General features: G+C 35.6%; 5 protein-coding genes and 1 long non-coding RNA gene across 18 annotated transcripts; 4 read left to right on the top strand and 2 right to left on the bottom strand.

Moving 5' to 3' along the window:
- Nucleotides 1–5,813: 5,813 nt before the first annotated feature.
- On the bottom strand, nt 5,814–9,751 carry LOC123887349 (glycosyltransferase BC10-like). Its single transcript, XM_045936654.1, has 2 exons — nt 8,973–9,751; nt 5,814–6,690 (listed from the first exon to the last, which is right to left on the bottom strand). The coding sequence occupies exons 1-2, from the start codon at nt 9,594–9,596 to the stop codon at nt 6,049–6,051; spliced, it is 1,266 nt and encodes a 421-aa protein (XP_045792610.1). The 5' UTR covers nt 9,597–9,751; the 3' UTR covers nt 5,814–6,048.
- A 2,435-nt stretch (nt 9,752–12,186) lies between these two features.
- LOC123884426 lies at nt 12,187–13,946 on the top strand. The gene is made up of 4 exons (XM_045933519.1): nt 12,187–12,820; nt 12,926–13,537; nt 13,655–13,834; nt 13,924–13,946. The coding sequence occupies exons 1-4, from the start codon at nt 12,187–12,189 to the stop codon at nt 13,944–13,946; spliced, it is 1,449 nt and encodes a 482-aa protein (XP_045789475.1).
- Nucleotides 13,947–14,109: 163 nt separating this feature from the next.
- LOC123887348 lies at nt 14,110–15,419 on the top strand. The gene is made up of 2 exons (XM_045936653.1): nt 14,110–14,507; nt 14,588–15,419. Exons 1-2 carry the CDS (start codon nt 14,113–14,115, stop codon nt 15,360–15,362), a joined length of 1,170 nt encoding a protein of 389 aa, XP_045792609.1. The 5' UTR covers nt 14,110–14,112; the 3' UTR covers nt 15,363–15,419.
- A 192-nt stretch (nt 15,420–15,611) lies between these two features.
- On the top strand, nt 15,612–17,710 carry LOC123884425. The gene is made up of 6 exons (XM_045933518.1): nt 15,612–15,914; nt 16,005–16,137; nt 16,234–16,638; nt 16,762–17,130; nt 17,279–17,353; nt 17,453–17,710. Exons 1-6 carry the CDS (start codon nt 15,745–15,747, stop codon nt 17,708–17,710), a joined length of 1,410 nt encoding a protein of 469 aa, XP_045789474.1. The 5' UTR covers nt 15,612–15,744.
- Nucleotides 17,711–45,983: 28,273 nt separating this feature from the next.
- LOC123887347 lies at nt 45,984–50,319 on the top strand. Of its 13 annotated transcripts, none has more exons than XR_006801446.1 (8): nt 45,993–46,106; nt 46,270–46,366; nt 46,993–47,112; nt 47,224–48,639; nt 48,713–48,822; nt 49,017–49,159; nt 49,315–49,412; nt 49,969–50,319. It is a non-coding gene; the product is annotated as an uncharacterized LOC123887347 (long non-coding RNA). The 13 variants fall into 13 exon arrangements; XR_006801444.1 differs by having other exon boundaries at nt 45,993–46,178; nt 47,054–47,112; XR_006801443.1 differs by having other exon boundaries at nt 45,993–46,178.
- A 7,257-nt stretch (nt 50,320–57,576) lies between these two features.
- LOC123887346 (DNA-directed RNA polymerase II subunit RPB2-like) lies at nt 57,577–67,663 on the bottom strand. Its single transcript, XM_045936651.1, has 25 exons — nt 67,085–67,663; nt 66,780–67,001; nt 64,820–65,110; nt 64,536–64,733; nt 63,775–63,839; nt 63,599–63,685; nt 63,375–63,495; nt 63,232–63,276; nt 63,015–63,152; nt 62,842–62,914; nt 62,501–62,577; nt 62,303–62,410; nt 62,103–62,219; nt 61,239–61,394; nt 61,052–61,156; nt 60,816–60,941; nt 60,655–60,732; nt 60,477–60,572; nt 60,271–60,386; nt 60,106–60,175; nt 59,981–60,034; nt 59,750–59,893; nt 59,231–59,530; nt 58,364–58,786; nt 57,577–58,252 (listed from the first exon to the last, which is right to left on the bottom strand). The coding sequence occupies exons 1-25, from the start codon at nt 67,346–67,348 to the stop codon at nt 58,151–58,153; spliced, it is 3,576 nt and encodes a 1,191-aa protein (XP_045792607.1). The 5' UTR covers nt 67,349–67,663; the 3' UTR covers nt 57,577–58,150.
- Nucleotides 67,664–71,866: the final 4,203 nt, after the last annotated feature.

Genomic DNA, 71,866 nt, shown 5'->3' with positions numbered 1-71,866 from the left:
CCAAATGCAGTTGTGGGGATCGAACTGTGGTTCTCCCTACCAAGTTCAGCGTCAATCACCACTTAACCAACTAACATTTAGTTAAATTTCATTATTTGATCAAATATAATAATAACATTTATTTATTGATCTCTTAATGAAAATTACCGAATCTGGATCGACTGTTGTAGCTAGTTGCATCACGCAGTTGCATGCAGTAAGCAATCTCAGACGTGGGTTTATGATCGAGCGGATCAAATTAATTTACTGTTCATTTAACATTGTAATATAATATTTGATTTCATCTATTTATTCAACAGTCACTGCATCAATGCAGTAACCGTGACCGCGTAAATATCCAATTCCAGAAACAGTATAGTACAGTACTATTTTATGTGCGTACGTTATTAGAAAAAGTCTCATTTCTATCAAATATTGATCATTGCGGAAAATACAAGTCCAAGAGAAAATAAATTACCTAAGACAAATTTAGAGATGAAAAAGAAATTGTGCATGTAATTAATTTTATCTATTAGTATTACTTGTGATGTTAAAATTATAGATGAAATTGTTACGTTCTTATTTTGTCCATTGATTAATTGTTATGGAATAAGGTATGATTTTATTTTTTTGAAGGCTATATGATCTTATTTTGTACCCAAAAAAAGGTACGATCTTATTTTTATATACCATCATTTGATTCTAAGGTTTTTTATTTGTCATCACATATATGTTAATTTTTACCATAAAAACAAAACATCAATTATTTTTCATTACGTTGCTTAATTTCAGCATGTTATGTTTGTCTTCTTTATGGTATGACGGGTTTAGTCAAACTGTATATGTTTCTAGGAAGGATCAAATACGTGTTATGGCAATTCGATCTAAAATATATATTTTTTGTTATCTTCTTCACCAAGCCTTTGAATGTTGAGGTATACCAACAAGAAACTCACTTGTAATTACTTAGCTGCAAATTAATTTATTATTATTATCTATAAATTCAACTTGTATTGTTGGTGAAATATTTATCTATAAATTCGCAACGGACGTGTTATGTGATGTATTTTGAATTTTGATTGAATTTATAGATATTTTTGTCCAAATTGTTTAACAAAGTATTAAAGTAGAGGCGATCATCACCTTACAAACTGGATTGTAAGGATGAATTAGATCTAATCTAAGATAATATCAGAGCCTCTCCACGATATGTTTGGCCGAGTATTATGTTAGCTTCAAACTACCATAGTTGGTAGTCTAGTTCTTTTCTTAGTTTGAGCCTTGTATGATTTGTTTATATTTGGATTACTTGACTCTTTGTAAACTTTTGTAGTCTACCTCGGTACGTCTTGTGTTGGGGGAACTGTTTTATGTTAATATATCTCATTTTGGATTGTTAAAAAAAAAAAGAAGCGATCATCGTCTTACAAGCTGGATTGTAAGGATGAGTTAGATCCAATCTAAGATGGTATTAGAGTCTCTCCACGATCCGTTTGGCCATCTCCTGTTAGGTTTCTGATTGAGTCATCCACCATTTATTCAAACAAATTCAAAGAGGATATTTACTTTTGTCACCCTACAAGTTACTCGTGCGCCCTATACGTTTCTTGTTTTACCCTTCCGCTACTTAAGTAGCAGAACGGACGACGGTCAAGTCTCCTACCTTAGTCAAAGGTATGACAAGTGGCCAATTTTGATTGGCCACTTATGTTTTTCTGCTTCTTTTTTTACTTATTTTGTTTAGTTTGTTTAGTTTTTCTCATTGGCTGAGTTTTTCTTCAGCTAATCAACGAGGGACTTGTTGTGTCCAAATTGGATATGATACGACTACCTGAAACAAAATCTACCAAGCTTTCATTTAGGGTCACACATATGGGACTCTCCCATACACAATGGGACTGTCCAAATTATTATGAATTTGTTGGATAAAAAAATATTTGATAGTTGATAAAAAAACTTATGACGTATAAATTATAAGGCAGTTATTTTGATCAAACTTATGTCCCCTAAAATTTGGAAATAGGCAAATATCACCCTGATATTGCAAAACGTCAATCAAATTGCCCCTGTTCCGTTTTCTCCGTCTATTTTGATGAGGAAAAGATGGGGAGACAAGAATTAATAAAGAGTATGATGTTAGTGATTGGTGTTTCTTGTCCGATTATGAATCTGATGACTCATATTGGTCTATCATCACCAGAATCATCCTTATCATCATTATCATTTCTTGTCATGATTCTCTCATTTGCACTAAATAACATTCATTTTATTCTCTAACTTATAACATTCATTTTATTTTTGGACAATTAATACTTGATTCAAAAATTTAAGGACAATTAATCTTTAATTTTTTTTCCAAAAAAAACAAATCTTTAATTTTGAATTTGTGAATTTGAAATAGTATCATTTAGTGACCATTGAATTGGTCTCCTTCCTAATATATTTCTTTGCTTTAAATATATACGTACAGTACCAATAATTTTCTATCCCTTCTCTTTTTTTTCTTTCTTTTGGTTTCTAATAATTCTAATTTCTGATTTTATTTTTTTCATTTTTTGTTTCTTTTGCAGGAATTGCTGAACTATTCCACACAACAGTACAACACCACAAATATACTAACGGTAGTTTATCATCGACTATCACAATTTTCCTCATTTTTTATTTTTGTATTTTTTTATTATTATTTGTCCATAAAAATTATGCTAATTTCTTCTTTCTTTTTTGACGAGAAGTGTATTTCTTTGTAGCATTTTGTTGTTTGCATGTGTGCTATGTATGCCTAATTATGGGTTGATTTATTATTTTTTTTTTTTAAAAAAGGATTGATTTTTCAATTTTATATCGGTAGTCTTTTTTTAACAGTTATGGGTTGATTTTGCCATTGAATGATTTTGTTAGAATTGAGAGTTGTGATTCGACACAATACTAGGATCTGAAAAAAAAAATCATATTGAGATGACAAAGGTTAAGAATCTGGCGTAATAGGCAGCTTATGATTTTTTTGATCAATATATAAATAGTTTATTATAATTTTCCTTTATTGAATTAAGTATGTCTTTTTATGTCATTTTACATTTATCAAGCAGTTCAACAGCTAATTTTACTAAATACTTCAATTAGTTTATTAGTCATCTATCAGCTATCAGCTATCAACTATAAGCTATAAGCTAGCTTATTAGCTAACCGTTAATTTTACCAAACAGAACTTAATTTTTTTTTGGTTAATTGGTCATTTATTTCAATTAGGTGTTTATATTGTTTTTCAAAAATGTGTCCAATCATTCTCATCAGAGCACCTGTCTATGATTCAGTAATTCATATTACTAGACAAAAAGAAGATTGGTGTTTTTTTTGCCAAGGTTATTAGAATATGTAAGTCAATAGAGTTGAAAGAGGTGCCAAGATACTAGACATACTAGACAAATTTTGTTTATTGTATTTTTTAGTTTATATATTTTTAACATATTGTTTGTGTTGTTTTTTTAATTCAGGGATATAAGATTCAAGGAACTATAGGTAGCTAGAGAACTTGGTGCTAATTTCGCCAATGTGGTGAAGGAATATAATATTTATGTTATGTACAAGAATTTAATAATCTTGAAGTTTTGAACAAATGCATATAAGTATATTCTGTACTTCACCAACGATACTAAAGTCAAATGTGTCAATAATGAGTTTTTACCTATTTATTCTTATTTCTTCACATACCCTGGCGAGTTCGTAAACCATAATTACAACTCAGTAGTTTTGGTTGTTGAGTCTTATTTCTTCACACACCCTAGGGAGTTCGCAAACCATAATTACAACTCAGTTCGTAAACTGCATCATGGACACATTTGACTTTTGTATCGTTGGTGAAGTTCAGGATATACTTGTGTGCATTTGTTCGAACTTCAAGATCATTAAGTTTCACTTTAAAATTGTACATGACATAAACATTATCTTCCTTCACAACATTGACGAATTTAGTCTCTATCTATAGTTGCTTGAATCTTATGACCCTGAATTAAAAAAACAACACAAACAATGTTAGAAAATATACAAAATAAAAAATACAATAAACAAAATTTTTCCAGTATTTTGGATATCTTGGCTAATCACATAGCAATTCATTAAAACCAAATCAGTTATCACCTCTTAAGCATGTTCTTTCAACTCTATTAACTTCCATAACCTAATAACTTTGGCAAAAAAACATCAATCTTCTTTTTGGCAAGTACTATCAATTACTGAATCAATGGCAGGTGCTGTGATGGGAATAATTCGACACATTTTTGAAAAACGATATAAACACCTGATTGAAATAAATTGGTTAGTTAACCAAACCAAGACTTATCAGATTCGACTAATGAGTAATTGTATGGCTGAATACAACACTATTTATATAGAGATAATGTCATTATGATTTCATTGAATCCTAATGAACTAGGAATACTGTTCTAAAGTTTATGTCACTGAATCATGATGAATTATAGGTCTTCTTTGATGGTTCTTTGATGGATTCTTGTGACATTCAATGTTTCTATTTCATTTTAATTGATTAATTACTTGTGTTAGGGTAATTTAAGAACTAGATTTAAACCTCAATGATTTTTTAGGAGAGGATTTAGCATTAGTTCTTTCGTTAGAGCAGGGACGGAGGCACATACATTAGAGTGGGGGCATAAGCCTCCACTAAGTTTGCAGGTTTTTTTTTTTATAGCATGTATGTATTCACACTTTTAGTAGTTATGCCACATCAATTTATCATTCATCCAATAGAAAGTTGGTATGAGTCTAAATCTTGTTCACACCTTTTCTTTTGGTTTTTTAATCTTCTAGTTGTTAGGAGAAACAAGTCTCAGTAATTTAGAATTCGACTACAAAATAAGTAAGTCTGACCAAAAATTGTTCCCACTAGGAAACGAATTTGGGTTCTCCCAAACAATTTATCTTAGGGGCTCAATAACCACTTGAGTTCAATATTTTTGTTAGAGAAAGTTGTTTTTATTGAGATTGAAAATGAGAAAAACCATTCAATATTTTTAAAATATAGCAGGTCGTAGAGAACATTTGTGATGGGTATTTATATTCTAAAAAATCAAATATAAAATAAATTTAATGCTTCGCATTTATATATATAGTGCCCCCTCTATTTAAAATTTCTGGCTCCGTCACTGCGTTAGAGTGTGAACTAAAAAATCTTAGCCAAATCATTAGTTCAATGTTATATGATTGATTGAATTGCAACAATCCCAAGTTGATTGAATTGTTTTGTTTATGAATCTCAAAATTCTGTTGATGTAACTTTTCTCGGTAATTTGCACTAACATATCAAAAGCCTAATAAATATGAAAACATAACATGATAACATAGGGTGTGCAATGTGCATCTGATTGGTTATGTGAGTATTATTCTAAAATTGATGATTTTGTGGTTGATGCAGTATGTTGCCAGGGGCGGCCTAGGCCCATGTGCGACATGGGCGTGGCATAAGGTCACTTAAAAATGAGGGTCACAAAAAAAAAATTATAGGGTAGTAGTATTAGTAAGTTAAGGGGTGTAAAAATTAATTATTTATGTTAGAAAATGTTGTAAGGGCAGTAAGACCCAACCCAACCAGTTTTCCTAAGGGAAAAAAAAAAGCAGTCAAGACAAGCCTATCTTCTTGCGCGATGGTTTTTTTTATAAAAAAAGTTACGTTTTTTTTTATTAAAGACTCACTTTCATATTTCGCACAGAGCCTCCAAAAACTCGGAGACGCCACTATATATTGCATCATTGGCCGGAGCTCTTATGTAAATGTCTTGGCCGGAGACGCCACTATATATTGTAAATGTCTTATACCAATAATGAGAAAAAAAAAGAATAGTTTTTTTCACATATTTTCTCTTTCCAAAGAATAATATATTCACATACTATGAAAAAGATAAAAAAAAACTCTAACCAATTGAAAAAAGAAAGTGCTAAAGTCTAAGTTCTTCTAAATTTATTACATAAATCAATGAATATAATGGTTCAGCTAGGATGAAAAAAAAGTAGCACAAATGAATATGATCAATACATTATACATATATGTACAATGTAAAGTCAATTGAATTGCATCAACTTCGGAGCAAATCTAAGCAATCTATCCAAAGCATGAGGAGTGAATTTCCTAGCAAACAAATGACAAACATTTGTTATCTTTCCATTGTACTCACAACTACTTCCAAACCTTAACCTCTCCAAAAAATCAATAGTCACATGTGGTCTAATAAACTTTGAAGGATGGGGTCCACCTTTTGACCAATCAACCCAAGTCAATGTCCTATTAGAATTTCTCTTCCAAAATTTGATACTAACCAATGTTGGTAAATAATGTTCATCACTATAACATGGAGGGTTGCAAAATTTCTTGAACATAGAAAAATATAAGTTATCAGAAACTATATTAAGAGCTATGTTACGATCAATTTGAAACCATTGTGACCCTTTTCTCCATTGTGAAAGTTTAATCAATGGTTTCATTTTGTTGTTGTATCTTCCACGTCCTACATTACCTTCGATATCATTAGCTTCAATAAAAGTTTTCTTTGAGTTCATTAGATAATTGTAGATTGTGGTGAAATTGAACAATGGTATGCATGATTCTGAAAGTAATACAAAACGTTGATTTGAGAAATCAAGTAATGCATTTGCTAGTAAACGCCTCTCAGCTTCTATCATGCTATTCTCACCCCACTTTACCTCCTGCATGAACAAATTGTATGTGAAAAAATCATATTGATTCTAATCTTTGAAATATAGAAAAAGTTATTGCGCACAAATGTGAAGACTAATTCTTCAAAATAATTGAAATTTATGTCTTTTTATAAGGACTAAAGTAATATTCTTATGTTTTATGTATTAAGTATTTCAAAATATTATAAGGATTAAATCACAATATCCACGATTAAAAGCATGTAAGAAAGAAGAGTTTTAAAGGGTTTTGAATTGCCTGCTGCTGCAGGCAGTCATGTAGTTAGAGAATATATGGGCGTCGTCTGAATAAGATCAAATGGTCCAAATATAATGTAGTCATACAATCTAATTAAATCTTCTTTATATTTGGACCATTCGATCTTAATCGGACAGTCAGATATTCCCTAACTGCATGTAATCTAGCTTAGTAAAACAAAACATAACATAGTACAAAAAGTTAAGAATCTCTTATTTGTCATCCTAGAATAAAAGTTTTTAAGATGAGTAAATGGGCCACCAATATAGAATGGGTTAATGTCCTAGAATGTACAAAATTTGGCTTAAGCCACTTGTAACAACTCTTTGATGATTAAACCAAAAGATAAGACATGATCAATAAGTTGGTGACGAGGAATGAAAAATTCTTTAATTGACATTATTGTGCAGTATACTAAATTATTGAAAATTTTCAGCTATTTTAGATTTTTGTACTTGGGCTCTTACAATAAAACAAGTTAATGTATACCCTCTTGTTAGTATATAGTGTATAGATTAAATGTGTATGATGTGTGCAACTCTTTCTAATTAATACATAAGTTGCTCTCTAAAAGAAAATGTTTTAGCAAAAAGATAAATTTTATTTTGTCCTTAGATTCTTTTTTACAAATGCAAGAGACAAAAGAGAAAGAACATGAAGAAAGGAATTGTGAAAAAATTGATGTGTGTAGAAAAGTGAGTTTAAAAATGAAGAATGGAATTTTTTTTGGGAGCTGGAAATTAAAAAGGAGTGGAATCAAAGAAAAGTATGCATCACCATTTTGCTTTAACTATTTTTGAAGCAACCAGAAAAGAATATTAAAAAATTACCATCTACATGTATGTTGAGTGTTGACCATGAATATTAACAAAATTCATAGTTATTTTCAAGTCCTATAAAATTAATGTAAAAACTGTACACATAAATCATAATATGTAAAACTAGATGTTTTTTAAGTTAGCACCTTTATTAAAATATTAATAAAAAAGATTTATGACATATTGTTGAATATGCTTAGATTCCTAAGATTATAAAATAAAATTACAGAATTGTTGCAATGCACTTGAACTAAAATTTGAAAACATGTTAGTACTATTTTGAATATAAGATACAAAAATTCATGCCATATATACACATAATAACACAAGGTGAGGAAATTAATCTTCTTATTTCATTTTTAGGTTATTTCTAAAACTCTTCACAGCTGTTTAAAACTCTTTTTATGCCATATAGATAGATAGAAAATAAATTTTCTTTTATTATAAATTAACAGCTGTTTACCAAAATCATCAATAAATCGATTTATTGGAGAGAAAAAATTATTGAGTTACCATTTTATTTTAATAATAACTAATATTTTCATTCATGTATTTTTTTAAGTTTTTAAAATGGTAAATATCCAAAATTGACCTTGGAAAAACAAATACTTGTTTAGTCAAAATAGTTCCCCTAATAAAAAGTAAAGTTCTTTGTACCAAAAAATATATAGTAAAGAACTTCTCTGTACCAAAAATAAATAAATGATATATAAAAAGGTTTTAAAAAATATTTAAATATTAAATATATAGGGTAAATACCCAAATTTGACCTTTTAAAATCAAAGTCCTATTTGGTCAAAATAGTCCCTAATAAACGTCAAGAAGTTTATTACAAAAAAAAAGTCAAGTTTCTGTTACCAAAAAATTTATAACAAAAAATGTCAAACAGTTTCAGAACAAAATATAAAAAGAAGTCAAGAACTTTTTTGTACCATAACAAAAAGAAAACATGTTCTTCATACCGATTTACATCTAATTTCAAGAATTTATATAATAAGAAAAAAGAGAGAACAAAAAGTCGTTCCAAAATTGACTAATATGACCTTTGACAATCACATTAATATTTTCCTTTTTTAATCTCTATAAATGAAATTAGTATTTTTCTTTTTTTAAGGAACAATTTGAGTATTTACACTAAATTGAAAAATTCTAAAATTCTTGTAACCAAAAAAAAAAAAAAAAATTCTAAAATTCTTAGAGGAAAAGAGAATACATACCTTGCTAGGGATTCTACGGCCATAAAAGATAGAGGTTTGATCATAAACCGTTTCATTAAAAGAAGGATTTGGATGAATGTAGATTGAATACAACCCTTCATTACCTTTAAAGAATTTCTCCCAAAATGGAGCCAATAAAACACCACCTTTTGTCAAAAACATAAATGCAACCTTTGGTGTTTGTTTGAATGGTGTTTTATGAATCATAGGAATCATAGTAGCTCTCCAAAATAATTCATCTTCATTCATATCATGCATAGCCATTGGAATCTTCAAAAAATCTTCTAACCCATTTGAACTAGGGTTAGTAATAGTAGTGTTGGTAATAACCAAATTATTTTGATTGATAGCAATTTTTGTTAGGTTATTTGATGGATTTGAGATGTTTGATGAGATTGGAGGTGTAGGAGGTAAATGAGGGGGTGGATTAGAGATAAAAGATGGATCTTGAAATTGTTGGAATTGAAAGTTGAATGAAAAATTTTTGACACAAAAAGTGAGTGTGATACCTATGACTAAACCACAACCAAATACTAGAATATGACCAAAGAAATTGAAAAGATATAATTGAGCATTGAAAAAGTTTAGATATTGTTGATCCTTATTGTTGCTCTTCATGGTCATGACACAAAAAAAATAAAAATAAAAGAAGTAAAGAAAAAGAAAAAAGATGGAATTTGGAAGAGAATTTGTATAGCAAGGATAAATAAATAGAATAGGATGAATGAATGAATTTGTGTAGAAGTGAAAGTGATGGGTTTTTATAAACACTTATGTGTGAGAGAGAATCGATGAAGCTTTATTCTTTCCTTAAATTGATACCAAAACAATACTAATAGTTTTGTGTATTTTATTATTTTAAGTATTTATATGAGCTGGGACAGAATTAAAAGTTGTATTCTTTTACGTTATGAACTGTGAAACATAAAAGGTTGTAAAATAGGGGAATGTTTTGATTTCGATGAAGATAAACAAAAATTTGTCATGGAGACAACATTCCCCTATCTTATGTAAAAAAAAATATATATCTTGTGTTATGGTAAGTTTGTTAATAAAAGATTTTTTCCCTAAAAAAACATCTCTTATGTTATGGTAATTTTGTTAAGGACAAAACTTATGTGCAGTTTCATAAGTCCTGTTTTTACGGTTATCCAATGTTAACATAACACGTGTACTTTTTGTTCTTTATCATTTAACCCTTAAACTTGAAGAACTCACGTCGTCAAAACCCATCATCACTATTGTTGCTGATCTCTGCTTTTACGGCTCTGCCACCGACGCTCACACAGTCTCACACACTACAAGAAAACATAATATTACTGACCAAACTTATTGAGGGCTTTTAGCCCTCAGTAATGCATTTGTGGGTTATTGAAGGCTAGGAGCCGTCAGTATTGCTTCTTGAAGAACGAAATAATTTAAAACGGTACTATTACGCATTAGTGACGGTGTCAGGCCGTCAGTAATGCATGCGAAATTAAGACGGTGCCAGGCCGTCAGTAAATATATAGCCGTTGCGCAATTAAGACGGTCCTGGGCCGTCAGTAATGTAGACAGCAATTACGACGGTCCCAGGCCGTCAGTAATGTTATGGACCGTTGCACAATTAAGACGGATTATGGCCGTCAGTAAGGCGTATTTGAATTTTAAATTCCAACGGTTGTATATTACTACTCCTATATATTACTACTCCTTCACTTCATTTTTTCATTTCCATTCTCTCTCTAAATTTTCTCTAACTTCTCTCTTAAATTTTCTCTAATTTCATACTTTCAACTTAATCTCCATACAAAAAGTGGTAAGTGTTTGTGTTTTACTTTTACGAATTTAAAATTTTTGTTTTGTTATTTAAATGTATATGTTCTAATATTTGTTGTTTACCATTTTTAATAGCAAGTCTTATTCTCGTGAGGAGCGAAGTTTGTGGGCTAGGTGCGCGCCAAGTAAGAATCTACTCGGCACCCAAGTAAGTAACGTAATTTTAATTTATATAGTGATAGTTTTTTTTTACCGTATACTTAGTAATAGTTATTAATTAATACTTTGTAATTTGTTACTAATATTTTCTTATCACTATGTATAAAAGTTATTGTTTTTGTAAAAAAAATTAAAAAAATATATTTAATTTTGTTTATTTCGAAAACAGAATTATTTTTTTTAAATAAGTATTTTTTTTTTCAAAAAAAACAGTATATTTATATTATTTGTTTAAAAAACGAAATTTTTTAAAAAAAAAATTAAAAAAGAAATTTTTTAACAGTTTGTGTATTTTTAAAAAAGTAATGTAATTTTCATATCTCCATCTAAAAAGTGGTAAGTGTTTGTGTTTTACTTTTAAAGTTAAAATTTTTACTTTGTTATTTAAATGTATATGTTCTAATAATTTGTTATTTACAATTTTTATTAGCAAATTCTCGTGGTCATCGGAGGTCGTGGGTTAGGAGCGGAGTTTGTGGTTAGGAGCGCGCGCCAAGTAAGACTCTACCCGGCACCCAAGTAAGTAATATATGTAATTTTAATTTATAATATTTAGTGATAGTTTTATTTTTACCGTACACTTAGAAATAGTTACTAGCATTTTATTATTACTATGTATTTAAAAAAAGAAAAACAATTATATTTTAAAAAATTATAATATATATGTTAAAAAGTCGGTAGTTTTGTCAACTAAAAAACTTAGTATTTTTTAGATTTAATAAACCATAAACTTTAAAAATAAAATGTTAAAAGTTTATATGTTATTGTTGAGTAGACATATATATATGTCCAAAATACTTTTGAAAAATAAAGTAATAAATTTAATACATATATCGATCTAATTATATATTAATTAAACTACACAGATATGGATTTTAGCAATCGTAATTGGATGTACGATAGACATAATCCTGGAAAGAGGGGCCGGGTTAAAGAGGAATTTAAAATAGGGGTCGAAATGTTTATCAATACAGTAAAATATAATGACATTGTGATACGTGAAGGGGGAATTAGATGTCCGTGTGTACTTTGTCGATGTACAAGAATACAGAGCGAAGATGAAATTAGGTCTCATTTATATAAAAAGGGATTCCAACCTAATTATTGGGTTTGGTCAAGTCATGGCGAAGGATGTTCCACGACTGTTCCCGTGAATCAAAATCGTGCTTCAAGCAGTGTTTTTCAGCCCGTTGTTGTTCCCCAATATTATCATCAGCATTATGATCCGTTTAATGAGATGGACAATATGATAACTAATGCCCTTGGGTTTAATACGCCGATTTATGTGCCAAATGATGTCGACGACCCTGCTGATGATGAATATGACGCTGATGTTAACGTCGAGAGACCAAATGAGGAAGCCCAGCGATTTTTTGATCTTTTGAAAGAGACAAATACACCGTTGTGTGAAGGCTCTCGAGACTCAAAGTTAACGGTGTGTATTAGACTTTTGGGTATCAAGTCTGAATGTCTTGTTTCAGAATACACCATGGACTTGATAACAAAACTGATGTTGGATATAACAATAGACCGTCCTCTTGATTTGCCAAAAAATTATTACGAAGCAAGACAATTGGTTGCAAAGTTAGGACTCGGAGCGAAGAGAATTGACTGTTGTGTTAACGGGTGTATGTTGTACTATAGCAACGAATTTGGTGTAGATGACGGTGCATTACTTGAATGTAAATTTTGTCAAGAACCAAGATATCGTGTAACAAGAAATTCACGGTCAGTCAGAAGGAAGCCAATCCCAAGAAAGGCGATGTTCTATTTACCCATAATACCAAGGTTGCAAAGGTTGTATGCATCGATGCAAACAGCCAGTAAAATGACATGGCATCGTGAAAACTATGAAAGGAGAAAAATGTCAGGTGAGTTGCGACATCCTTCTGATGGAATGGCTTGGAAGCATTTTGATCAAGTTTATCCTGAATTTGCTTCGGAGCCACGGAATGTCCGACTTGGGTTATGCTCAGATGGATTTACACCATATACTCAAGTATCAGCCACTCCATATTCATGTTGGCCTGTTCTGGTTACCCCGTACAATCTTCCTCCTGATATGTGCATGTCAAAACCTTACATGTTTTTAGCCGCTGTAATACCAGGCCCATCTAGTCCAACTGTTGGTATTGATATCTATTTACAACCTTTGATTGATGATTTGAAGAGATTGTGGAACGGTGTTGCGACGTATGATATCAACCAAAAACGAAATTTCAATATGAGAGGAGCTTTGATGTGGACCATTAATGATTTTCCTGCATATGGGATGTTGTCTGGATGGGGGACACATGGTAAACTAGGATGTCCTATTTGCATGATGGACACCAAAGCGTTTTGGTTAGAAAACGGTGGGAAGGCTACTTGGTTTGACTGTCATCGTCGGTTCTTGCCTACTGATCATCCGTTTAGAAGAAATAAAAATGCTTTTGTTCATGGTGACACCGAGACTCGTGATCCACCAGATTATTTGACATCCCGACAAGTCTGGAACAAAGTGAAAGATATTCCAAAGGTTGAGGTTGTAGGTGGTGTTGCATCTAAACCGCGTGGTTATGGACAAACACACAACTGGACAAAAAGAAGTATCTTTTGGGATCTGCCGTATTGGAAAGACAACCTTTTACGTCACAACCTTGATGTTATGCATATTGAGAAAAATGTGTTTGAAAATATTTTTAACACTGTCATGAATGTCAAAGGAAAAACGAAAGATAATGACAACGCGAGGAGAGACATAGGGTTGTATTGCAAACGTAACGAACTGTTGTTGGTGGAGACATCTAACGGCAAACTTCTTAAACCTCGTGCAAACTATACTTTATCTCCTGAAGAAGCAAAATCTGTTTGTCGATGGGTAAAAGAAGTGAAGATGCCGGACGGTTATTCGTCGAATTTGGCGAGATGCGCTGATGTTGACCATGGAAGGATGCGTGGGATGAAAAGTCATGATTGTCATGTTTTTTTCCAGACTTTACTTCCGATTGCATTTAGTTCTTTACCCCAACATGTATTGAATCCGCTTATTGAAATCAGTCAATTTTTCAAGAATTTGTGTTCGACAACGCTAAGAGAGGCTGATCTCATCAAGATGGAAAATGACATTCCACTGATCTTGTGTAAGTTGGAGAGAATATTTCCTCCTACCTTGTTTGATTCTATGGAGCATGTTGTGGTGCATCTTGCATACGAGGCTAGGCTTGGTGGGCCAGTTCAATATAGATGGATGTACCCGTTCGAAAGGTTCATGGGTTATGCAAAACGTGCCGTGAAAAACAAAGCTAGGGTCGAAGGCTCAATTTGTGCAACATACTTACACCGCGAAACAATTTACTTTTGTTCGCATTACTTCAAAGACACGTTGTCATCAAGTCATATTCGCAATGAAACTGAAACATCTCGGCCTGTGAGAATTCACCCATTAAACATGTCAATATTCAGCTTGCCTGGTCGTAATGGTGGTGGTGAGAAAGTGTTGTATCCTGGTGACAAAGTTCTCTATTCGGCGCATGTTCACTTGCTGATTAATTGCAATGAAGTCGAGCCATATTTACAGTGAGTATTTTTAATTAGTTAATAAATAATTATTTATTCCAATTAAGTTCGCTTATAACTAACGATATTTAATAACTTAGGATGTTTTTAACACAACATACTTCTGCTCAAATCAATTCGGAATTTCCAGCATGGTTCAAAGAATACATGTACCAACAAACACCCGCAACTCGTGTCATACAACACTTGAGAAACTTATCTGATGGCCCAAAGTCAACCGTTAAACAATGGCACACCTACTTTGTCAATGGTTACAGATTTGAGACACACAGTTGGAGTGAAGGAAAAACAACAGTAAACAGTGGAGTGTGTATGAAAGGTGTGACTGAAAATGGTGAAGGAGATTTTTACGGTGTCATTGAGAACATATTTGAAATCGAATACAATTACCTTGATTACAAGAAAACAGTCGTGTTGTTTTACTGTAAATGGTTTGATCCTTCAAATAGAGGTACCAGATATGATTCAAAGACTAATACCGTGGACATAAAAATGAACAAACATTATCCATTGTATGATCCGTTTGCTATGGCTCATAACGTCAGACAAGTTCACTATGTCCCTTATCCATCGACTACAAGGGATAAGCGAGGTTGGTGTGCCGCAATAACATCAAAACCAAGGGGTCTGATTGAAAAAAATGAGATAGATGAACGTGAAGATGAACCATATCAGGAAGATGAGATGTCCAATGTTGATGATGTCATTGCAGTTGAAACTTTTAATCAACTTTGTGTACAAGAAGAAGCCGAAGAAGTACCTTCTGATGGTGATGTTGATGAAGAGGACGTCGAAGCTAATGGTGATGATGAAGGCAGTGATGATGAAGATGTATCAGATTGGGATGACAATTAATTTTATAATATAGTTATCCGCGTTGTAATAATATTAATCGTTGTACTTGAATATTTGTTTTTGGTTGCATTTGTTTATCGTTTAATGATGATGAATTATAAAACAATATATGTCATGTATTTCTTAATTAATTATATATATATTTGTCATGTATTTCTTAATTATATATATATTTGTCATGTATTTCTTAATTATATAAATATATTTATCATATATTTTTTTATTATAGATGAATCCAGACGAAGAAAATTTTGATGATGACAATGTCGATGATGACATTGATGATATTCCACCAGCACCGGGTGTCGGACGCGGACGCGGACGCGCTCCACGTAGACGTGCTTTACCCCGCCGCGTTGTTCGGAATCGATGGTTGGAGGGTATGCCCAAGTCTCGAACCGTAGACGGTGTGGAAGAGGAGTACGACTCCTACGACGACGATGATGACCACGAGGACGAGGAAATAGCCGATATTGCACTTTTAGCTCCTCAAAATGAATTGTTGATTGACCGGCATGGTAGACCCATCATCATGCCATATACCGCCACAGAGTAAGTTAATTATTATTAAGAATTTGTGTTTAATAAATTAATTGGATATATATGATAATTATTCTTAACTAATATATATATATTGTGCAGTTTGCAACCCCAAAATCCGGCGAATAAGGCAATCAATAATGCATTGAAATCCAAATTCCAGGCTCCATATCTCAACTGGACGGAGGTCAGGGCAGATGAGCGTGGATATCAACAATTTTGGAATGGCTTCAGGGTACGTTTTTATTTATAATTACTTTTTTATCCAATCAATTTTGTTACTAAACATATATTTACTAATTTATTAACAATTTTTCTTTATTTTTCGTAGTCGCAAGTAACTTGGCTGAATCACCACACAGCGGCTATTGAGCGTATATTCAACAAAAAAGCCACCAAGCGTCTGTCGACCTTACTTTTTGAAGCGCGGAAAAAGATTAAAAAGGATCCTTCAAAACCACCACTTTGGCTCGCTGGCAATTCATACCCTATGCTCTGCCGCAGATGGGAAGAGGAAGAGTATATTGCAAAGTGTATAAAGAACAAAGCCAACAGAAATACTGATGAAGCCAATCGTGCGTGCGTACACTCTGGAGGGTCTAAATCTGCCGGAACGCTTCGTCTTGAGTTCATCCAACAATTTGGTCGTCCACCCACCTTTATGGAGATGAATGACATGATGCACCGGTATGCAGATTCCGGTGAGTGGACGGGGGCAAGGGCGCAAGAAGTGTCGGTAAGTATTTAATTATATATATTATTTATTATTTATTTCGTATAACATTATTTTTTAAACATTATATAATTATATCTAAACATTATAATTAATTAATTATAAATTTTTTTTAATTTATTGTAGAGGTTGACGCAAATTTGGGTTGAAGAATATAATGCAAGCCAACTACGACTACCACCTCATAGGCGAGATAATGAGGATGTTCGTCGAAACAAGATGTCGTTGGCTTTTGTTAAGAATGCTGGTGGTGCGACTCGAGGTCGCAAATTCGCTGCTGGGTGTACATCTTCTCTATATGCAAGTGACCCAACTGGTTTGAGAGATGTCACTTACACATCTTCATCTTCATCGAGTACAGGACGCTCTCGTCCAACTCAAAGAGAGGAAACCGATGATGAGTATGAAGCGCGAATGAGGGCCACGTATAGAGAAGAATTCCGCGATGAGTACGAAGCATCATTTGATGACCGGGTGGACCTACGGGTCCAACATGTATTGCAGGAATTCTTTGCACAGCAGAGGGCGCCGGCGGGGGGGGGGGGGGGTTGGATCATCATCTCAGGCTTCGGCACGACAAAATCAAAATGCCGGTGAACAAGAATATCGACCGGATTTGAGTAGCATGGTTAATTTGAATCAGCTGCCGGAGTACCGAGAGGGTGATCCAGTACTGAGTATGAGCATAGAGGATATGAGTCAGATGCTTAATGAACCAGTTCATTTACAATTTTTTGATCCTACTGGGCAAACAAGTGGAAGCAGTAGTGGCGGAAGCGGTAGAAATAATCAACAAACTGCTTTCACCGAATACCAGAGATCATTAAATCCACAACAAGACTTCATAATCCCACATGAAAACCCAAATCAACCCCAAGGCAACTTCTTCCCAAATCAAGCCCCAATTAACTTCGTTCATAGGCCTGTGGCACGACCTCCACCGCGAACGTCACTCCCCGGAGTCATAATACACGAGGAAGGTAGAGGCCGAGGCCGAGGCCGAGGAAGGTCGCGTCAGCCAACAGACACTGGCAAGGGGAAGCGACCACTATATCAGCCGCCTGACCAACGTTGATGTGTAATTTTAATAATCTGTTGTTGATTATTATTTGTTTAATTGTTTTCTTTTTGTAATGACAATATTATCATTATATTTAATTATGCTTATGTTAAGTATTTTTATTATGCTTTTTATTAAATTTTAATTTTAATATTAATTTTTTTAAAAAAAAATTAATAATTTAATTATTTAAAAATCAAATACTGATTTTTAAATAATTTAATTATTAATTTTTTTTTAAACCGTTCAACATTACTGACGGCTCCAGGCCGTCACAATGTGTGAAAAGAACATGCCATACTGACGGCTCCAGGCCGTCACAAATGCGTGGCCTTTTGAATTGACCGGTGTGTATTATTGACGGCTCCAGGCCGTCAGTAACGTTATTGACGGTCCTGGGCCGTCAGTAACCATTACTGGCGAGCTAATTACAGAGGGCCCAAGGCCGTCAGTAATGCATGCATTTTAGACGAAATTTGTGCATTACTGAGGGCCAAAGGCCCTCAGTAAATGCATGTTTTCTTGTAGTGACACGGTCTCTACCTCCGCCGACACATCTCCACCGTCATCCTCATCAAATGCTTTAAAAGATCACCTATTGAGCTTTCAATTAACGTATAAGGTAAAATATGTATTAGCCCCAAAATTAATTTCAGAAACTTATAAAATCTGCATAATCAAAATTGGGGATTTGTGGTAACGGGATGCCATGGGTTTCATAAGAAAGAAAACAAAGTTGTAAAACCTGAGTAGTCAATATTTCTTGATATAAAAAATGGTGGTGGGAGTTCAGTTGAGAGTTTTTGTACCCAATGATCCTTTCACTCACCCTGTTCCAAGTTCTACTTTCTCGGATTATTTTTCTTTCAGACTTGTTCCAATTTTGGTGTTAATTGATTGGAATTTGGAATGATTTGGTGAAGTTTTTAAAATTTTTTATAAAAAAAAAAACGAATGTGTTGAGTGGAACACGTTAGAGAAGACGAAAAACGTTAATTTATTTTAAGTGGAATCCAGGTGTTATAATTTAATTGGAGAACAGCAAAAACATGATGTATGGAACTTGATATAAGTTTTGTCCTTTTAATTCGAATGTCAGGTCTAATATCAATTGGTTCAAGTCCTCTCTCGATTGCAGTTGCTAGAATCAAATTGTGATCTTCCCTACCAAATCAAGCGTTAATCACCACCGGACAACCTAACAATTTCATTGAGTTGTCCTCTTTGTAATAAAAAAAAAATTAAAAAAACTTGTTACGGGAACATATGTTAAGTTAGGCCGAAAATTATAAACCAATGTTTTCAAATAAATTCACCATGGAGAGTATCATTGACAATATATTTTTTTTAAACGACCAAAAGTCAATAATTATATTTTTCGTGACCTTAGGTCAGTTGGCAGGGACATTGCATTATAAATGCAGGGGGTGGGGATATAACAAGTAAGTAGCAAGTTTTCCCTTCACAGATCGAAACAAGCTCGAATAGGCGTTTTATGGTTCCCCCTTCGCGAGGTCCGTATTGGTAATAGAAAGACCTGCCATCTGCTAGCATTCCAACTGAGATGGAGAGAATGCGCTCCTACTCTCTTTCAATCGCCAATGTTAAAACATCGATGCTCGAACTGTTAGATTGTAATATTATAACTAGAATATTAGTTTGTCAGTTTTGAATAAGTTGGTTATAAATAACTAAGTGAGTTAGTTAGAAACCAAGTTAGTTAGTTAGTTAGTTAGTTAGTTAGTTAGTTAGTTAGTTAGTTAGTTAGTTAGGAAGTTTATTACTTGCTTTATAAGCAAGTGTGTTTTTAGATTGTATAAATAGGATCAATTATATCATTTGAATAATGGCCCTATGTGGAAGAATAAAAAAAATTATTTTCTCTTCATTAGCAATCTAGTGTATTCATTCCTTCCTCATTTGAAATTCATTGAGTCCATTTGAAGCACATTTGCTCGAAACAGAGTTCATGCTCATGGGCTTGCCTTGAGCCTATGCAAATTGTGCAATGTGTGTGTGTGTGTTTGAAGCTTCTTGCTGCGCCAACAATTGGCATCGAGAGCCTGGTTCAATTACAGGGAAACACGAGTGAATTGTGAGGGGAAATCAATTGGGAAACACTGAGTGAGTTGTGTGCATTGATTTCTTGAAGAATCAAGATGAATACTCATGGTTTTGGAACCAATATTCTGGTTCTTGATGGAAAGAACTGGGATAGGTGGAAAGCTTTGATGAAATCATTGTTTGGAGCTCATGATTGTCTTGATGTGGTTCTAAATGGCTATGATGAGTTAGTAGAGAATCCAACAGATGCACAAAGAAATGCATTCAAAGAGAATAAGAAGAAAGATTGTAAAGCCTTGTTCTACATTCAACACAACTGTGATGCTCAACACTTTGAGAAGATTGCTAAATCAACAAAATCTAAAGAGGCCTGGGATATTCTTGAAAGCTATCATGATGGTGGAGCCAAAGTAAAGAAAGGGAAGCTGCAGGCATATAGAAAACAGTGTGAATCAATGGTGATGGAGGAAGATCAAAAGGTAAGTGATTACTTCTCGAAACTTCTTGCACTTGTGAATCAAATGTAAAATTGTGGAGAGAACATCACTGATGAAATGGTAGTAGAGAAAATTTTAAGATCTTTAACTCCAAGTTTCGACTATGTAGTAGTGGCCATAGAGTATTCGAAAGATACAGCCACTATGAAAATTGAGGAATTGCAAAGTGCTTTAGAAGCACATGAGATCAAAGTGCTTAGTAGAGGTTCAGAAATATTGAATCAACAAGCCCTGCAGGCTCAAACCAACAAGAAAGATGATAGTAGCAAGAACTACAAAAAGAAAGGAAAAGATAAGGCAAAGTGGTCCAAAGATCAAAATTAAAGACTGATGACAAAGCTGAGTCTTATAAAGGAGGAGGTTTTGTTAAAGGCAAAAATAAGAAGAAGAATTTTGATAAAAGCAAGATGAAATGCTATAATTGTGAGAAACATGGGCACTTTTCTAATGAGTGTTGGTACAAGAAGACCAACAAGAAGACAATGTAGCAGAATAAAGTGATGCTAGGGCAGTATTGATGATGGCTACTATAGGTGATGAAAGTGAGAAAAGTGAACAACGGTTTCTTGACTCAGGGTGCTCGAATCATATGACACCACACAGAGAATGGTTGACTAGTTTTGATGCAAGCAAGAAATCAAGCATAAAACAAGCTGATGGCAGAAAACTTGCTGCTGAAGGAATTGGTAATATAGTGATCAAAAGCATGAAGGGAGGTAAAGTAATCATCTCAGATGTATTCTTTGTACCTGAAATGAGCTGTAATTTGCTTAACCTAGGTCAATTGGTGCAAAAAGGGTTCTCAGTGAACATGGAGGATAATGCACTGAAGCTGTTCGACAAAATGAAGAATTTGGTTTTGATGTGCAATTTGTCAAAGAACAGGATCTATAGATGCAAAATCTCAAGTGTAGATATGATGTGTATGTCTAAAACAGTGATTGGTGATGTTGAAGCACTATGGCATAAAAGGTATGGACACCTGAACTTTAGAAGTTTAAGTGAATTGAACTCTAAAGAATTAGTGTATGGTGTGCCTAAAATCAATGTGAAGAATGCAGTATGTGATATCTATATAAAGAGTAAGAAAAGCAGGTTGCCATTTGTGAAGGATATGACTAAGAGAGCATGTGCAGCTCTCGAAGTAATTCATTCAGATATTTGTGGTCCCTTTGAAGTGCCATCATTGGGAGGATGCAAATATTTCATCACATTTGTAGATGAATTTACTAGAATGATATGGTTATTCACCATAAAGCTCAAGAGTGAAGCTTTAGCAGTGTTTAAGAATCTTAAAGTGAACCCAGTGTGTCCAACCAAGAAGTTGAAAATAGTGCCTGAAGAAGCTTGGTATGGAAGAAAACCCAGTGTGAAGCACGTTAGAGTGTTTGGCTCTTACAAGCATGTACCAGATGCTAGAAGGACTAAACGTGAAGACAAAAGTGAAATAATGATACTTATAGGGTATCATCCAACTGGTGCCTACAAGCTATACAACCCTGTCACTCAGAAGGTTCACATTAGCAGAGATGTTATTGTGAATGAAGAAGAGAAGTGGAAATGGGAGGAAGAGCCAGTGTATAGAAGTGAATCACAGTCCACCTTTATCTATCCAAATTCAAGTGATGAATCAGATGGAGGTGAAGACTATGAAGAAGGGGAACCAGTTAATGATGTTGATCAAAATCTAGGTACAAATAATAATGGAGATATGAATCTTTCAAGTTATGATGATGATAGAATTCATATGATTGAAAGGACTCAGAGAACCAAACGTATACCAGCTAGATTGAATGATTGTGAAATCACTCAAGACAATGCAGTAAATGATGAAGGTGATCTCATTCACTTTGCATTACTAGCTGACTCTGAACCAGTGAATTTTAGAGATGCTTTGAAAAGTTGTTGAATATTGCCTTGAAATAATGTAAAAATCAGAAAATCATGTTTTGGTAGATTCTGCCTGCTCACGCCCAGGCGTGGGAGCTGGCTCCCAGGCGTAATGCCTGCGGGCCTATATATATGTTATGCATTTTCTGACTTTTTTAAGGGGATTTTAGGGTTTCAAAGGCTAACAAAAAGGCTAGGGTTAAGAGAGATCATCTTGGGAAGACTCTAGGGTTAGGGAAACATTCTATCACCTTGGGAAACACTTTCATATTGAATTTCTTGGTCACGGGAAGAAATTCGGGCTTAGGGTAGATTTAGGAAAAACTCTAAATCTTGTAACTCTTGTGGTGAATTTCATTGTAATCAAGGAAGAACTTTGATAGTGGATCGGAGAGCTGCTCTCTCCTCCATAGTAGGTCACATTGACTGAACTGGGTAAACAATTCTCTTGTGTTCCTTTTTTTCTTTATCGCTTTATCTTTTGATTTTTGATTATTATTGCCGATCTCATTATTTGATTGCTTAATCGTTATTTGCTCCACACATCAATTATTTTATTGGTGTGATTCAATCCGAATTCACAACAATTGGCGCCCACCTTGGGGCAAAGGATCAAACGAATTAAGTATCATGGGTTCTAAGTGGGAGATTGAGAAGTTCAGCGGTAAAAATGACTTCGGTTTGTGGAAGGTGAAGGTACGGGCAATATTAACACAACAAAAGTGTGTTGAAGCATTGTTGGGCATATCGAATATGCCAAATACTCTCTCGAACGCAGAAAAGAGCTAGATGAATGATAAGGCTTTGAGTGTCATTATCTTGTGCCTCGCGGATAATGTGTTGAGGGAAGTAGCTAAAGAAAAAACTGCGGCGGCTATATGGACCAAGCTGGATGCGTTGTATATGACGAAGTCTTTGGCACATAAGCAGTGTTTGAAAGAACAGTTGTTTTTCTTTCGAATGGTGGAGAACAAGCCTGTGGTGGAGCAACTTTCGGAGTTCAACAAGATCATTGACGACTTGGCGAACATTGACGTGAATTTGGAAGACGAGGACAAGGCCTTTCATTTGTTGTGTGCTTTACCCAAGTCACTTGAAAATCTCAAGGATGCGTTGCGTTATGGAAAAGAAGGTACTATCACATTAGATGAAGTTCAATCGGCTTTGAGGACCAAGGAGTTGACAAAGTTGAGAGACTTGAGGGTTGATGATAGTGCAGAAGGGTTAAATGTGATGAGGGATAGAAGTGAGAACTGATAGAAATTTAGCAAGTGTACTAAATAGCCGTCAAGTAGTATAATAAAATCGTTCTCTCCGCAGGGATTGTTGTAAATCAATTGTAAATTGAAGACATACTCATGTAAATTGACATAAATTGTAAAATAGGGGGTCTTGTTTGGTTTCAAGTTTAAATTTTTAAACTTTGGAATTGCTTTGGTGTTTAGATTGATGTAAGAAAAGCGATTGGTCCTTTTTGGGTCATCTAATTACTATTTCTCTCGGTAATGTCATGTATGATAACGAATTAGTCAAATTAGTTTCATGATTTGATTAAAACATAATTGATTATGCCCAATGTCTTGGTAACATAATCCTCTCTCATGATCATCAATCCCTAATGTCTTAGTAAGACCTATGATCATGTGAGGAAGAAAAACTTTAATCTATTAATCTCAATTAACGATCCGAAATGTCTTAAGTGAAAGTTAATTGATTAATCATTCCTAGATCGATGATTTATTCCTATCGTCATAGTAAAACAAATCATTGCAATCATCATATAAGTCGCGAATTCATACAAAGCATTAAGCACAAAGAACAATCAATAGAAACTAACTTCGTAATTCATTAATCATATCATATGACAATCACATAATTCAAGATCAAAAGTAATTAGAATCACCTAAGGACCAATCATGAGAATTTAGCTAGACATTGCAAATTCAAAAATTACATCAAATAAAATGAAAGAAAGCATGATTACAAGAAGAATCTTGATGTGTTTCCACACTGGAATCCTTGCTTGGTCGCTCTTGATCCTTCAAAAATCGCTCCAACAGCTGTTCTTTTGTCTCAAAATTCGATAATGATCCAGATCTGATGTTTCCCTTTTATAAAACTGATCAAAAGTAACGTTTTCCGCCTGAGGCACAGAATTTCCGCCCCAGGCGTAAGCAGTTTCGTTTCAGGCACAAGAAATTCGCCTGAAACGGCAAAACAGTGAGCAAACCAGCTTCTTCAGTGAAGTTTCCGCCTCAGGCGCAAAAACTTCCGCCCCAGGCGAAAAAGTACTATAAAATTCACCAATTTTCAATTGCTATCTTCCTTCGCATGTAGCTTCAAATCAATGTCTTATTCTTCATGATTTAGGTCAAAAACCTCTAAAAACACTTGAAAATGGTCTTTATTTCCATGTAATGACTAACGTCATCACAACCCCAAACTTGAACTTTTCCTTGTCCTCAAGGAATATCTCAATCTCTAGGAAAACAAAACACTACCTCAATCCATTTGGCTAGACAAACTCAAAAATCAATCAAGTTAGACGTAATTTGCATAACATTTCAATGATCAATTTCGTCATGATTCAAATACACACAGTTTCAAATTTAGGCAAAACAAAGAGCATCAAACAAAGATTGACCATACTTAATCTCTTCACACCCTCACCGACTCTCCTGTTTAAGGGTAATATAATCACTCAATCAACACATCATAACTAGACTACTATAAATTTGCAGACATTCTCAAAAATCAATCACCATGTCATGAGCACACACATTAGAGGACTTTTAAAGGTTATAACGTGGCCTGGTTAAAAGGTGGATGGTGGCTTTTCTGGTAAGTGAGTAAAAAAACTTGAAGTTAGATACCACTGAATTGAATAGATACAACACCCCACCCTACTTTGTAAGAATTGATACTAGAGAACAATTTTCTTTCACAAAATTTTCCTTCAAGGAATTCCTTTTTGTTTCCAAGAAGATCACCATGATTATATTTTTTTTTTTTTTTTTTTTTTTTTTTTCGATACTTCTTTTCTTGGTGAACTTTTGAATTTTTCTTTCATAAAATTTTTTAGTTCTCTATCTCTAGTATACCCACCCCAAACTTAAGTTGTTGCTAGTTCCAAAAGCAACCCCAAACTTAGTGACATGCTTTGTGCAAAAACACTAAAGGTATCTAATTCTCCAAGAAAATCATTTTTTTTTTTTTTATATTATTTTGATAACTTGGGTCAGATAACAAACAAACATTTTTCTTTAAGCTCAAAAGGGGTTAAACAAAGGATAAGCAATGATAAGGGTGGCTAGAACAGGCTCAAGGTACCAAACAACTTGCCTCGTGTGTACATCACAACAATAAATCAATTAAAGAGAACATGCGCAAATTCTAGAGACATAGCTAAGTGTGGAATTCTCATAATCATCAAAAGAAATCAGTGTTTGGGCTCAAAATCTCACAGTTTTTGCTGAATTAAACTATGGTCAATATTTGTGAGAGTCCCTAAGCCTTGCTTAAATTATCACTATGATGCATCAGAAACAATCAAAAACATCACAAATTCATATCACGCATTTGGTCAACAATTTTGAATCTAAGATGATAGCCAAACAAATTTCAAATAGTGTGAGGTTTTCAAAAAGACTAAGACATTCAAGGAAAACAAAACGACTAGCTCAAGTACTTATTATAGACCAAAATCAAGCATGCAACAATTTCAACAAAAGAATCATAATACACAAGCCAAAAGAATTCATAGAGGAGGAGAAGGAAAGTAAAGATGAATGGCACAAAACCTCAATCCTGCTCAGGCATGTTATGATCGTGATCAAAACGAGGCAAGTTTCCAGGAAATTGCATTGAGGAAGACCCTCCTTCATCCGGAAGGCCAGCTGCCCTCCTTTGGCGAATGTAGGTGGCACGGTTCACTTCATGTGTAGCTGCCATGCTCCTAACTCTTTGATTGTAAGCTTCATCAAAATCATGCATTGTTGGATATCTCGGATAGAAATATGCCGGGACTTGCTCCCGGTAACGCATGGATTCTTGCCATAAGGCGGATGAAGTGTCATAGTGGTCCGCCATATCAATGCCCTGTTGAGTACTCATATCCATCTTCCACACCATATCCGCAAGAACATTCGCATCAAATTGCGGAGCTGGAAAACCCTCCATTTCCGGAGCCTGTGGCATGTCATGGTGCATCACATTTTCAACATTCTCCTCCCTTTCTTCACCTCCCCCCTCAACCGTGTAATCCATCACATCATCCACATCAGCAAATGGAATGAATGTCTTCCCGAAAGTTTTCCTTCTCACATCTCTCACAAAAGCCGTAGTGACTTTCCTAGGCTCTTCTATTTGATCATCATCAAAAGCAGCAACATTTTGATCAAGACAAAGTTTTGTGATCAAACAGAGATGTGTCAGACTATATGAACCGGGATCCTTCTGAATAAGTGAAGCCAAATCATCACTCAAAATTGTTCCCAAATCTATGTCTTCACCTAGCAAAATGGCTTGAAGTGCTAGCCCTACATCCATAGCAATTTCAGAATTGTTCCCACTTGGCTCCACATTGTTTAGCCAAAATTCCGCCCAAATCCGCGGAATATCCAACAAATGAGCGGTTTTAAACCGCTGGGGTGGGAGCTGTCTCGAAGGTTTCACCCATATACTTCGAGGTGCAGTCAACTGAGATTTTAATGCCTCCCGCTTATCTATTGCCATGGTTGCTCTATTCTCACGTCGATGTTTCAAAACACAGAATTCAGGAACATTAAAATGAAACATCCTATTGATAGCTTCCGGGGAGTAGTCTACATCTACCCCGCGTACTTTAGCAATCCGCGGTGACACATTTTTCACTCGCCATGCATTACTCAAAAATTCTAATGCCAAAGTACGATTCCCAGACCTAAGACAGAAATTAAATTCATACCAATGCCTGTTGCGGAATTCTGCTTCAATTAAGGGAAATGCTAACACTTCATCCGTGAGACGCCTTTCGGGTTTGAAATCCTTACTTTTGAGAGTCTGGTACCGATTGAAGGCCGTTTGTCGAACAAAACGTGACCGAGGAATTTCAGTCACAACCAGTGGTGGAGGAGGTGGTGATTGCTCTCTAGGCGGTGATGGTGGAGGAGAAGGCGAAGGTGACGGTGTAGGAGTTCGTGCTACTCTCCTTTTTTTCACTACTTTGGATCTTGATTTTGAAGACCCAACTTCAACTTCTTTGTCTTTTGAAGATTTTTTGAATATGTTCTTCATGGTGAGAAAGGTAAAGATTGAGAAGGGTAATGGTTTATGGGTGATTGATGGAAAAGATGAAGATTTATGGTGGTTTTGGATGAATTTTCGTGTAGGTTTAATGGTGGCTTTTTTTGGTTTTGGGTTTTGGGACAAAGTTGAGGAATTTGTTGTTGTTGAGGATGGGTTTTGAAGAATAGAGTTGGATGGAAGGAATTTTCGTGGGTTTGGTGTTATGGGTGTGAGGGAGGTTGTTGTTTTAATGGGGTTTTGAAGGATTTGGGAGGTTTGGGTTCAAGAGGGGTTTGAGATTTGGGGGTAATTTTTGAAGAAGAATGGGTGAATTTGTTGTGGTTGTTGTTTTAATGAAGGATTTGTGTTGGGTTTGAAGGTTTGGTTGGTTGTTAATGGAGGATTTGTGTGAGGAAGAAGATGAAGTTTTGTGAGAAAGGATAAGGTTTGTTGAAGAAGATGAAGTTTGAGAGAAAGAATGAGGGTTTCACGTTTTTCTTCGCCTAAAACGAGCAATTTCCGCCCCAAACGGCAATTTTTCCGCCTAAAACGTGAAAACAGTGAGCAACCCAATTTCTTCAGAATTTCTCCGCCTGAAACGAAAGGATTTTCGCCTGAAACGTGAGAACAGTGAGCACCATTTTTTTCATTATGATTTTCCGCCTGAAACGAAAATTTTTCCGCCTAAAACGTGAAAACAGTGAGCAACCCAATTTCTTCAGAATTTTTCCGCCCCAAACGGCAATGTTTCCGCCCCAAACGTAAATCACTCAGGATTTGCATTTTTCTGCTCCTTTCTTACGCCTCAGGCGAAATTTTGGTGCCCCAGCGTAAATTCCTGATTGTGACACTTTTCACACTCCTCTTTTTTTCAATTTGACCTGCAAAACACAAAAAATCACAAGAAAAACTATTATGGTTAAATAAAACCTTGGGTTGCCTCCCAAGCAGCGCTACTTTTAGCGTCATTAGCTTGACGGTCTCGAAACCTCAAGGGTCTTCGAAAAGTACTGCCACCTTGTGGCGATTAAAATTTCCTCCCTTATAAAACTTGAGTCTTTGTCCATTTACTTTGAAAGATTTCTCCTCCTCTCCTGGTGTAAAAATTTCCACAGCCCCGTGTGGAAAAACTTCCTTAATGACAAATGGACCCGACCACCGAGACATCAGCTTACCCGGGAATAACCTTAAACGAGAATTGAACAACAAGACTTGCTGTCCTTTCTTAAACTCCTTTCTTACCAGCCCTTTATCATGATACTTCTTTGTTCTTGCTTTAAAAATCACGGCATTTTCATATGCTTGCATCCGCCATTCTTCAAGTTCATTCAGTTTAAGCAATCTTTTCTCACCCGCAAGACCTGCATCAAAATTTAAAAATTTCACAGCCCAATATGCCTTGTGTTCTAGCTCAACCGGTAGGTGACATGATTTGCCATAAACTAGTTGGTACGGAGAGAACCCCAAGTGTGTCTTGAACGCGGTTCTATAAGCCCAAAGTGTATCATTAAGCTTCATTGACCAGTCTTTCCTTGAAGTAGAAACCGTTTTCTCCAGAATTTGTTTCAATTGCCGGTTAGATACTTCAACTTGTCCACTTGTCTGAGGATGGTATGGAGTGGCCACCTTGTGCTTGACATTGTATTTCTCCAAGACATTCTCCAAGTATTTGTTACAAAAATGTTTGCCTCCATCACTAATGAGAATTCTAGGAACCCCAAACCGAGTAAAAATATTTTCTTTAAGGAACTTCACCACGGTATGAGAATCATTTGCTTGGCAAGGAATAGCTTCCACCCATTTTGTAACATAATCTACACACACCAATATATGAAGGTTAGACCGTGAAGATGGAAAAGGTCCCATGAAATCAATCCCCCAACAATCAAAAGGTTTTACTTCGAGCATTTGGTTTAGAGGCATCTCATCCCGCTTTGAAACATTGCCGGTCCTCTGGCAATTATCACATCTTCTAGCAAACTCTACACAATCTGCAAACAGTGTCGGCCAAAAGAAACCACTTTGAAGCACCTTTGCTGCTGTTCGTGGACCACTGTGATGACCACCATATGGAGAACTATGGCAATGCCACATTATGCTTTGCGCCTCTTCTTCATCAACACATCTACGGATCAAGCCATCTTGCCCCACCTTAAATAGGTATGGATCATCCCAAAAATAGAAGTTAGCATCTCTAAAGAATTTCTTCTTTTGTTGATAGGAATAGTCCTCCGGAATTTCATTTCCTGCTTTGAAATTAGCCATGTCAGCAAACCAAGGCCTTTTAGAAACCATCAGCAATTTTTCATCCGGGAACTCTTCGTTAATGCACTTCTCTTTTGTGGTCACCATTGGATTTTCTAACCTTGACAAATGGTCAGCGACCACATTCTCCACACCTTTCTTGTCTTTTATCTCCAAATCAAATTCCTGCAAAAGTAGTACCCACCTCAAGAGTCTAGGCTTTGAGTCGCCTTTTGTGAGGAGGTACTTAAGTGCCGAGTGATCTGAAAAAACAACAACTTTCGATCCAATCAGATAAGAGCGAAATTTTTCCAAAGCAAATACTATTGCAAGCAACTCTTTTTCAGTAGTTGTGTAATTGATTTGGTTTTCATTCAAAACCTTGCTTGCATAATATATAGCATGGAAAAATTTCGCATGTCGTTGGCCAAGCACCGCTCCAACCGCATAATCACTTGCATCACACATTAATTCAAAAGGGAGATCCCAATTAGGTGCAACGATTATGGGCGCGGTGACCAACTTTTCTTTAATCACAACAAAAGCATTCAAACATTCATCATCAAATTTAAATTCATTTTCCTTCACAAGGAGGTTACTTAAGGGCTTTGCTATTTTCGAAAAATCTTTGATGAAACGCCGATAGAAACCGGCATGACCCAAAAAACTTCTCACTCCCTTAACATTAACGGGAGGGGGCAATTCCTTAATAACCTCTATCTTTGCTTGGTCAACTTGAATGCCCTGTGAAGAGATTTTGTGTCCAAGCACAATACCTTCTTTAACCATAAAATGACATTTTTCCCAATTTAAAACTAAATTGGTACTTATGCATCTCTTCAATACGGCATTCAAATTGGCTAAACATTTATCAAAAGACTTACCAAACACAGAAAAATCATCCATAAATACCTCGATTGTGTCCTCCATCATATCAGCAAAAATAGATAGCATACACCGCTGGAATGTGGCCGGTGCATTGCACAACCCGAAAGGCATCTTCCGGTAAGCAAATACTCCAAAAGGACAAGTAAAAGCTGTTTTCTCCTGATCCTCTGGGTCTACCACAATCTGATTGTACCCAGAATATCCATCCAAAAAGCAATAATAGGCCTGCCCTGCAAGCCTTTCCAACATTTGGTCCATGAATGGAAGAGGAAAATGGTCCTTCCTTGTTGCTGAATTCAACCGCCTGTAGTCTATACACATCCGCCACCCAGTGACGGTGCGAGTGGGTATCAGTTCATTTTTTTCGTTTCTCACGACTGTCATACCACCCTTTTTCGGGACCACATGGACAGGACTTACCCAAGCACTATCCGAGATTGGATAAATCATACCAGCTTCTAGAAGTTTAAGAACCTCTTTCTTCACCACTTCTTTCATGGTTGGATTTAGTCTTCTTTGAGGTTGCACCACAGGTTTGTATTCATCTTCCATTTTTATTTTATGCATACAGAATCCGGGACTAATCCCTTTCAAATCAGAGATGCTCCAACCCATGGCTTCTTTATTTTCTCGCAAGACTCTAGTTAGCTTCTCTGCTTCCAAAGAACTCAACCTGCTGCTTATGATTGCCGGTTGTGAAGCATCTTCTCCCAAGAAAACATATTTTAAGTGAGAGGGAAGCTCTTTCAACTCCGGAATAGTAACTTTTAAGTCCTTCTTACCACTAGCTTTCTCTTCCACAGCATACACATTTTCAAAATCTTTTTGTGCTTCTTCTTTACATGCTTCAAGTTGACGGAGACAAATTTCAATCTCCTTGTCCCATTCCTCTTCCAAATCATCAATGGAATTAACAATTACTCTTTCTAATGGTAAGGATGGTGTTTCTTCCACTAAGACATCTTCTACCACTTCCTCAATCACGTCAACCTTGTAACATTGTGGCTCATCATCATGGTGTTTCATAGCTTTGAACACGTTAAACATGACTTGTTCCCCATGTGTTCTCAACATAAGTTCTCCCATTTCAACATCAATCAATGCTCTTCCGGTAGCTAAGAATGGCCTACCCAATAATAATGGTTCTACATCTGCATCATCTTCCATATCAAGGATGACGAAATCAGCCGGAAAAACAAACTCAGCAACTCTTACCAAAACATCATGAAGTACGCCGTAAGGATGTACAATAGAACGATCAGCTAAAGAGAGCTGCATCTTTGTGGGTTTTGCAACAGCTCCGGGTATCTTCTTCATCATTGACAATGGCATTAGGTTTATGCTAGCTCCTAAATCACATAGAGCTCGACCAACGGAGATGTTACCTATTGAACATGGTATGGTAAAGCTTCCAGGATCCTTCTTCTTTTGAGGAAGTTTCTTTTGGATTATGGCACTACATTCCTCTGTCATCTCCACTGTATCATCATCAAGAGGTTTCCGCTTCTTTGTCATAAGTTCTTTCATGAATTTGGCATAGACAGGCATTTGTTCCAACACTTCAGCAAAAGGAATGTTAATTTGGAGATCATGAAGCATCTTCATAAACTTTTTGAATTGTTGGTGATCATTAGCCTTTGCCTTCTTCTTGCGCGGATATGGCAATTTAGCATGGACAGAACTTTCTTTCTCCTCTACACCCTTGCCTTTCTTTTCAACTAACTTCTCATCATTCTCTTTTTCAATTTTTTTCTCTTTCTCATCTTCAACTAACTCCTCTTTCTCACTCTCAATCATTTTCTCTAATTCATTCTCAACTTCTCCCTCATTCTCATTTTCAACTTCTCCCTCAACATTATTTTTTTCTTTCACTCCCTCAACACTAGACTCACTCTTTTTCTTCGTTACAATCTCAGGTGAAGGAACCGCTCTATTTCTCAAATTAATCGCCTTGCAACTTTCATTCCTCGGATTATCCTTTGTAGAACCTTCAAAACCATTATTTTGAGTAGCCGCGAATTGCCTTGACAATTGCCCAACTTGAGTTTCCAAGTTCTTAATTGAAGCTTCATGATTCTTGTTGGCAACATCTTGGTTGGCTTTCATTTGATCTTGGCTAACCTTCATAGCTTCGAAGTTCCCTTGAGTCACCTTTATGAATTGAGTTAGTGTATCCTCTAATTGAGAAGGTCTCCTTTGTTGAGAGTTTTGTGAAGAAGATTGTTGTTGAGATTGATTTGAGTTTTGATTTCCTCCCCAACCAAAGTTTGGATGATCTCTCCAACCTGGGTTATAAGTGTTTGAATATGGATCATACTTTGGGTTGTTCCTTTTGAAGTTGGCTAGGTACTTTGCCTCTTCTGACCCTTCAGGAAAACATTGGCCATTAGCATGCCCTTGTCCACAAAAATCACATTTCACTTCATTAGCTGCCATGACTGGCATCTGGGAATTTGGAGTGCTAGTGAGGTGTTTCAACACAGCTGCCATTTGAGAGTTCATCAATGTAGATTGGGCCAAAAGAGCAGTTTGAGTATCAAGCTCTAGCATGCCTGCTTTCTTCTTTGCACCACGATCATTTTCAACTCTGTACTCATTTTGAGCCATGGATTCCACCAACTCTCTAGCTTGAGTTTGATTTTTATTTTTCAAAGATCCACCTGCCGATGCATCTAGAAACATTCTAGTTTGAGCTCTCAATCCTTGTGTGAAATGCTGCATTTGAGTATGACTATCGAGCCCATGCTTAGGACACTTCTTCAGGCTCAGTTTGAATCTTTCCCAGGCATCATACAATGTTTCGGAGTCTCCTTGCTCAAAACTTGTAATGTCAGCTCTTCTTTCAAGATACTTGTGAATTGGAAAGTACCTATCCATGAATTTCATCTCTAGCTCTTGCCAAGTAGTGATGGTGTTAGGTGGTATTGTGTCCAGCCAGTCTTTAGCTCTTCCAGTTAACGAGTACTTGAAAAGCCTTAATCTTTTATCTGATTCAGATACTCCTGGTGGGTCTGTATAGTCACAAGCTTCATAGAAATGCTCCAGGTGGAGATTTGGACATTGTGTTTCTGCCCCTGAGTATTGATTCTCTTTGAGGGCGCTGAGCACTGAATTCTTGATATCAAATGACACATGATTCCTTGGTTGAAAACCCAGATTGGCAAGCTCTCCATTGTTTCTTTGCCCATAGTCACCTAACGTCCTCTCAGGCACAACTGGTGGAGGTGGTGGTGGATTCTCAGCCATGATGTTGGCTTCGTTGTCCGATGTGTCTGGACTAGAAACCACTTCTTCACAACTTTCTTGTGCAACACCTGCTAACCGGGCAACCTCTCGGGCTAACCGAACTGCTTTCCTGTTTGCTTTAGCTGTTCTCTCTATTTCAGGATCAAAGATAAGTTCTCTTGCTGTTTTCCTACCTTGCATAAACAACCAGAAAATACCTTAAGAAGCAACTGCACTACACAAGAATGAAAAAGAAAATAAAATTCAGAACTAATTTTCGTATAGATATTCTTTTAGAATTACATAAACAAAAACTTCAGTAAAGATAAAACAATAAAATTTAAAAGGTATGAATCAATTGCCTTGTTGATTTAATCAACAATCCCCGGCAACGGCGCCAAAAACTTGATAGAAATTTAGCAAGTGTACTAAATAGCCGTCAAGTAGTATAATAAAATCGTTCTCTCCGCAGGGATTGTTGTAAATCAATTGTAAATTGAAGACATACTCATGTAAATTGACATAAATTGTAAAATAGGGGGTCTTGTTTGGTTTCAAGTTTAAATTTTTAAACTTTGGAATTGCTTTGGTGTTTAGATTGATGTAAGAAAAGCGATTGGTCCTTTTTGGGTCATCTAATTACTATTTCTCTCGGTAATGTCATGTATGATAACGAATTAGTCAAATTAGTTTCATGATTTGATTAAAACATAATTGATTATGCCCAATGTCTTGGTAACATAATCCTCTCTCATGATCATCAATCCCTAATGTCTTAGTAAGACCTATGATCATGTGAGGAAGAAAAACTTTAATCTATTAATCTCAATTAACGATCCGAAATGTCTTAAGTGAAAGTTAATTGATTAATCATTCCTAGATCGATGATTTATTCCTATCGTCATAGTAAAACAAATCATTGCAATCATCATATAAGTCGCGAATTCATACAAAGCATTAAGCACAAAGAACAATCAATAGAAACTAACTTCGTAATTCATTAATCATATCATATGACAATCACATAATTCAAGATCAAAAGTAATTAGAATCACCTAAGGACCAATCATGAGAATTTAGCTAGACATTGCAAATTCAAAAATTACATCAAATAAAATGAAAGAAAGCATGATTACAAGAAGAATCTTGATGTGTTTCCACACTGGAATCCTTGCTTGGTCGCTCTTGATCCTTCAAAAATCGCTCCAACAGCTGTTCTTTTGTCTCAAAATTCGATAATGATCCAGATCTGATGTTTCCCTTTTATAAAACTGATCAAAAGTAACGTTTTCCGCCTGAGGCACAGAATTTCCGCCCCAGGCGTAAGCAGTTTCGTTTCAGGCACAAGAAATTCGCCTGAAACGGCAAAACAGTGAGCAAACCAGCTTCTTCAGTGAAGTTTCCGCCTCAGGCGCAAAAACTTCCGCCCCAGGCGAAAAAGTACTATAAAATTCACCAATTTTCAATTGCTATCTTCCTTCGCATGTAGCTTCAAATCAATGTCTTATTCTTCATGATTTAGGTCAAAAACCTCTAAAAACACTTGAAAATGGTCTTTATTTCCATGTAATGACTAACGTCATCAAGAACGACGGTAGAGGAAAGTGGAAGAAATATGGTTCCAAGTCTAGGCCAAAGGGTGATAGTGGTGGCAAGTTCAAATGCTTCCATTGTCAAGAACCGAGTCACTTCAAGAAGGACTGTCCTCAGAGAAGGGGCAGTGGTAGTTCGTCAGTTCATGTTGCCGTTGATGAGGAGGAAGGCTATGAGGGTGCGGGAGCACTCATAGTCGCCAGTTGACACCCATAGTTTGCTGATCAGCCTGGAGAGGCGGTGGTAATAATACTCAACATCAGCTTGGAGAGGCGGTGGAATAATACTCGGGATTACGTTTGAAACAACAACTTTATTATTGTGAGAATGCGGATGTGCTAGTGTGGTGAAGTTGGGAATCAATGGAGTTGAAGTCATGGACTTTGGATGCTCCGATCACATGTGTTTTGAGGAAGGAGTACTTTGAAGCCCTAGAGCTAGTTGAAGGTGGAGTTTGTTCATCTTGGAGACGGGAAAGCTTATAAGGTTCAAGGTATGGTTGAATTTCTTTCACACAATGCGAGGTATTGTTCTTGAACTTTGTTACTAGTTGTGATTCTCATGGTGTGGATAAGTTGTGAAACTTCGGTTGGTTGTTAGTGACATTGGTTGGTTTTAGTTGTACTAGTGAAATGAAGTTTACTAGGTGGTGGAACTAAACCGGGAAGTGTTGGTGGAGGACATAGTGGATATACCGGTTTGAGGCTTTGGTGGAGGAAACTCGGTTTGAGGTGGAGGTACATCAAAGTGATATGGCTATGGAGACCTTGCGTGGAAGCAACGGTGATCAAGCTTGGTAACTTGTTAGACTGCGGGAAGTAGTTGGACACAAGGAGAGTTTGAGGTTGCAGCTTGTGAAACCACCTAAAAATTCCAAGGTTGGTTGGAGGCAAGCAAATCTTCAAGAGTACGGAAAGATACAATCCGGGGTTTGAAGATGGTACGGTGTAGCTTGTGGGTTGTCCTAAAAATCCAAGGGCAATTGGAGGCAAGCATTTTTCGGGAGTACGGAGAGGTAGACTCCGGGGGCCGAATAGGGTGGTGTAAACTTGGAGAGAGCAGCATGGTGGTTGATGAGAAGTCGGCATCACCATTGATTTAATGGCAAGGTGGAGAATTGTTGAATATTGCCTTGAAATAATGTAAAAATCAGAAAATCATGTTTTGGTAGATTCTGCCTGCTCACGCCCAGGCGTGGGAGCTGGCGCCCAGGCGTGATGCCTGCGGGCCTATATATATGTTATGCGTTTTCTGACTTTTTTAAGGGGATTTTAGGGTTTCAAAGGCTAACAAAAAGGCTAGGGTTAAGAGAGATCATCTTGGGAAGACTCTAGGGTTAGGGAAACATTCTATCACATTGGGAAACACTTTCATATTGAATTTCTTGGTCACGGGAAGAAATTCGGGCTTAGGGTAGATTTAGGAAAAACTCTAAATCTTGTAACTCTTGTGGTGAATTTCATTGTAATCAAGGAAGAACTTTGATAGTGGATCGGAGAGCTGCTCTCTCCTCCATAGTAGGTCACATTGACTGAACTGGGTAAACAATTCTCTTGTGTTCCTTTTTTTCTTTATCGCTTTATCTTTTGATTTTTGATTATTATTGCCGATCTCATTATTTGATTGGTTAATCGTTATTTTCTCCACACATCAATTATTTTATTGGTGTGATTCAATCCGAATTCACAACAAAAGTAATATATGGAAGAAGAGCTTAAGTCAATTGAAAAGAATCAGACTTGGAAGCTAGTTGCCTTGCCATACAAGAAAAAGAAAATAGATGTGAAGTCGATGTTCAAAGTGAAACTGAACCCTGATGGCACAATTTCAAAGCATAAAGCAAGGTTGGTGGCTAGAGGTTTCTTGCAAAAGCATGGTATAGATTACAATGAGATATTTGCATCAGTAGCTAGACTTGAAATTGTGAGGCTTGTAGTATCTCTGGCTTGCAAGAACAAATGGCTAATGTACCATTTAGATGTTAAATCAACATTCCTGAATGGTCCACTTGAAGAGGAAGTGTTTGTGTCATAGCATCCAGGTTTTGAAATTAAAGGGAAGGAAACTATGGTGTACAAACTGCACAAAGCACTGTATGGTTTGAAACAGGCACCAAGAGCATGGAACAATAAAATTGATGAGTTTCTTATCCAAATTGGATTTAAGAAATGTATAGTAGAGTTTGGAGTTTGTGTGCAAAACTTCAAAACTGGTGAAGCCATTATAATTTGTCTATATGTGGATGATCTGCTTCTAACTGGTAGTAGAATTGCAGGAATCAAAAGTGTGAAGGACAAATTGAAATTAGAATTTGAAATGTCTGATCTTGGTGAACTCTCATTCTTTCTAGGAATAGAATTCTCAAAATTGAAGGATGGTATAGTAATGCATCAACAGAAGTACATTGGTGAGTTACTAGAGAAATTTGAAATGAATGGCTGCAATCCAATTTCAAATCCATCAGAGACAAATACTAAACTTGATGAGTGCAGCAATGAAGAGAAGGTTGACTCAACAATGTTTAGACACATGGTTGGTACTTTGAGGTATGTATGCAACAGCAGGCCAGATATTTGCTATTCAGCGAGTGTGATAAGCAAATTCATGCATGATCCTAGAAAATCTCATTTGATAGCTGCTAAAAGGATCTTTAGGTATCTTAAAGGTATTGTGAACTATGGCTTGCTATTTCCTTATGGCACTAGCAATAAGGAATGTACTTTAATTGGATATTCAGATAGTGATTGGTGTGGAGACATAATTGATCGAAAGAGTACATCAGGCTATGTCTTCAAGCACAATAATGTTGCAGTTTCATGGTGCATAAAGAAACAGCCAGTGACTGCACTTTCATCATGTGAAGCTGAGTATATTGCAGGGACCTTTGTAACTTGTCAAGTGATATGGCTTCGTGATGAAGGAGTTAGGGTGTGAAGTGAAGAAAACAGTCAAGCTTCTAGTTGATAACAAGTCTGTAATCAACTTAGCAAAGAATCCAATCTCACATGGGAGAAGTAAGCATATAGAGACCAGGTTCCATTTCATTAGAGAGCAAGTGGCAAATGGAATGATTGAAATTCAGTATTGTCCAACAGAAGAGCAACTAGCAGATCGCTTTACAAAAGCATTGAAATTGGACAGATTTGAATACTTAAGGAAGAAGCTTGGTCTGATAAAAGTTTGAATGTGTGTTCTAGTTATGAAATTAAGGGGAAGTGTTAGATTGTAATATCTGTTGGGTTTTTGTATATTGGCTACATTTTGCAAAAACATATTTTAGCCAAGTATTGAGACAAGTGTGCTGACCCCAAGTGTTGTGACAAATGTTGTGACACTTTGGAACAACACCTGACTCTGTTCTGCGCGCGCCAGCTGGATGTTATTATTTTCTACTCAATCTTTTGAAGATCTGTTTGAAGAATTGTTTCAAGGTTTCTTACAGAGGAAGGCGCACGTGTTTAATGTGTTTCATGAGGCAGCTAAACCCTAGTTTTATTCTCCAAAGGAATTATATTTTTGGAAAATATATTTTTGCGGTTTCAAAAATATAACTATTATTTTCAAAAATATATCACTGCTGCCGCAATTCTAGAAGCCCTAATTTTGTCTTGAAGCCCAAGTCGTTCTACTACTATAAATACGAAGGCAAGCATATGGTTTCAAGCATCTAAAATCGTGTTCTTACAAAGCGTGTGTTTTAGGGATTTTAGAGTGTTAATTGTGAGCCTTTCTTGTGTCTCATTGATGCAAGCTTAGGACCTGAGTGTTATTGAGTTGTAAGTGTGAACTTCTCCTAAGCTTTGAAGTACGGAGATTGTTCTATTGTGTTGTGTGGTTTACTCGCAAGCTTTTAAGCAAGAGTGAATCCTAGTTCTTAGGAGTGTGTCTCCAATCGTTGTAATCGTCTGAGTTGAATAGCAGCGCTGTCTGTGTTGCTAAGGTGGGAATTGGGACGGGGTCTCATATCTAGGAGTTCCTAGGTAGAAGGGTCATTGGGTAGTGATTAAGTGAGAAGTTGTAAACGGGTGAGTTTAACTTCGAAGTAATACTGCTGATAGTGGACTTCATTCCTGGATTGGTATCCCCCAGAGTAGGCTTTAGGCTGAACTGGGTTAACAACTCTCGTGTGTTATTTACTTTACTGTTTGTATTGTTTTATGTTATTTGCTCTGTTTATAAGACAAGTGTTGGCGCACCAGTGACAACATCTGTCTACAACAGACAAGTGTTGCTACACCTTGAGCAACACCTGTCCACTGCGTGCCAGGAATTTCAATTGGTATCAGAGCAGGCACCCTGTTCTGAATTTTAGGGTGAGCTCCAGGGAAATCGTTTCTGGCAAGGATGGACAAAGAAGGAGGTTTTGTTACCAGACCACCTCTTTTGGTTGGCGCTTCAAACTATGACTATTGGAAGTCCCGCATGATGGCCTTTCTAAAACAAATTGATAGCAAGACATGGAAGGCAATTCTGAGAGGATGGACTCCACCTGTGAAGATGGACAAAGATGGTAAACCAACTCTTGAGTTGAAATCTGCTGAAGAATGGTCCAAAGAGGAAGATGAGCTTGCTCTTGCAAACTCAAAAGCATTATATGCACTTTATAATGGTGTTGACAAACACATATTCAGACTCATCAAAAAGTGTGTCTGTGCTAAGGAAGCTTGGACAATTCTTGAGACTGTTCATGAAGGTACCTCTAAAGTGAAGCTGTCTAAGCTACAACTTCTAACAACTAAGTTTGAGAATCTTAGAATGAATGATGATGAAACCATTCAGGATTTTCACATGACCATACTTGATTTTGACAATCAATTTGATGCCTTGGGTGAAAAGATACCTGAAGAAAAGCTGGTAAGGAAAATGCTCAGGTCTTTACCTAAGAAGTTTGACATGAAAGTCACAGCTATAGAAGAAGCAAAAGATATCACAGATATGAAGCTAGATGAACTGGTTGGTTCACTACAAACCTATGAAGTAGCTACAAATGAAAAGATGGATAAGAAAAACAAAAGTATTGCTTTTGTTTCAAATGCTGAGGAAGAAGATCAACTGAGTGACACAGAGTCTGAACAAAGCATCTCTGATGCAATGGTTCTTTTGGGAAAACAATTTAATAAGGTGCTAAAGAAAATGGACAAACGCTCTAAGACAGGTGCAGCTGACATTGGTCGCAACACTTACAGGAATTTCAGAAAACCTGTAACAGATGAGAAATCAGCTCCAAATAAAGGTGTTCAATGCCATGAATGTGAGGGGTTTGGTCACATTAGAAGTGAATGTGGTACCTTTCTGAAGAAACAAAAAAAGGGGTTAACTGTAACTTGGTCAGATGAAGATTCTGAAGGAGAAACTGATACTGCAAAGGCTATACATGTATTGACAAGTGTTTGCACATCTGACACTGAATCATGTGAAGAAGAACTGACCTTTGATGAACTGGCTGATTCATATAAAAAGCTGTGTCTGAAGAGTGCAGAAGTCTGCAGAGTCTCTGAAGAACAAAAAGAAACAATCACTAAGTTGGAAACTGAGAGAGCTGCTAATATGTCAAGAATCTCTGAATTTAGTACTAAATGGGAAGATAGTTTAAAGATCATTGAGGAACAGAAGGCAACTATCATCAACTTAGAAGCTGACAAGATCAAACAACTGACTGAAATAGCCCATCTAAATGAAGAGGTAACTGAATTAAACTCTCATCTTGAGAATTTAAAGAAGCATGTTCTTAGGCTATTCAAAGGAAGTGATCTAGATGAAATCCTGGAAACTCTGCCAGTTCCTAGCAAATCCAAAACTGGTATTGGGTATGAATACAAAAATGTTAATAGGATTATGGATTACAACAAAGAGGGGAAATATATGCCTGAGATAAGGAAACAACCACCTCCAAAAATGCATGACAGGATGTCGCCACACCTGTCTCCTAGACAGCAGAGACAAGTGTTGCCACATGTGGCACCACATCAGCAAAGATGGCAGAGACCTAGGTTTATACCTAGACCAAGAAGCAGGTACCATTCATGGAGATGTCATCACTGTGGAAGAAAGGGGCACATAAGGCCTTATTGCTACAAACTGTATGGTTATCCAAGTGAAACTCCACAAGAATCTGATCAAACCATCACTAAAACAAAGATGGAATGGAAGCAAAAAGATGATACAACAAATACCAAGGAGTATACAGCTGAAAGCAGTGGGAAAAGTTTGATTGCTCATACATCTCTCAGAGCATCTTCAAAAGAAGATTGGTACTTTGATAGTGGTTGTTCCAGACACATGACTGGTGTTGAAAAGTATTTGAAAGAGGTAAAATCCTATGCCACAAGCTTTGTGACATTTGGAGATGGAGCAAAGGGGGAAATCAAAGGTATTGGAAGACTGATTGACAATGGTCTACCAAAACTTGAAAATGTTCTCCTTGTAAAAGGCCTAACTGCCAATCTAATTAGTATAAGCCAACTATGTGATCAAGGCATGAGAGTCAACTTTACAAAAAATGAATGTCTAGTCAGCAATAATGAAGGAAACATCCTTATGAAGGGTGTTAGATCAAAAGACAATTGCTACTTGTGGACTCCTCTTGAAGAAGCTATTGTATCTACATGTCTCTTAACTAAAAATGAAGAGGTTAAGCTGTGGCATCAAAAATTAGGACACCTTAACCTGAAGAGCATGAAGAGAGTCATATCAGAAGAAGCTGTCAGAGGACTACCAAGTTTACAAATACAAGAAGGCAATATCTGTGGTGAATGTCAGATTGGGAAGCAAACCAAAGTGTCGCACCAGAAGTTGCAACACTTGTCCACTTCTAAAGTTCTTGAGTTACTACACATGGATCTGATGGGGCCCATACAAGTGGAGAGTCTTGGAGGTAAGAAATATGTACTTGTTGTTGTTGATGACTTCTCTAGATATACTTGGGTCAATTTCATTAGGGAAAAATCTGAGACTTTTGAAGAATTCAAAAATCTTTGCTTACAACTTCAAAAGGAGAAAGATTGTGGAATTATAAGAATTAGAAGTGACCATGGTAAGGAGTTTGAGAACTCTAAATTTGCTGACTTTTGTGCTGCTGAAGGGATAACCCATGAGTTTTCCTCACCAATTACACCTCAACAAAATGGTGTGGTTGAGAGAAAGAACAGAACCTTACAAGAATCTGCTAGAGTAATGTTGCATGCCAAAAATGTTCCTTACAAATTCTGGGCTGAAGCCATGAATACAGCATGTTACATTCACAATAGAGTAACATTAAGAAAAGGTACTGCTACAACACTGTATGAACTATGGAAGAATAGGAAGCCTACTGTGAAGTATTTCCATGTGTTTGGGTCAAAATGTTATATTTTGGCAGATAGAGAACCTAGGAGAAAATTGGACCCCAAAAGTGATGAGGGGATCTTTTTAGGTTACTCAACCAACAGCAGAGCGTATAGGGTTTTTAACTCCAGAACAAGAACTATGATGGAATCAATTAATGTTGTTGTTGATGACAGTGATACAACAAGTGCAGATCCAGCTGAAGAGACAGATGTCATAACACCTGTCCCAACACCTGATGATGATCAAACTGAACCTGAACCTGATCAACATTCTGAGTCTACTACAGAGGTTCCTAGACCAAACAAGGGACCATCTACTAGAACACAGAAGAATCATCCACTGGAACTTGTCATTGGAAATCCAAATCAAGGAATTGCAACAAGAAGATCAAAAGAAGCAATCTCCAATTCATGTTTCATATCAAAGATTGAACCAAAGAATGTTAAAGAAGCTTTGACTGATGAATACTGGATCAATGCTATGCAGGAGGAACTAACTCAGTTCAAAAGAAGTGAGGTATGGGATCTAGTACCTAGACCAGATGGTATAAATGTTATTGGTACAAAGTGGGTGTACAAGAACAAAACTGATGAAAATGGTGATATTACTAGAAATAAAGCCAGACTTGTAGCACAAGGATACACCCAGATAGAAGGAGTAGATTTTGATGAGACTTTTGCTCCAGTTGCTCGCTTGGAATCCATAAGATTACTCTTGGCTGTGGCATGCATTTTGAAATTCAAGCTATATCAAATGGATGTAAAAAGTGCATTTCTAAATGGCTATCTAAATGAAGAGGTATATGTTGAGCAACCAAAAGGATTTGTAGATCCAAGCTTTCCTAACCATGTTTACAAACTGAAGAAAGCACTTTATGGATTGAAACAAGCCCCTAGAGCATGGTATGAAAGGTTGACTGAATTTCTTGTCAGCCATGGATACAAGAAGGGTGGAAATGATAAAACCTTGTTTGTAAGAGAAGAGAAAGGAAAGCTAATGATAGCTCAGATATATGTAGATGATATTGTATTTGGTGGAATGTCGCGACAAATGGTGGAACACTTTGTGCATCAAATGCAATCTGAATTTGAAATGAGTCTTGTAGGTGAGCTAACTTATTTTTTAGGTCTTCAGGTCAAACAAATGGAAGACACCATATTTATCTCTCAAGAAAAATATGCAAGAAACATTGTGAAGAAATTTGGTATGGAAGGTGGTAGTCACAAAAGGACACCTGCACCTACACACTTGAAGCTTACCAAAGATGAGAAAGGTGTTGATGTGGATCAAAGTCTCTATAGAAGTATGATTGGGAGCTTACTATATCTCACAGCTAGCAGGCCTGATATCATGTTTGCAGTTGAAGTTTGTGCTAGATACCAATCTGAACCCAAGATGAGTCATCTGACTCAAGTAAAGAGGATCTTCAAATATGTCAATGGCACATGTGGCTATGGAATTCTATACTCTCATGGTAATGATTCTACCTTAATTGGATATTGTGATGCAGATTGGGCTGGAAGTGCAGATGATAGAAAGAGCACCTCTGGTGCATGTTTCTTCTTGGGAAACAATCTAGTATCTTGGTTTAGTAAGAAGCAAAATAGCGTGTCTCTATCAACAGCTGAGGCAGAATATATAGCAGCTGGGAGTAGTTGCTCTCAATTGTTATGGATGAGACAAATGTTGAAAGAGTATAGTGTGGAGCAAGATGTCATGACACTTTACTGTGACAATCTGAGTGCTATAAACATCTCTAAAAATCCTATTCAACATAGTAGGACTAAGCACATTGACATACGTCATCATTTTATAAGAGAGCTTGTAGAAGAAAAAATTGTTAAACTTGAGCACATTGCATCTGAAGAACAATTAGCAGATATTTTTACTAAAGCTTTGGACGCAAGTCAATTTGAAAAATTGAGGGGCAAATTGGGAATTTGCCTTTTTGAAAATCAATAGCAGTTATTGCAAGGAGAGTGTACAACAGTTACTTTATCTTCCCTCCTACACTCTCTGCACGTTTACAAAGGGAAATCATTACAACATTTATTCTATTCCCAAAACACGCAACCAACTGCTCAACTTCTTGTGTTCGTTCCAAACACAAACAGAACTGCATCTTCTCTCGATCAAAATCTCTCCAACTTCTTCATCAACTCTGTTTTAATCTTGACCTTTCTTAGAAAATCTCACTCAATAATCATGTCTGATTCTGCAAAATCCTCACCAACGAAGAATGAAGATGTTCCGTCACCACAAATGGTGATTAATGCTATTCCTCTCAACACCATACCTTCCACAAGTCCAACGATGAGGAGAAAATCAGTCGCAAAGAAGGAAAAATCATCACGAACGAGTATAAATCCTTCATCTCCCTCCACTTCAATTAAGAAAAAGAAGAAGAAAAGCAAGAAATCGCGAACTGAATCGAGAAGGGCCTATACAATGTCTGAACTGTATAATGATCCACTGCCATCGAGTGATGCTCCTACACCTGTCATTAATCCTGCAGAAGAGAATGTTGACACATCTGGTAAGACCTCTGTTAATTTAGGTCTTAATGTTGAAAATCCTACTGAAACCCTAGGCTTAAAGGACCCTGCTATGTCTGAAAAATTGGGGAAAACTGTTCCTAACCCCCCTACTGCTGTTGATGCTAATATTGGTGCTTCCACTGAGACCAATGAGGCTGTTGCTGATGAGTCTCTCAAGAAAACTGCTCCTGAGAGTCATGTTGCGCCGAATGTTGCAACACATGGCGCTGCGCCAAATGTGGTGCCAGATGTTACCACATCTTTGGCACAAGAGAACCTTGTGGACTATTCTGAGTCTGATGAGAGTCCCCCACCTAAGGCTACTGATAAAGAAACTGTTCCTGATAAAGCTGTGAATGATAATCCAGAGGTTATACTTGTTAATGAAACTACTACCAGTGATAAGGCTGTCCCTACAAACTCTGAGGCTAGTGTGGCTAGGAGGACTAGAAGTAGGGTTAATAAAGGTGTAGAGACTGCTAGTACACCTGTCCAAACACCCAAACCATCTAAGGCTGGAAAGGGTACTGGTAAGAAGGCTGTATATGGACCTCCAAAACCTGTCAGTAAAGTGATCCCTAGGTCAGAGACCAAGAAAAGAAAAGCTCCTCCAACAAGTGATTCTGATTTTGAACCTGAGACAGATGTTCACTAGTGGAAAAAACACTTATTAAATCAGAGATTTTAAATCACAACCCATCCACTTGATTTAAAAGGTCCAAAACTAGAACACGGAAGGAAATTTTTTAAGAGAATGATAATTAAATCAGTTAACCTGATTTAAAAAAGAATTTTAAATTAAAAAAGAAATTAAAAAAGCTTTCCTTACTTCCTTCTCTTTTCACAAACCCTCCCTCTCTTATGCGACAACAAACCCTAAAGGTACTTTCTTCTTCCTTTCTCTCCCGACGACGACGACGAAGCACAGTCTCACCATATCTTTCCCAAGGATAGGTCACTTTCCATTTCGATTTTGGTTTATCTTCATTATTCAATGGATTCTCATTCTAATTTCCCCTTTTGTTTCGCTTCATTGTGCGCTCAGAGTTTTCAAGGGTCCTCTTCGCCGTTGCCGCCATCTTCGCATTCAGTCGTTGTAGCTTTCTCATCATCTTCATCTATCGACACTTCTTAACCTATAGGTATCTCTCTTTTTCTCAGTGTGTAGCTCCCAACTGTTTTTTATTTCAATTTTATGTGTTGATATTGTTTTCTAAGCTTCGATTTGTTTTCTCGTCTATTTTATAATCTAGTTTAGGTTTAGTTTCAATAAGCAGAGGCGTTTCTGTGCTGCAATTTAACTTGTTGGGAAAAGAAGATTTTTAAAAAAGAAAATAATAATAATACACTTAAAAAACTAAATTTGAAACCAAATTTCTTCAAGTCCTTTTCTTTCTTTCTTTGATTATTTACACAAATGAAAAGAACAAGGTTAATTCAGTTATAACCATCCCCTGTTACATTATATGATTTTCAATTCAGTGCAATGTTCAATTTACATTGCCAAATCAATTAAGAGTTGTTTGTGGGTGTCAATTTACATGTGCACTATATTATGAGAGTACTTTTTACTACTCTGCTTTATTGACTGCTAGGTGTGTTTTACAAGGTGTTAGAAGCTGCTAGAGTAGATTGAGTTAGAGTGTGTCCTGTATGTTTTACCACTGAGTATTTGGTTGTTTATTGTTTCAAGTTTAGAAGCATCCTCTACATTATTGTTGAGTTCCCTTTTGGAAGTTCACATTTCTATTTACTTAACTTGACTCAGTTTGGATTGCACCAAAATTCTGGTGTTGTCGCATTTACATGGCTATGTTAAGTACTTGCAGATTCAAGTAAATGCCCCTTTTAGGTCCTAATGTTGTTATTAATTCCAAATAGATGCTCTGTAAGTAGACTTTGTTATCATGGTAGACTTTGTTGTGCAATATTTTTCTTGGTAGACTTTGTTGTGCAATATTTTTCTTCCTCACGCAAGTTCTTTCCCTTATATTTTTAGGGAAATTTCCTCCGGATTCTATCTTCCTCATGACAACATCTACATTGATTCAACACAGTAAACAAACTTTGTATCTGTTAGAAGCCAGACAAGACAAGAACAAACAACCATATATCATACTCCACTCCTCAGGTGACGGTTCTATTTTCGCAATGTCTTTGTTTCTGCCGTACGTGTCATTGGTTTTTATGCAGGGACTGTTTTCTACTAGTTTTTCTATTTCTACTTATATGGTGTGTAGTGCTTCTGTTGCTATTTCGCCCTGTGGTATAACACTATGTGTCAATTCTGTTTTTGCTCTTCTAGTATAATAGCTTTTGGGTTGTTTTACTTATATTTAGAGCAAGTCAGACTTTGGTTCTTATTTTGTTTTGATTGTAGCTTTTTGCAATTATCTATGTACACCTTGTACTTGATCATTTGAGCAATTGATTACTTGATCATATGAGCAATTGATAGTTAAATTTAAGTGAAATTTAATTAAGGAATGGCTATTTATCTTCTTGTGTTTATGTGGGTTCTATCTAAAGTGTTAAGTGATTTTTTTGATCTTGCATGTAGGATGATGTTGGCGGTATGATTAAATTTAATGTTTGAAGAGATCAGGAACTATAGGCCTATAATGTTTGAAATTTCAGGATTTGATTAGTGGAAGAAATGGTTAGGAACCGCATGCCTTATATGAGTCTAAATAAGAAATGATGGATTTTACTTCAAAATATAATTGCTGATATAAGATAAAAAGTTTCTGTTTTCTTGACTTTGATCATGTGATTGATGTTTGCTTAAAATATATGTACCAAATATGTGTATTTGTTGGTTGATTAATGAATTATAAGGAAAAGGAATAATTTCTAAGGAAACAGACACTTGAAAGAGTCTAATGATATCTCAGTGTAACTAGTTTTGTAGCTACTGATATGCATATCTTATTTAACTTGTATATACTTGCTAATTTATGAAATATAGTATGCATGACTTGAATTGGTTACTTTTTATGTTGTGGATTAGTTGAACAAGGTCCCTTATCACATCTTGGTTTAAGTCTGCTACTTGTATTGATGATGAATTTGGTTGTTGAAAATATATGTCTAAGTGGGATTTGTTGGGTAGAAGCTTTTTCTGCAGTGATGGCGCTTTGATATCTGGAGTCGCCTTGAATATCATGTTCGGGAAGAATTGAACAAAACAGCTCCTCGGACAATGGTTGTCCTGCACAAAACACCTCCTCGGATAATATGTTTCTTTACTACTATCTAAGTTTCTATATTTACCATTTATTTAATATCTACTTCTTAGCTACTAATTGATTTCATTGCTTGATTATTGCCAAAAATAAGTAACACGATCTAACGATATCTTTAGGATGGCTCTGTTACAAATGACGAAGTCAGAAAAGCAATTCACGCGGTAGAGGTGAGGTTTCTTGTAAAATACCTCTATACTTTGGATCTCAAAACACTAAATAATGATCATTTTGATGAAACAGGAAAGTGTAGTCAATAGTTGGGATTTATGCACAAAATTTCCTTCGATCATGACACCGGAAGCACTATAAAGTAAATTTCATTCAAGAGGATATTGAGCTCTTATATTCATGTAAATTTCCAACATTAATACACTATATATGCATACATTTATGGTAGCCAAAACTACTCCAGCATTATCTAACTCTTATCTAACTATCTCTTAATTATATGTTTTGTATTTACATGAATTGTGTTTTATATTTTTATATATAGTTGAAACCAAGTGATTATTGTTAAGAGTTTCTGGTGTGTTATTTATAACAGGAGAAACAAGAGAGGGGAAAATTGTTTCAGGCTTGTAATAAATACCTACACCAACAAAACACTATGAGAAGTGCATAAGGGGCCAAAAAACATCATCAGGAGAGTACACATCAAAAGAAACACCCCTTGTTGCCGATAAAATTGTAAGTAAATGAATTGATTGTCATGTTAAAGTATGACTATTAAATATTGTCAAAGTATGCCTTATTAAGTATGACTATGATTTATATAGCAGTTGTCAAATTATGCCTTGTTTTCTTTATGAATGGTCTTGTGAACCTCAATTTTGTTTTGTTAGGTAGTGCTGGTTTTTTCGTGACTATTGGTTTGTTTCTCTGGCTGGGTTCGGACTTGCTCTTGGTGCTGAGTGCCTCACAGTTTATTTCTGTGTTTTTTGTAAGTCAGGACCTATTTTTTCATTTCTGTGCACTGGGTGTGGCTAGGCTCTTTGTTGGTTTTTTGGTGTATGGCTGTGTGCTTAAGCTATTTCTTGGTTTTTTGACAGTCGGGACCTGGTTTTGTGTTTCGGTGCACTGGGTGTGGCTGTGTGGTTAGGCTCTTTGTTTGTTTTTTGGAATATGGATGTGTGGCCAGGCTCTCATAGTCTCATGTAGATTGGTGATCCATGTCCTACATCTTTGTTGAAAACCAATCTTCCATGTTAACTAAGCCGATTAAACTAAAATTTTAACTAACGCGATGTTTGTTGATAATCAAATGGATATGAAGTGGATCATTAGCCAACTAATATTAATTGATATATTATTTCATGTAATTGGGTTTGAATTTGTGTGGATGTGTTGATTATTTCAATTGAGTATTATTGAAATTCCTGACAGCTTTGTGATATTGTTTGTTGTCATTTCTAGGCTTTATTTTCTCCAAGTTGTCAATTTTATTATGCTTCTACGTTGAGCTGAGTTTATCTTCTTTTTTTTTTTTTCCTTTTCAGAATTAAAAGGTCCGAGGACATCCCTATGGAAATATGGAGAGGATTGATTCAACCCAGCGATTTTAAGAATGGTCTCTCGAAACCAACTTATGAGTTAACTGTTAAAGGAGGAGACAAAGTTAAGCATACAAATAGAAGGAATCGAGGTTACAAGTATAAATTTGTAACTTTATGGTTTATAATTGATGATTCTAGGTATATGATATTAACTCTACTATTATGGAATGATTTTAGTATATATAAGTATAATTTATGCTATTAGGTGTATGATACTCTATTATTATAGTACGATGATTTTAGTGTATAAGTATAATTTTGTAACTTTATGTTATTAATGGATGATTTTGGATTTTTGGATTAAATAAATTTTGGTGTATGGTACTCGAGAAACAATAGTAAAAGAAAAAAATTAATAGCATTTAAATCGGGTGAGATATGAACAGATTTAAAATAACATTTTTTAAATCGGTTGAGCCGATTTAATTTTGGATTTTAAATCGGATCAAATAGATTTAAAAACTTCCAATGACTTTTTTAACATTTTTTAAATCGGGCAAACTGATTTAATAAACTCTTTGAAATCGGGCAACCCGATTTAATAAAATCTTTTAAATCGGTTCGAAACCCGATTTAAAAATGAAAAACTTACTAAATCGACGGAATTTAAATCGGTCCCGGAACCGATTTAAAAAGCCTCTCAGAACCGATTTAAAAAGTGTTTTTTGCACTAGTGGTTGCTGCATCTGGTAGCACATCTAGAAAGAGTATAGGAAGGAAGAAGGTTCCTCAAACTGTTCCCTATGCTCCCTTAGATAATGTCTCATTCCATCTGGAGAATGGATCTGCAAGATGGAAGTTTGTGTATCATAGAAGGTTAGCTCTAGAAAGGAATTTGAAGAATGATATTCTTGAAAGTCCTAGTATTGTAGAAGCTCTCGAGTATGCAGGTCTGATGAAAACTGTGGTTGGTTTGGACAAGTGCTATGACAGGCTTGTCAAGGAATTTTTGATCAATGTGGCTGCAGACTGTAATGACCCAGCAAGTCCTGAATACAGGCAAGTGTTTGTTCGAGGAAAGTGTGTGAAATTCTCACCTATTGTGATAAACCAATATCTCCAAAGAAGTTCTGATGAAGTGGCTCCTCTAAAAGCCACAGATAATGAAATCTGCAAGGTCCTCACTGGTGGAAAAATTAAAGTGTGGCCAAGCAAGGCAAAGCTGTCTGCAACTTCCCTCTCACCATTCTATGCTGTTTTAAATAGGATTGCTGCCCATAATTGGGTACCAACTACTCACTCAGGTGATATTGCAAGAGGATTGGGCAAGTTCATTTATGCTGTGGGTACCAAGGCCAATTTTGACTATGGAGCTTATGTCTTTCAAGAAACTTTGAGTCATGCTTTAACATATGCTGTTGAGAAACCAGTTGCGTTTCCCACTCTGCTATGCAATATTATACTTGAACAACACCCAGATATTTTGAGAAGTTCTGATGTTCCTTGTAAAAGGAAAGGGGTGTTGGTGATTGAGGAGAGGCTGCTGGATGGGACAAATGCTGCAGCAGGTGTTGGCACATCTGCCCAGGCTGGTGTTCTTTCTAGGAAGCAGATGATTGCTGATTTGACTGAGACCAGCAGAGCCCTTGAGGCAAGAAAATTGAAAATTGACCGTGTGATTGAGGCACTCAAGGCTGAGGAAGCTGCTGAAATGGCTGAGGGTGAGCCAGATGGAAAAGAAGGAAAAGAGGCTAGTGAGTCTGAGGATGGTTCTGAGGATGTGATGGAGGACTCTGATGAAAGTTCTTCAATCTGATTTATGATGTTTCCTTATATTTGTTTCTGATGTACTTTTGTTGATTTTCTTGGTGTTTCTTTTGTTGTTTCTTATGGGCAAGGCCCTGAATTTCTAGCACCTGTGCGTGCTCTATGGTCTGTAATAACTGCACACTAATATTCTCTATGCTCTGGTACACTATGATTTCCTATTCACGATGTTTGTCTAAATTATGGCTAAAAAGGGGGAGTAGTGTGTGTGTGTGACAAGTGTGAAGACAGATGTTCTCACATCTGGTGACTTATGCTCGTATGCTCGTATTAAGGGGGAGTGTGAGTAATATGCATGTACTGAGGGGGAGTAGTGAATACTCTTTCTCTATCTGGTGTGTGTATGCATGAATTCAGGGGGAGTGTGAGTGAAATTGTCTCTTGATCGCCTGAATGTTTGATGACAAATGTTGTGTCAAGTGTTATGGCACCTGACTATTGAGTCCACTATCTACTATGACTGAGAATTTAGTTTTCTCAGATGTTTATGGGAATTTATTTTTCCTGTTGTTCTTATGTTGAAGAAATGCGCGTTAAACTATTAGGAGTTTATTTCTCCTACTTCTTAGCATCTACTATTGGGAGTTTATTTCTTCCTTGTGTTGTTCCAATGAGGCTAGTTGTTTTATTCCGCTGTTGCATTGCCTCTGATACTACTTAACTCTTCTGGAAGTAGTTTTTAATTATGTGTTACTTTCGTTCCTAGTTGTGTGATCATGTTGACTCGAAGGAAAGGTAATACTGTGTCTCTCTATATACTGGTCTAATATTGTTTTAGCCAAAATTTGCCAAAGGGGGAGATTGTTGGGTTTTTGTATATTGGCTACATTTTGCAAAAACATATTTTAGCCAAGTATTGAGACAAGTGTGCTGACCCCAAGTGTTGTGACAAATGTTGTGACACTTTGGAACAACACCTGACTCTGTTCTGCGCGCGCCAGCTGGATGTTATTATTTTCTACTCAATCTTTTGAAGATCTGTTTGAAGAATTGTTTCAAGGTTTCTTACAGAGGAAGGCGCACGTGTTTAATGTGTTTCATGAGGCAGCTAAACCCTAGTTTTATTCTCCAAAGGAATTATATTTTTGGAAAATATATTTTTGCGGTTTCAAAAATATAACTATTATTTTCAAAAATATATCACTGCTGCCGCAATTCTAGAAGCCCTAATTTTGTCTTGAAGCCCAAGTCGTTCTACTACTATAAATACGAAGGCAAGCATATGGTTTCAAGCATCTAAAATCGTGTTCTTACAAAGCGTGTGTTTTAGGGATTTTAGAGTGTTAATTGTGAGCCTTTCTTGTGTCTCATTGATGCAAGCTTAGGACTTGAGTGTTATTGAGTTGTAAGTGTGAACTTCTCCTAAGCTTTGAAGTACGGAGATTGTTCTATTGTGTTGTGTGGTTTACTCGCAAGCTTTTAAGCAAGAGTGAATCCTAGTTCTTAGGAGTGTGTCTCCAATCGTTGTAATCGTCTGAGTTGAATAGCAGCGCTGTCTGTGTTGCTAAGGTGGGAATTGGGACGGGGTCTCATATCTAGGAGTTCCTAGGTAGAAGGGTCATTGGGTAGTGATTAAGTGAGAAGTTGTAAACGGGTGAGTTTAACTTCGAAGTAATACTGCTGATAGTGGACTTCATTCCTGGATTGGTATCCCCCAGAGTAGGCTTTAGGCTGAACTGGGTTAACAACTCTCGTGTGTTATTTACTTTACTGTTTGTATTGTTTTATGTTATTTGCTCTGTTTATAAGACAAGTGTTGGCGCACCAGTGACAACATCTGTCTACAACAGACAAGTGTTGCTACACCTTGAGCAACACCTGTCCACTGCGTGCCAGGAATTTCAATATCATAACTAGAATATTAGTTTGTTAGTTTTGAATAAGTTGGTTATAACTAACTAAGTGAGTTAGTTAGAAACCAAGTTAGTTAGTTAGTTAGGAAGATTGTTACTTGCTTTCTAAGCAAGTGTGTTTTTAGATTGTATAAATAGGGATCAATTGTATCATTTGAATAATTGCCCTATGTGGAAGAATAAAAAAAAACAAAAAATTTCTCTTAATTAGCAATCTAGAGTATTCATTCATTCCTCATTCGAAATTCATTCAGTCCATTCGAAGCACATTTGCTCGAAACAAAGTTCATGCTCATGGGCTTGCCTTGAGCCTATGCAAATTGTGCAGTGTGTGTGTGTGTGTGTGTTTGATGCTTCTTGCTGCGCCAACACGAATCCGGGTAATCCCACTTATCACCTTAAAAGTGAAATTTCTAACCACTATGTTACTTGAAGAAGAAAAAAAAACTCAATACTTATATGTTACAATAATGTTTATATTTTTTTTCTTTCATTGGGACTTGAACCCAGTTCTTTTACACCTTAACTCCTTTAACTCTTAAACTGTTAGGCTCAAATTAGTGGAGCTACTCAACTCACCCACTTCAAAAGTATTTTTAACTTTACGTATTTAATTTTACAAATTTATTTATATAACACTTTAAACAAACTAAAAAAACACTTTTGAATTATGTGGTTTCTCATTAATTAATAATTGGCATAAATTCTAATTTATTTATTGATCTAAAATTTATTTATAGTAACCTCATCTTCATGCGTTAGAATATTTGATTCGATGCTACAAACTGGATGCTATATTTTTTCGTATTTTTTCTTTTTTATTGCAATTTTAATTTGGTCAAACTACATGCTGAATAATGAGAGGTCAAACTACGGTGATATTCAAGGTGGATTCAAACAAACATTGTGGACAACAAGATGTGAATCAAGAGGACTATTATCCGAGACCGTTCCAGCAGAAGATAATTATTGGTCCTGGTGGCCAGGACCCACCCTTAAAAAAGGCTGCATCATATGGGACAATATTACCACTCCTTGTTGGCCTTGAATTTTGAGGAAGTTAACTGTAGTTTGATTTATTATTTTACTGTTTGGTTTGAGCTAATGAGGCGAACAAAGTTGTTCGTGAATTGAAATGGAGTTGAGTTCAAGCAAGGAAAAAAAATTGTGTCAAATTTTGGAGTTGAATTTCAACGTAAAAATGAACTGTATCTAACGAATCGAACCGAACTGTTAGTAGACTTTTAACGAACCGATTTCGAGCTGAAAAAATAGTTCGTAGCGAACTCGAGCTGAACCGATTATTATCTAGTCGAGTCTAGCTCAGACGAGTTCGACTAAACTCGACTCATCGGAGCGGGAGGGTAGCTTAAATGGGTATACAAGAATAAAGTAAACAGATGTTTCAACTCCCCATCAATATGTAGATACTAAGAATTAGTTTAATATTATTTGAGATAATCAGAAGTTAGTTGTAATTCTTGGCCAAAAAAATGTTTGTTGCGATTAATTGTAGAACGAAGTTTTTAGTCAAATGAATATAGCCTCATTGAAAAGGAGGTCATTCTCAACGATCCTACACTTGTCGGAGTTCTTATCTTAGACAATTTGGTTGAAGGAGCAGAAAAACGACAAATCTTTTTTTTCACTACCAGTTTAATCTGGTTCGGAGATCAGTTATGGCATCAAGTGGTTTCAATCCCTTCTCGATCGTAATTACGGGGATCACAGCGTTAATTACCACTGAACCAACTAACGATCGATAAAGAGACGAATATTTAGTTTGTTATATTAATCATCTTATGCATATTCATTTTATCGTACTATTGATTCTAGAGAAATTCTAATGTCAATCTTTTCGCGTGTGGATTTCCTGCTGTCAATATTGACGCAGTTTTCACGCGGTAATCATTTATGACCGTTCGATCTGGCATGTACGACTGTGATTATTTTCACTGATTTTATTACTTTATCAATTTAAACCGTTTGATCAACAATCAACAGCTGAGATCGAAAACCGCGTGAAAACTGCGTGCTTTTCAACTTTAGCCAATCTCAATCCAATCTTTTCAATTATATATTTACTTTTCCTTTTTTGGATTTTTTGGACTCTACCGTTACTTCTCAACAACATTCCTTAAATGAGTTTTTTTTTTCTTTTTATGAAAATAGCTTAAATGACTTATCTTGTTGCTTATGCTCTTTATGCATATGGTGTATTTGTGTGTCCCTCAATTGAAATAAAATACAACTACACATTTTATAAGCAAACTAGGTACAAACCCGTGCGTACGCACGGGACGCGCCTTCGGCGCGTTATATTGCGTCGGTACGTTAGGTCGTAAGGGTTATATTGCGCACGGGTTATATTAACGGTAAAGAAACAAAGCAAAAAAATAAAAGTAATGAACTAAAGAAAATATATATGATAGTATTAAGAATATTTTACCGTTAATAGAGGAAGAATGTGAAAACAAAGAAGAAACTCCAATTGTCATATGGTCCAGATTTCATAGAGATGATTTTAGAGAAAAGATCCATTCATCACTAACCCGTGTAGTTCTTCTTCTTCCTCCTCCTGTGAATTCTTCTTCTATGGTGAGATTTAGAAAATAAAGAAGAATAAACCACAAAGATCTTCATAAGCTATTATAGAGGAAATTACTAACCGGTTCTCAGATGGATCTTCTTCTTTCTACCGTCTCCCGTCGCTGTTCTTGGCTTTCTCTGTGCCATTTGAATATGGAAAGCCGTAAGAGAGAGAAGAAGAAGAGATGGAGAATGTGAAGTGAAGTTAGAAGAAAGAGAGAAATGTGTACAGGGTACAGACCAAAGATAGAGAAAAGATAGATTTGAGATATCCAAAATTTAAAATTCAAATTAAAGTGTTTTGCCCCCAAAATTTGGATAGAATTTGACATTATTGCCCCTGTCTTTGGTGTTTTTTTTTTAAGTAAAGTAAGGAGAATTAATGAAGGACAAATAAGTCATAGCACTAAAAAGTGGTCTTAGGATGATTGAGGGAACTTTATGCCAAATATTCCAAGTTTAACCTTCAATCAAGGAGCAAAAAAAAAACGAAAAAATAATGTTTAAAGGGCAAAAAGGGGTTTTAATGATCATCTTTCTTTCTTAGATTACTAGTAGATAAATGATGGTTAGTTAATCCCAAAAAATAAAAACCAACTCATTATTTTCTACACAAGTTACACCTTCGAGGTTTTTTTTTTGTGAATATAAAAAGGGGACAACTGGACAAGCCTACAAGGAATAGAAAAGGCAGTAGCCAACAAGGCAACAGAGGTAAAAACTAAAAATAGATCTAAAAACATATGCAATACAGTGATATTACTTGAATGACACATTATGTAGGGTTGATGAATAATAGAAGATCTACTATAGGCCATTGGATCTTCCTATGTGGCAACTTTGTTGCTTGGCAGAGTAAAAAAGATAAAGTGTAGTGATACTGATTCAATCAAATGTTGATACAAAATTTGGATCTATGACACTAGAAAATTGTGAACTACTACGGGTGAAAGTCTTGTTAGTTTCTAAGTGCAATCCTCATCTTATTCCACAATAACAATGCTTTATATAGGCAGCTACAACAGTTTGTTACAAACACGGGGCTTAGGCCTCACTTGGCCTCGACAGGCTTGGCTTCGCCAGACCACACACACGCGCTTAACCACTAACAACAAAGACACTTACAAACACACACACAACAAAAGTCATGCCAGAAGATTTGAAGATGGAGTGTGAATAAAATATTCAGTTGTTTTGTGACAACAAGACAACACATATGAGATAAACCAATATTTCACATAAGAGAAGCTTGATAATACATTGATAACTACAATCTACGTTGCTTTTGAACATCAGCTAATAAATGTGTTGACAAATAACTTACCAACATAACAAAACCAACTTACTTGTAAGATACGAATGAAATTATCATTCACTAGTTTGAGGAGTTCAGTAAACATACATGTGTAATTATTTATAATAACAGTATCCAACTCATTAATCAATCTCATTAAGTTTAGAATAGTCTCTAATTAAATGATCTAGTGCATGTACTTTATGGTTTTCAAATATCTGAATTTGTTACTACACTGTTAATCAGATTGGAATAATAGCAAGTGACAGAAAAACTCCACTGTTACTTTTAGTGGCATATCTAGTCTAGATAGTACTAAGTTTTGAAAATATGTATCGAGTAAGGTCGGTAATTCCGCTATTCAATTTATGCAAAAATTTGGTTATCCACTGCTGCTTCTGCTACTATTGCTTCTGCTTCTATTAATTTCTGTTTCATCTTTTCCTTCTGCTGTTTTTATATCTATTCTGCTACTACTGCTTCTATTCTATCTCTACTGTATGACATGATCTTCCGTACGCAGAATATATCTACTGTTGCTGCTGCAACAACTTTGATACTAATTGTTGGCATAATGATCATGTCATTTTCTCAAACTTGCTCATCAGGCAGCTTTATTCTTTTAATCTTCTATAGACTGGATCTCTTTAGTAAGCATTCTTGGGGCTATGGCCATAGACATTAGCTCTTGGAAGAGCAGCTTACAAGCATAAGGAATGTGAACCTGCATAGACAATCAAAAGCCAAAACGAGAGACTAAGAATTCACCACAAGGAGAGAACGCCTTGGATTTTAATATGGATTATGGTGCAATAGAAGATATATGATCATTTACCTGAACAATGTCAGTTCTGTTCATGCAGCCCCTACATTCAAAAGAAGTTTTTTTCAAATTTGCAATAGCTATCAACCCACAGTGTTCGCACACATGGACCCTATATGCATCACTTTGATCAAACAGTCTTTCTTTCATGAAGTGAGCAGCTCCATGGGATATCATGCAATCACGTTCCATCTCTCCAAATCGAAGACCTCCATCTCGTGAGCGTCCCGCAGAAGGTTGCCTTGTATGAATCTGCACAGGACCTCGTCCACGAGAATGGATCTTGTCATCAACCATATGCTTCAATCTTTGGTAATAGGTAGGGCCAAGGAAAATCATTGCACTGAGACGCTGCCCTGTATGACCATTGTACATTGTCTCAAAACCACGCATTTGGTACCCACATTTGTGTAGATATTTGCTGATATTATCCACCTGGATTACAGTAGTAAGAAAATATCAGAACTTTAAACAAACAAAAAAAAAAGTCATCTTGAACTTAATCCATAAAACAAGAATTCTACCATGATTTTCTAAATAGGCAAATAGGGGAATCACTTTGACTGAGGCCTTTTAAAAAGGTAGAATCTATACATCATTATAGACACTTTTTCTGCGATCTCTCAAGTAAATTACAGTTAGGTTTATAGTTAAATGCTGAATGGTACATTGTTAAGCTCTGGGTCGATGGTGTTTTGTACATGTAAAATTTTCCTTGTATCTACTGCAAGAACACATTGTCGGCCAGTGGAAGGGAAATTAACGACTTACAAGATCCGATACAAGCAGCTATAGTAGCTTGCTTAGCAAGCAATTTTTCAATTTCAAACAAGTATTTGATGTTAAAACAGAAAAAAGTGACAAAAGAATGCTACTTACAGTAACATCTGTAAAAGGAGTAGCATCTCCTTCTTTTCCCATTTGGGCTGCAAACTTGCCCATGATACATTCAATAAGCTGGCCAATTGTCATTCGGGAAGGTATAGCATGTGGATTGACAATAATATCAGGGGTGATGCCTTCCACAGTCCAGGGCATGTCTTCTTGTGTATAAGTCATACCAACTGTCCCCTTCTGACCATGTCTACTACTGAATTTGTCACCAATCTGTGGTATTCGAACAGATCTCACTCTTACTTTCACGAATCTCAATCCATCAGCATTTGTTGTCAACAGAACCTACAAAATAGTAAATTCATAAGTCCAGCAGCAAAAGAAAGCAATGCCAGGAATTTAATATTTTGGTATATTAATATGATCTAGATGTAGTCATTTTGTTTTTATACTGTAACTCTAATTTTTTTTAACAAAAAACCTTATCATTCATCATGATTTGATTTCATAATAGAGTCAAACTCAATTTGTAATGGATGAAAGTAAATGTATGAGAAAACTTACTTGATCAACCATTCCAGTTTCGCTGTGGCGTAAGCTTCTGCTGTGATCACGTCTTGAATAACGAGCAGCTTTTCCTTGAGCATCCTCCTGAGATAAAGGAGTGGTCTTTCCAATAATAACATCAGAACCAGACACTCTTGTGCCCTGATTCATGGTAATAAATTGCTACATTTAGTACATAATTTCACTGTCGGACGTGTTATTGAGGATGTAGTCAAAATTTATGCTTACAGGTGGAGCAAGACCATCATCATCCAACTTATCATAAGAACCATGCGTCATACCCTGCAAAACAAAACTTGGTTAAAAACTACCAAAAAAGAAAATCAACGTATATAAGGAGCCAAGATTTTCACCATGGTGGTAGCTCTATCCGGCCGACCGAAATCTTCTTTGACAAGGGTTCCCATTTTCTTCTCTACATCTCTGTAGAAGTTAAAAATCGAAACATATCATGCAAAAATCACAAGCACAACAACAAAAAGGAGTGAATTTTTTATTAATTTGTGCAGCAAACATACCTATATGAACGGAAAGACAGAGACCGAAAAAAGCCACGGTCTATTGATGATTGGTTCATGATGACAGAATCTTCTTGATTATAACCAGAATAACATGCAATGGCCACAATGGCATTCTAAGGCAGAAAAGGTAAATATATTAGAACAATTAATTGCTGTATTAACATAATGACAGAATGATATAAATAAAGGAGGCCAGAATTTACAATTCCAGCAGGGAGTTGACGAAAATGAAGATGCTCCATGGCTCTTGTAATGACCAGTGGCTTTTGAGGATAGTACAATACGTAGGACAAGGTATCCTAAGCAATGAAGCAAAAGGATCAAGTGGAATCCAGCATCAAGTATAGCACACTTTTAATCATATAAACAAGTGAATAATACCATTCGAAGCTGATAGTTGGTAACATATATTCCCATTGCTTGTTTTCCCATTGCAGACTGATACGTATTACGAGGAGACTGATTGGACCACCGACCACCAAAGGTAAGAGATTAATCCCGTATATTAATTAAAATGAGTACAATGAAAATATCATATTTACCTGATTGTGGTCAGGAAATGGTATGATTGAAGCACATACACCCAAAATCAGTGATGGATGGATTTCACAGTGAGTGTATGTATCAGAATAAGCTTCTTCTGGATTAAGCCTTGCTTGTACAAGTTCCTGTTATAATTATTAAATAATCATATTCTTACTGCTCTACATATTTGTGATTTGCAGTATGTATTAATAAAAGGTATACACTTCTGTAAATCTAGAATTATAGTACTGACGCTAATTGTCATGGAAATCATAGTAGTCTCTTCCTCCTCTGCATCGATATATTCTATAAAGCCCTTGGACACAAGATCAGACCATCCACTGTCTTCAGTTGACTCCTGAAGAAATGGAAAAACAAGTTAAGCCATTACTGAAACAACAATGATTCCTACAATGCACTAGTTACTACTTGCTACTTACCCTTTGTTGCAATTTATGAATGTCCTTCTTCTTTATGAGAAGCCTTTGGTTATCCACAATGAATAAAGGACGACTGCAGCGACCATAATCTGTATATATGTGCAGTTCTCTAAGAGGGATATCTCTAACAACCCCAACTTCGGTATTAACATCAACCTACATGACATGAAAGCAATCAGCACTGAACTAGAATTTTTTTGACGGAACACTGAACTAGAATTAAACATATATATAACAAATAAATAATTTTAACCAATCAACTCCCAAAATAAAATAAAAAAAAAATGACTAGGGTCGCTCAATAAAGATGTGACCATTATAGCAACTATTTGAAATTTTGGATCATATTATGGTCTCCTCTTAAAAATGTAATATGATATATACTTCTATAAAAATGAGTGGGAATTTAAATAAGCAATCACATCTGACCTTGTTGGGATTTAATTTTAAGAACTAGAATAAAGAAATGGATGATAATAATTCTTCCTTTTTGGTTAAAAGATCTTGTTGCTAAAGTCCTTTGTTAAGAGATCTTGTTGCCATAAAAAGATCTTGCTAAAGTCCTTTGTTAAGAGGTCAAGAAACAGAAATTAAGAATGAAATTAATAATTCTTCCTTTTTTTTTGGACATAATTTAATACAGTTAACTAAATACTGTATTTTCCGGTAAATATTTTAATTCCTCAACCAATGCCTCTAAGGAACACAATGGTATTTGTGTACTTATCACATATCAGGTTCCAATGAGATTACATGTACTACATTGTGATATTTTCATTTTTTGATGGGGTTGCTATTTGCCAACAGATTCAAACACCTTTTAGGCTATCAAAAGAAAATCAGAGAAGTAAAATGAATGGTTACCCGACGTCTATGATTTCTGAGTGTTTCAACCAACTTATCAGGGTTACTATGAATGCCCACCCAGCAACCATTTACGAAAACTTTTGTAGCTTGGGCTATCCTCGCAGGAAAAATTTCCTACATGGATGAAAATAAGCAAATTTATACACAAACCATACAGAGAACGAACAAATTAACTTTATGCAGGAAATCACAAGCACCTCCAAATTTTCTGAACCAGATTCTTCTAAAAACTGCATAATAGGATATTTTGCTGAACCAACTGTAATGTAGACCATCAAGGCTAGATTCTTCACCAGTCCACAGGCCTGAATTATATCCCAATTACACCCACAATACCAAAGTGAAAGAATTCCTCATAGCAAATAGAAATATACGAAGCTTGAAAAGAAACTAACTTGTCCTTCTGGTGTTTCTGCCGGACACATCATTCCCCATTGTGAATTATGCAGTTGTCTTGGTTTGGTCAACTTCCCTGAAATAAGAGGCGAAGAGAAACAATAAAAAATGCAAATTCGACAAACACCGTTTATTCATAAAAAACAACAGTGCCAACACTTTGAATCAACAGTGCCAACACTTTGAAACAATAAAAAATGCAAATTCGACAAACACCGTTTATTCCTAAAGAAATAATCATGTTGCATTGATTGTATTTTTTATGCAAAAAAAAAATGCATAAAGGGGACGGAAAGATTGATTGTGGGTCAGGCTTGTATAGCCTAAGCCAAGCAATTACCTTGACGTCCTTGGGGACAACATACTCTTCGCAAGTGAGATAAAGTGGATGCAAAAGTCAAACGATTTAGCACCTGAAATAGAATGACAAAAAGTTAAGTGTCCGTGTCTCATATCTTTTTTACAAGACAAGGAGCACAACTGTAGAAGCATAAAAATAATTCAATATCATACCTGTGACACTCCAGCTCTAGTACCCGCAGCATTTGCTAGCCCCCAGTTACCAGTAGCAAGTGAGTATTTAAGTCCATCAGTAATGGTTTTTGCTTTGATAGCAAATTGAAGGTTAACATCCTTCCCATTATCAACACGCTGCACCATTCATGAGATAGAAGGGTATAGGCAATGCAAAATAAACATTGCAACAAATGTGGTTAAAAGTAGAACAGACCTTCTGTACATAACCCCTGAGATCTATAGTTAACTTTCTGAATAGCTGCATCACATTATAGGAACCAGGAATTAGAAATAAAAAAATACCAAATAACAAGAACAATAAAGTAAAATCTTATATCAATTATTGGAGAAACAAACCCGTCTAAAGAGACCACCAAGTAAAGGACCTGCCAGGTCCAACCTCTTGTTTCCATAATGATCCCTATCATCTTCAGCCCTCCGCCCAAGTGCACACAGTAATAACCGGTGAATGATATATCTGTGGGGCAATGATAAGCATAATAAATACTCAAAAAAAAAATTGAACAGCATAATAAATACTCAAAATGAAAGTAACAAGATCAAACTTGTAACAAACGTACCCAAAATAGTACGCTTTTTTTGTCTCGCAATGCTCTTTAACATCAACATGTGGAAGCATCTCCTTTTGAAGGATGTCCATAGCATACCTGCAGATTAGGATACAAGTGTAACAGTTGCTTAATAATGGATGCAAATGAACAATTCTAAGGTTTTACAGAAAAACAAATAAACTCACTTAATTCTCTTTTCCTTAGTTAAACCTATAGTGGCTCCTCTTTTCCCAATGTAGTCGAGTGCAACCTGGAGTGAAATAAATATATAAGAAAGTGAAATAAACCGTCCTATACAAAATACATGAAGTGTCAAGAAAGCTTTGTGAAAAACAATGCAATATTTCGCTAAAGAACAACTTTGAATCGTCTAAACTTATAAGAAGATAAAAATGCAACTGCCAAATCATATGACACTATATGGAAGGGCAATGAATGCAGTAAGATAATGATATTATATCGGAATGTAAAAAAGGAAAGAAGTTAAATTACATAATGTGGACAGAAGAGATAATTAAGAGCTAGTTTAGATGAACTTTTGCACAAGTACTTATAGGGGGAAAAGGGTTGAAACAATGTTTAAATAACCACGAGTATATACTAACAAATAGCTTCTCTACAAGATTACATTGACTTCAGTACGCCAATTTTTTTAAAAGCTCCCATATTCTTTATAATCATGAATCATGGTTTAGAAATTAAATACTTGTTCTATTAAAAAGCTTTCATAAACTAGAAACTAAACCAAACTGGGCCTGATCGATTATAAAAAATATGCAGTACAGGAAAAATAGACTATTCCAGCCCCTGAAGAGAAGAATATGTCAGTCTGAAATAAGTCTGGATTGTACAATGATCTTACTCGAAACTAATATTAAACATAGAGACAAGCAATCGTCATTTTGCCTGTAAGCAAAGAATAATATATATCAATAACGAAACCCACCTCTTGATTTTGTATCACAAATGCTTCTTCCAAGGAAGGACGAAGCAACTCCATCATTTGAGTATCCGAGAAGTCGTAGCATATATGTTGTAGTATATCCTTGTCAGCGACAAATCCCAACGCCCGAAACACAATAATAATAGGAATTTCGGTTCGGATGTAAGGAAGAGTAGCACGTATATATCGTCCTGAAAAACCCTGATAGAAAAACATGTGTAAACTTAGACATTGCACAAGACATTAAAACATTTGCGCAAAACATGACTTAACGCATAGACATTTACCCATTTGGAACTAGCTCGAGATAGCATGCGCACAAACATGGTGCTAGGTGGTCTGTTCTGGGACTCTGCCATGGACCGAACTTCAGCCACAAAGGAATACTTATTAGGCTGACTCTGCTTGAACACGTAGACATGATTGGTGCTCATCTTCTCTTGAGCAATGAGAACCTTCTCACTTCCATTAATAATGAAATATCCTCCTTGATCATACGGACACTCTCCAAGATCAGTCATATCCTTCTCATCCTTCCCATATAGCGTGCAATAACTAGACCGAAGCATTATAGGAACCTAACAACAACAACCAAATCATTAGTTAAATCACTCAAAAGCCCAATTCATTTATATTTCTCCATCCGTTCACATTATAAAATAATTTAAAATCTTACTTACACCATGACAAGACAGCAAAACAAGTGCAATATGATTATAATTGGCTATGTATCGGTCCATAAACATTAAAATAAGCTTATTAAAATGTTATGCCGGTTTGAGGAAGAAGACGTCAAAAACACGGGACTGGATTCTCTCCAATGAATGGAGAGTCCAATGAAATCTGTACCATTTCAAAATAAAAGGTTAAAGATTTTAAAAATTAAAAATAACATTTAAGGGTGTGGATTGCCCCACATAAGAAAACATGAGAGCTTTCCACTGGAGGCAAGTGGGAATCACCTAAGTAAACAGAAAATGACAAAAGGGCCTAAGTAGAAGTTTAAGCTTATCATTGGAATTGGAATAAATTGAAAAACAACCTAAGATGATGAAACATGTATTCTAATGTGCATTGAAGGTTCCATTCATGTTGATTTAATACAATGGAACAAGTTACCTGGGAATTTGATACTGTGTTTCAAAATGAACGTTGTTTAAGATTCACAAAGGTTTTTACTTAAAAAAAATGCAATATTTAGAAGACAATAGCTATATTCAACCACTGCATCACTCAACACTAATGAGTAAAATTACCAACTCCCACGTACTCCAAGTCCAAGCCTCTCCAACTTATCATATCTCAATGAGCTGATGACCAACTTATCAAAAATGGAAACAATTTATGGACATAAATATTAAGATAAGATGTTTTGAGTTTTCCACAAAACACTCTTACTGCATACATGCACTGCGAAACAAAAACAGTACCACACAGAGTAAAAGAAATAAACAAACTAATATTGCAAATTGTGAGAGACCCACCAACTTCTACAATCAAACCTAAGATTCTTGAATTCCTTTTTTATAATGAAACTAGTCTTCAAAATTCAAGGCAAATCCCATTCACAAATTCAATTTGACAGCACAGCCACTACAACAACCAACAGAGGAACAACCAAAATCCACCAATTGAAGATAAAAACACAACGATTCCCAAACGTAGATTACATAATTCGGTGTAATCATAAGTGTTGGACACTGCTCAGATTAGATGTGTCTGGTGTCGGACATGTGTCGGTGTATTATGATTACACCGAATTATGTCATTTTCTCAAATTAGTATCGGTGTCGACGTGTAGTTGTCCAACACTAATGATTATCCTAAATTATCTCAAATTATTATCGGTGTCGACGTATCAGTGTTCAACACTTATGATTATACTGAATTACGTCATTTTCTCAAATTATTATGGGTGTCGACCTGTCAGTGTCCAACACTTTTGATTACGCTAAATTATGTCATTTTCTCAAATTATTATCGGTGTCGACGTGTCGATGTCCAACACTTATGATTACACTAAATTATCTCGAATTATTATCGGTGTCAACGTGCCAGCCAGAGTGCAGTGTTCAACACTTATGATTACACTAAATTATGTAATTTTCTCAAAGTATTATCGGTGTCGACGTGTCAGTGTTCGTTCCCGGTGGTTGTGTCTGTGTCCGTGTTTCATAGTTACAAAGTCTTCCAAAAACCCTTTTCATCATTTAGAAGACTAGAAGTATGATGAGGAGTAAGAAACACCTTGCCAATGAAAACTTTGGAGAAATCCCGAGTCTCAGTAATCTCTTCACCATCATGTCCTTTCTTAAAAACACTCTTAGAAATATCAACATACAAAGGAGCTGAGTAAGTAAGATCCCTTAACCTAGCTTGCTTAGGAAACAAGAGAGAAGTTCCTCCATCAGATTCAGTCATCAACGGTTGACTCAAGTAAATTTGCCCAAACTTTATCTTAAAAATCATCTGCAAAACAACAATTTCAGATTTATCAAAGCATTGTACAAACGTAGAAACCCTAACAAGAACAGCAAGATGATGATTAGTACCTCAGCGAAATCCGATTGGTGAGTTGGATTATGCTGTGATTCAGGTTGAACTACAATATCAGCAGATTCCTCAACAATTTCCTGCATTGTATTTTGGATGAACTCGTCGAATGAATCGAGTTGTTGACGAACTAAACCATTGGTTTCAAAGTATGAAGAAATAACAGTCCAAGCATCTTCTTGAGTTATTTCTTCATCTTCATCTTCATCTTCATCCATCAACATTGCAGGATCAAATTCTTGTTCGTCTTCTTCTAAATTCATAGTTAAGTTTTCTATTGTTAGTGATTGATTTGCTTTAACATTGGGAATTTTCTTTTTTGATTAGAATTGATTCATCTGTGATTACAGTTGTGAGAGCTCTTTAAATAGAGCTTCATTCTTACACCAGTTGGTACTGCCACCTATGCTAAGACTTGACCAATCCTAGTGCCATGTCAGCAGTATATAACTGACTCATAACAACCCTTGCCACATCAGCAATGGTTAAAACTAATTCTAATTACACCTTTATTACAAACAAATCTCTTATTCTAATATCTATTTTTGTTCTGTTAAGTTCAAATTTAAGTTCAAATTAGTTGAATCTTACGATGATTAAAGGGAATTGAGGAACGGCGCTGATGATGATTGATTAAGGGAATTGGGGAATTGGCGTTTTCCACTTTTCCTAGACGGTGTAAATGTAATGACTCAAGTTGGCGGCTTTTTTATAGGAGTGAGAAAGGGTAATGACTCAAGTTGGGCTTTATAAGGTCAAAGTTTGGTCCATTTTCTTATTCTTATAATAATAATAAAACTTAGAAATAGAATCTAACAATAAAAAATATGATCCAAATAAAACAAAATCTAACAAAATCTTCTAATAATAACAAAATCTCCTAATAATAACAAAATTTTATGGAGAGTTGTCATCGCTTTTTTTGTTTAAGAAGGTATCTTTGCGGGTACTTTAGTAAATACAGGAAATAAATGCGGAAATTAAATGACTGAAAAGTAAATGTTGTGTGTGCGATCACATAGGGTGGTTAAGTGTGGTCGGATCTCTCCTTTACTTCTGATTGGTTGCTCAATTATTTCTCTCTTCTAGGATTTAGACTATTGAAAATAGGTGCGATGTATTTATTATCTGTGTCTATTTCTATTACAAGCTTTTACAGATCCTAGTTAAAGGTTACTCTACTTTATTTAGACACCATGATCCAAAACTCCACTTTTTCGTTAAAACTTTGGTCTCATCGCCTTGGGGACCCCAAAATTATAAGTTGTCATGTTTGCCTAAAACTAGTCACCTACCCACAGGCATACTCTGCAAGGTAGAATTTAACGTTCTTTTCCAATCCTATACTAAGACCTTAGATGCTGAATTTAATGCTCTCATGTAGGCCTTAGCACGTTGTCCTTCGGTCGGGATTACTAGCTTCGTTTCCTATGCGATATCCACTAGGTCCTTAAATTTTATTCTAATGTGATCAATATTAAAATAACTAAAACCAGACAATCAAAAGAGTTTAAAGTAGAAATAACTGAATTTATATAAATAACTAATATAAATAGTACAACCAAGCATTCGTAAGGGAGTTTCTCGACTCCACCTAACCTAGGAAAAATAAATTACAAAGACAGAAAGGAAAGAACCTTATTGGCATTGGAGTTCCTTGGCCTCCTTGTCTTCTCTCTAGAGTTCTCCTACTCTAGAGTGAATATTCAAAGTATTGAATATTTTGGAATGTTTGTGAATGAATAATAGTGGAGGAAGGAGGTTTTATTTATAGTTTTACAGTTGTGTTTGAGCTTTTTATGCGCATCCATCGCACCCATCATGACCATGATGGCGTGTAATTTCGTCTCATCGTGGCCACGATGGATCCTATCGTGGTGCGGTGGAAGATTTGATCAGGATTTTTTACTTATTTTCTGCAGATTTTCTTCAATTTTAACCGTCTTCTCATCGTGCCACGTTGAACCTCATCGTGGGTACGATGGTGCGCTGCTTTATTCCATTTTTGCCCTTTTTTGCTATTTTTTCCACTTATCTTGCTTCTGGTCCTTGTGTCTTCACTTTTCTCGATATTTGCTTGTTTTTGGTCTTTAATTACTATAAAAACTATACTGATTTATTACTAAAAACATCATATAATTGGCTGTCATCACTAACTTACGCTAATTGTTTGTAAACACAATAAAAAAAAATGTGGTATGACCGTATGAGTCTCTGCTATTACTTTTGGAAAAATTCTCCTTCCCTCTGTGACTCTCTTTTCCTCCCAAATTTTTATTTTTTCCCTTAAATAAAAAGTTCATAATGTGTTTTTCGAAGTTTTCCTAGTTTAAATTCGGAAAACACATTCCAAAAAGGTTTATTCAAAGCAAAAAAAAATTGGAGGGGTGAAGAGAAGTGATCTTACTTGTGATAGCTCTATTTTAACTTTTTTTTTTTGAGCTATGCATAAAAATAGGAACAAACTAAAAATATGAATCTTCTATAAAAAAAATGCATAAAAAATAGGAACAAAACAAAAATAATAAAAAGATTATTGAAAGTTTATTGGAAGTTGAATAAAAAAAATTGTAAAAAAGAAACAAAAACAATAAAAAGATCATAAAAAAAAAAGATTATAGAAGAACATCTATTTCTAATCTACTTCTTCTATAATATAATAAAATTGATTGTTACCAAATATACTAATTTATCCTTGTCTATTTTAATAATATTTCAAATTTTATATCCTTCAATCTTCATCATAATTTTACACTATTAATAAGATATGCATATTAATAGAAACAAAATAAAAATATGAATCTTCCGTAAAAAAAATTAATTAATTAATTTAAGCATAAGGGCTCATTTGGCCCAGTTTTTTTTTAGAGCTTATGCAAACAGCTTACGCAATTTTTATATATTATTATAAGTTTGTCAAGGTAGTTTATGATAAAATAGCTTATAGAATTACAATTTTCACTAGTGTGAACTTATAAAATTACATAAAATCTAATTTATATTGCATAAGCTGTATGATCACCCATGACTTCTGTGTACCACTAGTGCCACAAAGGCTTTTGGTGGTCTTATTGACACATACCACGGTGGGATCTTTGCATAAGCTCTAAAAAAAAGCTGACGAGCCCTAAAAATAGGAAAAAAAACAATAAAAATATTATTGGAAGTTTAATATAAAAAATTGTAAAAAATACAAAAACAATAAAAAGATTATAAAAACATTATTTGATAAAAAAAATATTATATATCATATATGAATACAATAAAAAGACATATGAATTATTATTAAAAAAAATGAATGTCAATATTCAAAATATTTTTAAAAAATTAACAACAAATATTTTTAAAATCTTTTAGAGAAAACTAGTGTGTCATGTAAAGTAAACTAGTAAAAAAATTACTACTCCAGTCACTATTATAAGCAAAAAATGATTTTTTTGCTTATAATAGTGTTCGAATGAAGTATTTGATAGGGAAAACTTATGCTTTTAACAGTAAAATTTATTTTTACAATAGAAATTTATTTTAAAGATGAATAAGTGAAGTGTCTGGGGTCCAAATTCCGACTCCTATACATATAATGTGATGTCTCTACCAACTGAGCTAACCTCACGAGGAGACCGTTCTTTACTAAATACCCTAAAGTCACCAAATATAAAAGTTTAGAGAATTCATTCTCACACGACACGGGTGATATTTGGCAAATAGATTCTAAATCAATCACAAAATTATTTAGTGATCAAAATTTTAAAATCAATTACAATATTCAGTCACTATAAAACTGAAATAATTTAGTCGCTAAAAAGCAAAATATTAGCAGCTTGACATACAAATACTCAAATCAATGTTTATCTTTATAACATACTTAGAGAATAAAATCAATGTGCAAATTTCTTCGTTAAACTTGGTGCTTCCTCAGATGCCGATTTTTGACGCATGCTTCTCCTTCAGAAGATGTTCGTGATCTCATTAAAAACGACGCAATGTGAACCTTCTTTTTTCGTGAATAGGTTTAGCGTCCATACTAAAAAAAATAAAATACAAGTACTACTAAGTAAGTGGTAAGTAATAACATCAAGCTGGCTACTCTTATATAAAACCCAATTGGTAGTTGCAACTTGCAAGACTTTGATATGCATGAGCATGTATTTGAATATAAAATTTTCCACTTCTCTACGTTTAAGAGATGTGATGATAGGATCATGAAAACTAAGAGAATAATGACACTTCTAGTCTATTCTAGAAGGGGATCTTTTAGGCATATTGTATAAGTTTATTTGGTAGCATTGTTATTGTGTGGTTGAAGTAGTTATTTTACCATGTGCATGCATCAATATATAAGCATTGTATAGTCTCGTGATTAAAAATTAATGAATGAAATGAAAAATGTCTTTACTTTTCTTAGATAGTTTTATTGTTATTTCTCTAATTTAGTGTGGAAGTCCTATAGTTGAAAGACTTGGTAACATCATATAGTGAACTTGACTGATAATAGTGAACTCACAAATGAGGTCACGATTGATTAAAGTGATGTATCAATAATTTATAGGAACAAAATTAGAAAGAATGAGAACATGGTATCTATGATTCTTAAATTATATATATACTACTAACTTTGAAAAATCCTTAAATTACTTTATTTTTTCTTAAGCATTATGTGTTAGAATGAAAATATTAACCTTTGGCAAGCAACACTATTGGAAGAGCACAATTCATTTTTTTAAGTAGTTTAGTGGCTAGAAAATCCACCTTAAATGTGAATAAGTGAAGTGCCCCGGGTT

This window comes from Trifolium pratense, linkage group LG5 (genome assembly GCF_020283565.1).
Source record: "Trifolium pratense cultivar HEN17-A07 linkage group LG5, ARS_RC_1.1, whole genome shotgun sequence".
In the NCBI taxonomy this organism is placed as follows: Eukaryota; Viridiplantae; Streptophyta; class Magnoliopsida; order Fabales; family Fabaceae; genus Trifolium; species Trifolium pratense.
This window is presented reverse-complemented; position numbering and strand designations above follow the sequence as displayed.

Coding starts and splice junctions, on each gene's coding strand:
- LOC123887349 (XM_045936654.1), bottom strand. CDS start 9,596: ATGACCATGAAGAGCAACAATAAGGATCAACAATATCTAAACTTTTTC. Junction 6,691..8,972: donor GCCGTAGAATCCCTAGCAAG/GTATGTATTCTC, acceptor TTGTTCATGCAG/GAGGTAAAGTGGGGTGAGAA.
- LOC123884426 (XM_045933519.1), top strand. CDS start 12,187: ATGGACAATATGATAACTAATGCCCTTGGGTTTAATACGCCGATTTAT. Junction 12,821..12,925: donor TGAAAGGAGAAAAATGTCAG/GTGAGTTGCGAC, acceptor GGTTATGCTCAG/ATGGATTTACACCATATACT. Junction 13,538..13,654: donor ACACAACTGGACAAAAAGAA/GTATCTTTTGGG, acceptor TGAATGTCAAAG/GAAAAACGAAAGATAATGAC.
- LOC123887348 (XM_045936653.1), top strand. CDS start 14,113: ATGGAGCATGTTGTGGTGCATCTTGCATACGAGGCTAGGCTTGGTGGG. Junction 14,508..14,587: donor GAAGTCGAGCCATATTTACA/GTGAGTATTTTT, acceptor TTAATAACTTAG/GATGTTTTTAACACAACATA.
- LOC123884425 (XM_045933518.1), top strand. CDS start 15,745: ATGCCCAAGTCTCGAACCGTAGACGGTGTGGAAGAGGAGTACGACTCC. Junction 16,639..16,761: donor CAAGGGCGCAAGAAGTGTCG/GTAAGTATTTAA, acceptor AATTTATTGTAG/AGGTTGACGCAAATTTGGGT. Junction 17,354..17,452: donor GTCAGATGCTTAATGAACCA/GTTCATTTACAA, acceptor ACCGAATACCAG/AGATCATTAAATCCACAACA.
- LOC123887346 (XM_045936651.1), bottom strand. CDS start 67,348: ATGAATTTAGAAGAAGACGAACAAGAATTTGATCCTGCAATGTTGATG. Junction 65,111..66,779: donor CCAAAGTTTTCATTGGCAAG/GTGTTTCTTACT, acceptor TGTTGTTGTTAG/GTTCCTATAATGCTTCGGTC. Junction 58,253..58,363: donor ACAGAACTGACATTGTTCAG/GTAAATGATCAT, acceptor TTGTCTATGCAG/GTTCACATTCCTTATGCTTG.